The sequence below is a fragment of the Mixophyes fleayi genome, chromosome 1 (assembly GCF_038048845.1).
Source record: "Mixophyes fleayi isolate aMixFle1 chromosome 1, aMixFle1.hap1, whole genome shotgun sequence".
Classification (NCBI taxonomy): Eukaryota; Metazoa; Chordata; class Amphibia; order Anura; family Limnodynastidae; genus Mixophyes; species Mixophyes fleayi.
In genome coordinates this window covers 383959498-384031586 of record NC_134402.1, presented here as the reverse complement: position 1 = coordinate 384031586, position 72089 = coordinate 383959498, and the positions used below count along the sequence as shown (strand labels likewise).

The 72089-nt window shown below is 42.4% G+C and overlaps 1 protein-coding gene and 1 long non-coding RNA gene across 5 annotated transcripts in view; one reads left to right on the top strand and one right to left on the bottom strand.

Moving 5' to 3' along the window:
* The window catches only part of TMEM171 (transmembrane protein 171), a 12776-nt gene extending 7369 nt beyond the window's left edge, over positions 1 to 5407 (top strand). For all 4 annotated transcript variants that reach the window (XM_075179921.1, XM_075179929.1, XM_075179903.1 and 1 more), the window contains 2 exons: positions 866 to 1001; positions 4426 to 5407. In XM_075179921.1, the coding sequence (XP_075036022.1) occupies positions 866 to 1001; positions 4426 to 4657 (368 nt within the window). In that variant the 3' untranslated portion in view covers positions 4658 to 5407. The remainder of the gene's footprint in view (positions 1 to 865; positions 1002 to 4425) is intronic.
* A 15570-nt stretch (positions 5408 to 20977) lies between these two features.
* On the bottom strand, positions 20978 to 29851 carry LOC142109090 (uncharacterized). The gene is made up of 3 exons (XR_012680275.1): positions 29775 to 29851; positions 21544 to 21662; positions 20978 to 21050 (listed from the first exon to the last, which is right to left on the bottom strand). It is a non-coding gene; the product is annotated as an uncharacterized LOC142109090 (long non-coding RNA).
* Between the last annotated feature and the right edge of the window lie 42238 nt (positions 29852 to 72089).

Genomic DNA, 72089 nt, shown 5'->3' with positions numbered 1-72089 from the left:
ATTAATAGGTGTATTTATTAAATGTGCATACTATTTCCCACCCAAACAACCATTACATTTAAAGAACTAGTATCTATATTTAGTAAATACTACACCTCAAACTCAGTCGCACATTCAATTACCTGCCCTAAAACTACCCCAGCATTAAATAAATCAAAAGGCACCACTGTGATGCCACTATTTAATCAAATTTCTCCAACCCACTATCAAATGATTTGTCCCCACCCTCACCATTAAATTAAGGACTCATGCCACTCCGACCCCCAGCCATCCCTATTCTATCTGTCTCCCTTGCTTCCTGCATATGTAGGATGGCATGCATGTCACATGGGACCTGGTCCATGTCTGAGGTGACAGGTGGGGACAGTCCCACCTCATGGGTGTAGTGTGGGCTCATGAATCCCGTGGGCTGTCTTTGGGCCCCACTGATTGCACACCTTGCACCATTATCGATAGGCCACTGAGTGATGTTCATTTTTGTTCAGGTGAAATGTTGTTAAGAATTACTTAGGCATTGTACATTTTTGAACAGCATTTCTTGTTTTGTCTGTGAAAACGCACGGTAGTCAGCATGTACCCATTAAATGCTGTAAAGTTGGGGGGTTTTTTTTGTTTTTTTTTCTATTTTAAAAAAAACATTATTGTTTCTGCCTTTTTATTGACTTCAATAGCATTTTATAAACGTGCTAATAAATCCTAGCGTATTAGGAAATTGGGCAAATGTAAATGTGACAATATATTTGTAAATGTATGAGCAACTAACCTTCTTACAACACTGTCATTGCAGATGGATTACATGGTAATACACAGTATATCTAATGTGAATACCAGGATTAAGAGACTCATTTACCTTTTTGTTTTGCAGGTGATGAAGTTATAATATTCCCACCGCCCCCACCTTCCTACTTTGCTGACCCTTTGTCACCAGTAACTGGTCAGGACGGCAGGGATTTACTCAGGACTGATAATCCACCCTCCTACTACAGTATTTTTAATATAAGGTAAGGTTTGAAACCCGTTTGGTACTGCTGTTGTGCAGTAACTTACTTGGGAACCATGTTGTGATGTGGTACCCACTTACTGTCGTCCTCCTCTTCTGCTCTGGCCATGGCGTGGGTGTGGCATCCACTACCAGAGGCTCCCCTGAGTACACGGGTGTTTAAACACAATGAACTGAATGGGCTCTAGTGGTGTGCAGTGCAAAGTCAAATAACTGTTGGACGCCAGACCATCTCGTAAGAAAAAACAAACATTTTTGTTTTCCAAAGCCCTCTCCTCCTGCACACACCATAATGGTTGCAATGGATATGAACTCAAATGCCAATATCATCCAGCACAGATCATAGCGGGTATAAGTGCAACTTCTCCAAACACCTTCAGCAGATGTTAAGCTCTATTACTCCTTTAATCCACGTGCAGTTTGCTTCCTTAAGTCCATTAAATCCTTATGTTGCTGGGTGTAGTCTGTCTGGTGTCAAAACACAATGGGCATAGTTCAGAAGTTCATGCTCACACTTCAACAAGGAACAGCTATCATCCCACTATCCAGGGATTCTCCTTCCCACGGTGTACCCAATCCCTCACAGGGACCCACTTGTCCCTGCCCCACTGCTGCATCTCATACTGCCACTTTCCAGTAGTATCTCCGTATCCAGGGGCCCTGTAAAGTTTGGGAACCACGCTGCAGTACTGTGCAATTCCTCAGGCAGACATCTTATACACATCCCACTGGCCAGGGACTCTGCCTCACAATTTCTACACCATGGGGCTCCATCTACTTCTCACTGTGAGGACTCCTTTCCTCCAGAGTAGCCGACTGCTTAGTTAATGTGACCCCTTTCCTCACAAGATGGGGGGCTCTACACAGAGTCTTTTCTCACAATACTTGTAGCTTCAACCAATAACACCCATATATATGAATCCTTCCCAGCTGGTGATAACCATCGTCACGTATCGTCAGCGGTTGCCTTAGCTGAGTGACTCCATTGCAGCTTCCGCATGCAAAACATGGGGATATCGGCGCTATCACAGGATGGCAGAGCCTCGGTACAGGGGTAAAAAATAGTAGTTAAATCATTTTTTTTATATGATCCATAGTTTTTCAACAAACAGACCAGCACCAGTAATAAGAAAAATACAACATTTAATAGAAACAAAATATAAAGATACATCACGATAGCATGCCCTGCCCAATGATCGTTTCAGCTAGGTTGCTTTCATCAGTGGCCTCTGATTAAAGTATTTTTCTTATTGCTGGTCTATTTGTTTGTTGAACAACTATGGATCATATATATATCGCCACCAGTTCCCCAGCGCTGTACAGAGAATATTTGGCATCCTCATCAGCCCATTGGAGCTTACATTCTAAATTTTGTAAGGAGCCGAATAACCTATTAGTAGTGTTTGGAGTGTGGCAGGAAACCTAGGGCATCTAGAGGAGATCCCATGCCAATGTGGGGAGCACATAGTTTATAGTTTTCAGTGTCCTTCCTTCAATCCCTTACATAACTACAAACTTCTGAACCCTTTGGCAAATTTTGAAAGCCCCCCCCCCTCCTACACAACTCAGGGCTGTTATTGATAAGCTTACAAATCACACTGGACCTCCCAGTAGCTATTGGGGTTGCTATAGATATAGTCTCACTATAGCAAGGTAGATGTATGAGATAACAATTTATATATCAATATATCATTAGGATCATGCTTATTAAGAGACAAGGGGGTAAATGTATCAAGCTGAGAGTTTTTCGGCGGGTTTGAAAAACCAATCAGATTCTAGCTATCTTTTATTTAGTACATTCTACAAAATGATAGCTAGAATCTGATTAGTTGCTATAGGCAACATCTCCACTTTTCAAACCCGCCGGAAAACTCTCAGCTTGATACATTTACCCCAAGATGTTAAAACCAAAAGAAATGTGTGGATAAAAGAACAGAGGCTACATACATACTTGTCTACTTTTTAGACCTCCCCTCATAGAGATACTGTAGCGGAGGTCCAAGGGATAAGTGCTGGGAGTGACAGGATTTGTGTGTACATGGCCCCGCCTCTGCTGCGCAACGCCACGATTTTCATTGCCGCGCAGCAAGGCCAGGGTGACACGATTCACAACGAATCACGTTTTCGTAGCTTGCCCCACCTACTCTACCGGAAATAAGGGGAGGTCTTCCCAATATTTGGGAGTCTCCTGGATATAGGGAGCAGGCAAGTATTCTTGTATGGTACAAATAGGGGACGTTTAATTTATTGTCACACGTCTCCTGTTTTGTGGTAAATGTAGTTTTACCACAAAGTCGAAACTTTATTCTTTTTCTCGCTCATGACACAATACTATACTAGTCCTTGTTAAAACAGGCAGTAGAGTAATTACCATGGTAATGATCTGATGACCATATGCTCAGTTTGTAGGAGCTTACTCCTCTGTAATGCAGCTGCAGGGTATCTTGGCCATCCATCCATTGCAGCAAAGTTCATGCAAATTATATTTTAATGACACAACGGCTTGAACATTGTAAATATATTTTCAAAGCCAAATCCTAAATGCTAGCTATTGCTCAATATCCGAAATGCATACCACCACTTGCCAACTATACAAATATTTTATCCACTGAACGAGGTGTAAAAACAAGGCCAATGGACGGATGTTTTGCCTGTAGACCTGTGTTTAGCTGTTATTTTAGCATGTGCCTTTCTGATTTTTGGTGATTAAGCCTTGGACATATCTGTACAGTATAACGAATTTAACTCCTTCGCACTTTGAGAAGGTAGATCTAGATCTTGTGCAGTTGCAGGACCGAGTGGTGACCAATATTCAGTTTGGTTACAAATCTTCACTCAGACCTGTTAGTGCACTTGATTGATAACAACTTACACAGCTGATAGTGTTAGTTGTGATGAGGATAGGGTTCAAACCAATGGATAAGATAGGATTCAATTATATTCCCTGTGATGAGCCCCCATATATCATTGTGTTGTCTGGCAGCTCTCATTCCTGAGTTCTATGACACCTGGAACATTGCTTACTTTCCTGTCCACCTTTTATGGGTAATGGTATTAATAATGGGGTGTGAGGAATAACCTGTAAGATACAGCGCCATGGAATGTCTTTACAACCTTTCTGGAGGTGCTCCATGGGGAGCACCTCCACTATATGGGGAACTGAATTACCCCTGTTGTCTACACATAGCGACGGCAGCCAGCTTGTGAGCTGAATCAAAACTCATGATGCGGTCTGTGTTCACTGGGTACCAGTGATCACACTGAAGCATTTTAATGTTGTCTATTATACATAGTAAAAGGATTAACTGCATTTCATGCTACAAACCTGCTGCTTACATGGAGAAGCAATAAGTAGAAGTACACTGTAAATATCAGATGAAAGACTACAAATGTGATAAAGGATTAAATTTGTGATTTTATTGTAGGACGCAGCATCCGGTTGAAGATGTTGTTGGAGACCATGAAGGTGTATACACCGTTCCACTGCCGATTCCGTCATCTGAGTCTAATTCCAATGCATGTTTTCCATCAGACCCTCCTCCAAAGTATGAAGAGAAAGATCCAGCTGAACCTGATCCTGGAACCTTACCAGTGACCTCAACTGATCCTGCTGAATCTTCACCTAGTCCTGGTCCTCCATGCCATTCGGATATATGAAGGAACTTTTCCTTATGTGCATATTTTAAATAGTTTTTTTTTTTTAATAGTAAACAAATACTTTGAATAAGTGATGTAAATCTTCTTTATGCACTTCTGCCATAAGAGGAATCCACATCCCAATAATACATTAAATTCAGAAAATATGCAGCATATTGGACCCCAACCTAAATAACTGTGATGACCTGTATTTTTTTGTTGTTAATATACTATTTAATATGTAAACTACACAAACGCATCAACAATCTCCTGGGAGTCAGAGTTTGGAAGCTGTTGTATCTCATTTATGTGAGATTTATGTCCAGTATCTGGACTATGTGTTTGCAAATGACCAAGTATTTGGAAAATATAGGGAAAGGTCTAAATTCGTTTTTAGAGGCTGTTTCATATTTGCCTATAAATGTTCTTTGTATGCTAGAAATATAATTCAGGAAATGTAATGTCGAAACCAAATTATGAATGTATGATTATTTTTTTGATTTATGCAGGAACATAGTTTCGACTGTCAAATGTCTTGCCAAAATATTTGTCTAAATATTTTTGTAAATTCAGATTTATTTTGTTTAGAATGTTAAATTATTGTTTCTATAATATTTCTGTGCATCTATTTATTGAACAAAATGTGTAAAATTGCAAAACTTAAAAGAAAAAAAACCCCAAAACTCTTCAGTCAAAAATAAAGCACAAGTGGCATAGAGCTTATTTTTTTTACTACATTGAAAGTTATTTTCTTCTCTCTGGGACACTGATTTTGGCAACAGGGACATTTGATTGGCCATTCAGATCTTCAGGCCATGATCAAATTCTTTCATGATTTAATTTGGTCATTTTGGGCCACCACACATGGTTATTTTTGGTCAGAAATTAGCCACGGTGGTTATGACTGCTACCCTCATGGTTCTGAATATGTGATGGGGTACAATCTACATGAAGTTTGTATGTTCTTACCATGTGTGTACAGTAATGTAAAAAAGTGAAAATACACCCTCTTTCAAATATGTTTTATATATTAAGACCTAATTATCATTAAGTCCTATTTTTTTGTTTTTAAAAAATGTAATCTCATGTGACAACCTATAAGTACAGATTTTATTTTGTCACAATTTATTTAACACAAAAATTAGCCCACGTGTGAAATGTAAGTAATTTGATGCTGCTTAGCAAGTGTACGCCATCATTAGGAAGCTCTACCACCTGTATATGAGAGCAGAACCCAGAGCCATAACTTAAAATTTTAGCACCTGGGGCAAAAAACAAAAATGCTGCCCCCCTAGCCCTCAATTTTACCCAAATGAACCTTAAATATTCATAAACTGCGCCCGGCTTCAGTGTTGCACACTAGGCAGTTGCCTCTATCCCCTGTGTTGAACAGGGCTCACTATTGGTCAGGGGTATAGGACTGTCCTGCACTGCAATGAATGCTTCTTCAGAGGACCTATTGTCCACATTGATAGGGCTCTGACACCCTTGGGTGGTATTCCGTGGGGTGGGGGCACTTGCTCACACACCCCTAAGAGGTGATGCCTGTTGCTGTCATAGAAAGCACCATCAGATTGCACTACGCAACTGTTGGGCCTGTTGGAGGGTCCTTGCCCAGTCAAATCCAACTGGGGTCTGGAAGCAGACGGTCTGTCACTGAACAACGGTCTCCGTTGATGAGGTTTTGTCGTGATTGGCTTTAAGCCAGTGTTGGCTAACCAGTGACACTCCAGGTGTTTGTGAAACTACAAGTCCCAGCATACCCTTCAAGCAATAAGCTGCTATATATTGGCAAAGCATGCTGGGGCTTGTAGTTTCACAACACCTGGCATGTCACAGGTTAGCCAACATTGGCATTAAGCTGTAACCTGGACTTCTCCAGTGCACTCTGTATATTGATCTCAATGGTTGGTGTAAGCTTGGCTTTGGTGGTAGGAATGATAGTGCGAGTGCATCTGGACAGAAGGCATTGAGAAGGAGACAGGAGCTCATCCCTTGGGGTATTTCTCAAATTAAGGAGCACCATGAATACGTCTGAACCATTTCTGTAGCATTTGTCTAACAGGTGCTTTGCAAAACATACTGCCCTTTCTGCTAGTCCATTAGATTGTGGCTAGTGCAGACTGCTAGTGACTTGAGATGTCCTATTCGTTGGTGAAGGACTGGAACTCGCCACTCAAGAATTGCATGGCGTTGTCCGTGAGCAGCTTGCGTGGTATACCATGGGTAGATAAGTGTCTTTTCATTTTGTTAATGACTGTAGTCAGTTAAGGAAGTTAGTCTATCTTGAACCAACCGGATTATGAGTCCACTAACACAGGGTGCTCTTTTCCCCCTCCACATAAAAAGATCTGCAGCAACGATGGACCAAGGGAGGTGAGGTACCTCATGGAGAGTGAGTTGTTCTTTGGCACGATGGGGCCGTAGAGCATTGCAGGGGGCACAAGCAGAAACTACCGTCTCGATGTCAGCAGCATAGAGGGTCGCAGGATTTGCAGAGGGGGGTTTCCACACCACGCCGCCAGTGGGCATGACCAGCATGCATGGGGGCGTGGCTATAATTTTAGACAGTGCTTGGCTGCTCTCCAACTCTAACTATTCCCATAATATATATGGGCAATGCTGCGTGGACTACTCTTAGGTGCATGCTGCTCTCTCTTTTGAGCAGAGCTGTGTGAAGCGGGGGCAGGGTCCAGCCACCTCAATTATACAGTGCCCCAGGCTTGGAGGGGGGCTTCCAGGCAGAAGGAAACCACCAATCGGTTTGCTTATGCTTAGCCCATCGCAAAGTGGCCTCCCGCCCGAGGTGCCCCTGAGGGGCCTGCTGGGCATAAAATCCGCTGACCATGCAAGAGGATGCCCTCTGAGATAGTTAACTTGTCCCGGTAAGCAAAGAATGACTTGAGGTCACGAGGCAATTCCCTGGAGGAAGACAGCCAACCATGCAGAACGGCATGCGACAACTGTTGGCAAAGGTCATCCCTGAGTGTAACATCACGCAGCTCTTCCATGCGCCGGGAGGAGAGAACATCAAACTCCATAACGGTCCATGTCATCGTCAGCATCAGGCACACCTGGAAGGTAGAGCATGTGATAAAGCATCAGCTACGTGGAGGTCCTTTCCACACTTGTACACCACATTGAGATGCTACCTTTGGAGCTTGAGTATGAACCGTTGGATACGTGCCGAAGCAGTGTGCATAAGTTTGCGGAGAATAGTGATCAATGGTTGGTGATCTGTTTAAACCACCACTGGATGTCCATAAATTAACTCGTGGAACTTTTAACAGATGAACACAAGGGCAAGCCGTTCCTTTTCAATCTGAGCATAACGTGTCTGTAAGGGCTCTGGTTGCAAAACTGATGGGTTTGTTGCTCTACAAACAGACAGCACCAAGACCATACTGGGAAGCAATAGCAGTGATGACCACAGGAACATGTACATCAAAGAACTGGAACACTGGGCTAGAAGTGATCATAACATTGATGAGAGCAATAGCATCAGCATGACAGTCCAGCCAACACCAATCAATGTCATTGTGTAACAGGTGGCTGAGCTGAGCTGTAACGTCACTGTTGTGAGGCAGAAAATTTTAAAGGTAATTTGTCATATATATTTCTATAAATATATACAAACTCAGCTTGTCTGTGGGGTTGGGCATTTGCTGGATGGCCCGTGTCTTGGCTGGATCCAGCTTGACACCTTCTGAGGTTAGAAGGTGGCCAACATATGGGACCTCCGTAACTCTGAAACAACATTTTCGGGGTTTAATCGCATGTTGATTTCATGAATCCTGTGGAGGACTTTGCAGAGCTGCATTTCATGTTCCTCCATGGTGGGACCCCACACGAGGATGTCATCAATGATGATTTCACAAGGGTATCTCTCAAAGAGGTGTTCCATGCTGCGTTGGAACACTTCACTGCCAGTACAGATGCCATGGGCATTCGGAGGAATGCATGTCTGCCCAGAGGTGTCATAAATGTAGTGAGAAAGGATGGCTCCTTGTCCAGTGTGAACTGCCAGAACCCGCACTTGGCATCCAGAGTGGTGAATATTTTTGCATTTGGCATGTAGGTAATGACTTGCTCCACAGTTCTGATGGGGTGATGCGGTCTCATCAGAACTTTATTCAGATGCACAGGGTCAATGCAGATGCGTACTAAACCATCCTTTTTATCTGCAGCAACTATGGTTGACACCCACGGGGTGACTTCTACCACTGGAGCAATGACACCTAATGCTGTCATACGATTATTTCTGCTATCACCTTATCTTTCATGGCCAAAGGCACCTTTCTGGGAGCATACACTGTAGGAGGAACAGTCTCATCAAGACGCATGTGATGACATGACAGGGAGTGTTTCAATGTTCTCACAATCGAACAGATCAGCAAAGTCTCTTAATTTTGGAATATCCTGTTGCAGCACATTCACGTCAGCACTTGACGTTATTAACCCCAGTTTTATACTGTGGTAGACCAAGCAAAGGTTTGACATTACTATATACTACACTATGAAACTGCAGCGGGACACCTGTAGACTGAAACATGGCCATACCCACAATCTTGATTGTTTGGCCATCGTAAGCAATTAGATTCACTGTGTGAGAATAGTCAATAGGTGTCTTGGGGTTTGTGCACTGGAGGAGTTCATGTGACATGATATTGCATTTGGCGCCAGTGTTAATTTTAATTTTGATGTCGTTATTTGTCTCCTTGCTAACTATGGTAGTAAATAATACACCCTTTTCAGGCCTGAGGTCAACCCTCTCACAGTGAAGACCAGTATCAGGATTGTTTTCTGGGTGTGTATCTACCGTAGCGGGCTGCTGGAATGCGCACTGTAGTGTTGTCTGTCATCAGCTTTGGACTTGGACCTGCACCAGTGAGCAAGTGATTTTGTTTAGCACAGGCATTGCAGAGGTTTTTCAAAGCAGGACATTTGTGACGTTCATAGGAATGGCGATCGCCTCAATTCACACAGCGTGTTTGTTGCTACTCATGTTGCCGGAGGTCACATATATCAGACTCTTTTTTTCAACTCGATTGCATTTTTTGCGGGACTGCTCATGTAACGTGATATATGTATAGCAGTGTCCAGTGTCAGTGTTTTCTCCCGCAGTAGATGTGTACAAGTGACCTCATCATTAGTACCACACACAATTCTGTCCCTGATAAGCACACTTGATAGGTCACCATAATCACATTTCTTTTCTAACAGTTTCAATCTGGCAGCATATGACTGGATGCTTTCAGAGGGGCTCTGCACTGCAGTGTTAAATGTATGTCTGTCCATTATGACATTTTTCACTGGTAAGTATATCTCATAAAAAAAAATTATTAGTGTATCTGGATCCTCCTGATCCTCCCCCTCTGAATAGACAAACGTGTCCGCTTTATCTACAGCTTCAGCAAAAGCTAAATTTAGCAGGGTGTATGCTTGTACCTTTTATGATTTGTCCGAGAGTCCAGCACAGCTGTATACACGCCATTCCTTCTTGAGTTTGAGCCATGCGTCCGCGATGGCGTCGTCAAAAACAAGTGGATCTATGTGTCGGAGACCTTGTGCCATCACAGCCAACCTTCTGACAGTATGTAGAACTGTCTGAGTTCAAAGCAAAAGCAGAGGCTAGAGAACTGTGAGAACATGTCTTTACTGTGTGGTATATACTGAGAACTGAAGATGGCTAACAGGTATTTCCTGTCAGCCAGCACTTCCTGAATGGCAAGTGGATGGCAGTGATGTCACTTCCACCGAACATACAAAGCATACATCTACAGCTTTTATTAAAGTGTAGCCAAATGAAAACCCTTCTCTCAACCACAAGAAAATAAACACTGCAGTACGACTTAGGCTTGCAAAATTGCATCTGAACGAAACAGGAGACTTCTGGAACAATGTCCCCTGGACAAAAGAAACTAAAGTGAAGTGTCAAGGACGGAGCTAAACCGATGGCTACTTGTTGGTCAGTATTGTCACTGCTGAACTTGAGGCGCAGAGTCTAACACACCTCTGGTCGTCACCAGGGACGCTCATGGAAGTATAGTTTTTGCTGCAAGAGACGCGCAGGTCGCGGTTCTCTAAGCCAGCTACCAATGAAGTAGCTGGTTAACAGACATAGTCGTACAGTCTGAAGTCAAGTCGTGCAGGATGGGAGGTACCAATGCTTAAACAAAATGAGTAGTCAGGGAGCCGGGAGTCAGATGCCCGGAGAGGTGAATGAAGCCCAAAGAAATATCCAAAATCAGGGTCAGGAGTAGCCGAGTCAGAAACCGAGAGATCAATCAGAAAGCAGGAACAGAACCTGGAACGCTGGAACATGAGGAGATCTGATACTCTGGCACCATAGTGGTGACAGAGTCTCCTATAATAGGGAAATTTAGGCCAGAGGTAGTAATTAAGTTTAATAGTGTCCCATTGCCTAGCAATGGGACTCGGAAGCTACTGCACATACGCCCGTAGGGCGCCGACCTGAAAATAAAGGAAGTGTCCTGTTGCTGGGCAATGGGATGGGGCTGGACAGAGAGGGCAAGCGGCTGTCCCCGACACCTAGTAGGAGTGCGGGGACGGCGCCTGACATGAAGTTATTTGGTTTCAATGGCATGGTGAAAATCAAACATGGCCTTTCACCAAAAGAAGCTCCTCATGTTATTCGTCAACCACCGTGGTGGAGGGATAATGATTATGAGGAGGTTTGCAGTAGCCAACTTGTCTCCTCACAATAATTGAGGCCACCATAAACTTCTCTTTATGCCAGGATATTCTAGAGTAAAATGTGAAGCATGTATTTGACATCAGAAGCTTTTCCAAAACTGGATTATGTAACTGGACAATGATCCTAAACGTTGCCTTATAGTTGCTAAAGGTAGCTCTACCAGCTAATGAATTTATGGGGTGTACTTGTTTTTCTTTGTGTTGGCTTATTTGTTGTTAAATAAGCACAAAGTAAAATCTCTTACCTATTTGTGACCTGAAATTACATTTAACAGATGTTATTTCTTAGTGAGGGCTAGGTGGTAATTATTTCTTGATATGTAGAATTGAAATAGGGTGTACTTTCTTTTTCCCATAACGGTAAGTAAATACAAAAAACAAAAATATTAAATGTAATAAGTCTCTTTGACCATTTCTAACCCCATCATCTAGTTTTTATAATTTTCCAAAGACTTGCAGGTTGTGGCCATCACATAATCATAACATTATTTTTCTTCCTGCCTCCTTCTGTTTTGCTTAATGTATTTTTCATCCATCTTTTGCTCTGCCCAACGCAGGGTTTATCTTGCTGCTGTGTCTATGTGGCATTGCCAACCAAGTCTTGTATAACAGCCTACATAAGGGGGGAGCAGATAGGTCAGGGAGCAATCAGAGTAACATGCTGACTACAGCACGGTGGCTAAGTGGTTAGCACTTCTGCCTTACAGCACTGGGGTCATGAGTTCAATTCCTGACTATGGCCTTATCTGTGAGAAGTTTGTATGTTCTCCCCGTGTTTGCGTGAGTTTCCTCCAGGTGCTCCGGTTTCCTCCCCCACTCCAAAAACATACTGGTAGGTTAATTGGCTTTTAACCAATTGACCCTAGTGTGTATGTGTTAGGGAATTTAGACGGTAAGCCCCAATGGGGCAGGGACTGATGTGAGTGAGTTCTCTGTACAGCGCTGCGGAATTAGTGGCGCTATATAAATAAATGATGATGATGATGACTACTGGAATACCAGAATGACGGGCCTGCGGGCCTGAGCCATCAGATGCAAATGTCTACTGCACTTCCAGGTACATACTTCCTGTGGCTTCTCTCCAGCACTTCAAGGAAAGACACATAGCAGAAGAAAGTTTCAGCAAGAAGTTAGTGACATGGGCATGGAGCATGGAGCATGCTGTTGGGGACATTCAATGCCTCTTGCTGGGCATGTTACATCTTATTTGGTATATTATATCATGCACATATTACTTTTTATTTAATATTACTGTTGTGTCATGGGGCTGTGTATTCTGGGAATGTAACTGTACATAATAGAGATTGTGATTTCATGTAAAACATTTACTTTATTCACCCCACTTTGTGTGTTAAGTATTTATTTTTTATTTTGTTTTGCTGTAGCACTGTGCTTATGTCTTGCTGTACCATGGAAGTATTTTTTTTCTTTTTTACTATGGTATCTTGGTCAGTGCTTTATATGCTATGTGGTACTTATAAGCATCCTCTGAAATATTAATGTTGAAAATACGGAAACAACCCCTTTTTTAAACCAAGCCTACTGTTTCGTGTAGCCCCACACCCTCAAAATAATTTACTTTGCATGACACTGTAAGTCCCTTTAATCCTTCTTCATATTTGTTGACTCTCTCAGAATGTCCAGTGCACTCCTGAAATAGTGAATAATCTTCAGCACTCCCAGGAGAGTCTAGGGGGGTATATTTACTAAACTGCGGGATTGAACAAGTGGAGATGTTGCCTATAGCAGCCAATCAGATTCTAGCTGTCATTTTGTAGAATGTACTAAATAAATGATAGCTAGAATCTGATTGGTTGTCATAGGTAACATCTCCACTTTTACAAACCCGCAGTTTAAGCTGAGTACACACTACACTGTTTTCGTCCAATAATCAGCTCAAACAGCCGACATACGACCGCTCGTTCAAAAGTCGGGTCAGTGTGTGCAGTGACACGATGGTCGAAAGTCTGTCCATATGGACGATTATCGCCTCATTTGGTTGGTCGTTTCCGCTGTGTAGTGTGTATAAACTTCCGACCGATCCACAACAGTGAGTACGAAATTGCAGTCATTGCTCACGACAACATGGCTGTAAAAAGTCGCTAAAGGGACATCCGCTCTTCCCTTTATCGTCCTAAACAAGGCTAGTGTGTATGCAGTCCATGGACCGAGCGATCGGAACATCGATCGCATGTAAAATCGCTCAGCATAAAAAGTTGGTCGAAATTTCTGTAGTGTGTACCCAGCTTTAGTAAATATACCCCTAGCAGTCTTACCAAAGCAGAGTAAACACTGGGGAGAAGAACGTACTATAACTACTATGCTGTAGAGAGGCAGCCATTCCCTGTTAATTTTATTTACCTGGAAGAGGTGGACTAGAAAAAAATGGCCACCGTTCTACAGCTTCAAGTGCAGTCATTAATTGCGCTTTTCTCAGAAGTCTGAGAGACAAAATGGGGAGAGGGGCTGCGAGAGGTGAAGGTCGCGGAGAGAAATGAGGTAACAGAAAAAGAGTAGGAATGGCCGAAGGAAGGTGGGGAGGAAAGAGAAAAACAGAAAAAGATGATTGTCATCGATATTAGCCATACTTGCCAACTTATGGCAAGTATGATTCGGGAGCTGCCGTGGGCATTTTGACCCCACCTCATGACGTATGGATGCAAACGTGTCATTTTACAGCGGGGGCGTGGCCAAATGCAGCGATTCCTGGTGAATGGCGGCATTTTGGATTTAATTCTACCCACTTCACTAGAAAGTGGGCAGATGCATGAGACTTTTATACTCTCCCGGGAGTCCGGGGGACCCATCCAGAATTTGGGAGTCTCCCGGACATTCCGAGAGAGCTGGCAAGTATGATATTAGCTTGGTCCACAAAATGTTGCATTCACTAAAAACACATGGGAAGGATATACTCTATACATCCATATCTAGCTTTCATCATTACTGCTATGGTTTCTCTGTAAGGTAGATACGTCATGTCCGTCATATGTCTTGTTATCATACAGAATTTGTTTTATATAAAATTGAATTTTCAGTGACCCATTACACAATTGCATGGATGGTTGTGGGTATAAACAAATGTAAAATGATTTTGCAGTTGACAAAACAGAACTTCAGCAACAATCTGTGTGTTTGCAATAAAAATCTATATCCAACTTTGTTATGCTGCAAATAAACCAAACGCAAATTACTTTAAAGTGATTTTACATTCCTGGTTCCCAAGGTAATAAATTAACTTTTCACAAATGTTAAACATTATCTAAATACTACCATATTTTATGGCAATTAGAGATGTCATATTATTTATACCAGGAGAAAGTTTTAATGAGGCCTGAATTCAGGATGAATGTGGCCTTCTGTGTAACTCTGTAACCTTGTCATGTTGTGATTTGTAAAAGGCTAAGAGAATGTCATTATGTGGGGGATAATTTATTTTACCCTATGCATGAAAAATGGCGCCCTCTACCTGCAATCATGTGTTTTACTGGCAATATGTTTGGATACTAGGGGCTAGATTTACTAAGCTGTGGGTTTGAAAAAGTGGGGATGTTGCCTATAGCAACCAATCAAATTCTAGCTGTCATTTTGTAGAAAGTACTAAATAAATGAAAGCTAGAATCTGATTGGTTGCTATAGGCAACATCCCCACTTTTTCAAACCCGCAGCTTAGTAAATCTAGCCCTAGGAGTCTATGACCTGTGCATTTCTTTCAGTACGAATACAACCTTAACCAGGAATCTGTTAGTGGTCTGATAAGATAGGCCTATTGGTTTAGACTCAATGTTCATGTTATAATGGAGAAAATGACAGGTTTGTGAGGCTGGACTGTGCCATGGTAACCAGATATCAGTGTCAATGATTAATGATTAGAGATGACTTCGTTTCATCCTATGATCTATCAGTGAGAAAAGTTGAATGCTAAAAATAACACAGACAATCAAGTCATCTGCTTTATAGCAACAGTGACTGAATAACAATGAATCATCCGTTCTCCATTAATGCCAACTGTTAGAAACGCAGTATTGTATATGCCAAAAAAGGAATACCTGCTTAAATTACGTGTTTTTAAATGTAATCCAATCATACTATAAATACTTATTTGGACAAAAGGTTTAAGAAGTATTGATATTTATCTTTAGATTAATGTGATATTGCAATTGATGGCTTAATTCCACTTATAGATACACATAGCTAAAATATATTTTCTATAATAAGAGTATTTTGTAACATCCTAAAAATACGTATGATGCTTCCTATACTCTGATAAAGTATGATGGGTTTGTAATTATAATGGTTATTCACATGGTGAACTAATCTCTATACACCCAGTTATGGGCCTCATTTAGAGTTGAGAGTGAATCTAGCTAAAGAGTGCAAAGGGACAAACCATGTTGCAATGCAAGGGGTGCAAATGCAATTTATATTGTGCAAGCAGAGTTGAGCTAAGAGGCGCCCTCCTACCAACTCTAAACCTGTAGTGCAGCATGGTTTTGTCAAGATGCAAATTGCACCTCCCTAGCTGAATTTACTCGAGTCTCATCTACAGTAAGTAGATGAGACTCGATCTGTTTTGTGGAGCACGTTAAGGATGTGTCCTTCAATGTTTTTATTATATAAAACTATTCAAAAAAATCTTATTTAATCGAATAGTACAAAAGCAAATACATGTATGGGATGGCTCGACGCATAGGTCTACACTAAATTACTGTGTAACTCTAAGGGGGAGATTCAATTTGGTGCGAAGTGTCTCCGGAGCGTCCACGGAGACGCCTTGCGCCGGTGTTATGGCTGGAGTCTCCGCTCACTTTTCCTCACACCCTATAGAGGTGCGAAGAGAAAAGAGAGGAGGTTCCTACTGTAATTGCTGGTAATGAACGCAGCACAATGTCCATCGCCACTACTCTGTGCTGTTGGGGAAGCCTCTGCTCCTTCCACTATTTAACTCAGTCTGTGGCGTCCACCTTGCCTTCATGCCTCCCCTCACATCATGACACTGCCCATGTCACATGTAGCACTGTCCTCATTCATCTCCTGTAATATTCTGTGCTGCTGTGAACATTCTGAATATCTTATTGGTCACAACTTGATGTTTCCCCACCCAATTCAAAATTGGTGGCATCCCAGATGAGCAGAAGATGCAGATTGAGTATAAGGTATTCTGATCCTAGTCAAGGATCTTATCAAGTTCAACTATACGTCTTCGCCCTGTACCAAAAACAATAACAACATAGTCTAGATGTGAGTGAAGCTTCTGCTGGGCTCCTGCTAAAAACATGGTCTGTAGGCAGGGCTGGATTAAGGGAAGGAAGGCCCCCGGGCTAAGGGTACTGTGCGGCCGCCCCCCCCCCCATAGTCTCACTCTCACGAGATCTCCTCAGTAAGGAGATTACTGCGCGCCACGTAAGCTATACAGTGACAGCAGGCAGCTAACAGCATAACATTTCCTGTTAGCTGCCTGCCATTCTTCTTGAACAGATGACAGTCGGAGCCAGGGGCGGAGATGCCCCCGACTCGTTGAATGCCGGAGGGCCTTCCAGCCGCCCGAGGCCCCTGGGCTGTAGCCCCTTTAGCCCTATTGTTAATCCGGCTCTGCCTGTAGGAATATAAAAACCGTGCAGACTGTCACCTCGTGAGTTGTCTTTGACTGTTTGCAACAATAATTCAATCCAGCTGTCACTCACCAGACTGTGAGTGCTTCTTCCCGTGTGTTTAGGAACCGTGGTCGTCCACCATCCTGAGGGTCTGCGCATGCGCAGCCCTTTCAAACCTTCAGTTCATGTTCCTTTTAGTTAATTGGCTGATCAGGCAACACTCCCTATTTATAGCACCTGAGTTCCATACCTCGTTGCCTGATCTTGGAGTCTCATTCCCCATGAGCCTCTGAAGGTGTTCCTGTGTTTCCTCGTGTATTCAGCGCTGCTGATTCCTGTGGTTTCCAGACCACTTCAACTCTCCTGTGTTTCATCGTGACTGTTTAGCTGATTCCTATCCGCTGCCTCCGTGCACTACAGTCTTCAGACCTCTTCAACCCTCCTGTGTTTCATCGTGACTGTTTAGCTGATTCCCATCCGCTGCCTCCGTGCACTACAGTCTTCAGACCACTTCAACTCTCCTGTGTTTCATCGTGACTGTTTAGCTGATTCCCATCCGCTGCCTCCGTGCACTACAGTCTTCAGACCACTTCAACCCTCCTGTGTTTCATCGTGACTGTTTAGCTGATTCCTATCCGCTGCCTCCGTGCGCTACAGTCTTCAGCTCACCTCAACTCTCCTGTGTTTCCTCGAGACTGCACCAGCTGATTCCTATCCGCTGCTCTCCGTGATCAACAGTTCCAGCTCAGCTCTACTCTCCCGTGTTTCATCGTGGCTGCACCTGCTGGTTTCTATCTGCTGCCTCCGTGTGCCTGCAGAGTCCTGCTGGCTGCTACTCCTCGGTTCTGCTCGTGTCTGCAGCAGCTGATCCGCTCTCCGTGCTTCTCAGTGTTCCTGCTGGTGTCTACTCGCCAGTCTGCATCGGATCTGCGCCTCACTGCTTTCATCTCGTCTAGACCATCGCTACTCTTCAGGGTCCTCCAGGAGTCCAGTTCTACATACTACTGCTTCCTGAGTATTTATTCCCCTGCTGGTCTACCTACCTGTGCGCTGCACCTACTTGATTACTGCTTCACCCTCCCGGGACTTCGCATCCTGCCGGCCTCCAGCCGTTCAGGTATCTCTGCACTCTTGTCTGACAGCCTGCTCCTGAACCACGGTATGCATACTTCTCATTGACTGTGCTGGTGTATTGCATATCTTGCTGGACTGAGTTGTTCTCCTCTGGAGCTTACTATCCGCTGAGACTATTGCCATCATTGACTGTGTTAGCTTTTGCCCGGATAGTTTCTGTGACTTTATATTATTGCAGTGCTGTTCAGTCATTACTATATTGTGCATGTCATTGTGGATCAAGTTCAAGGTGCCCGTGTATCCTCTGTATTGCAGTCTCTCCCCGTGCTCCTCCTCACATATATATTCAGTGGTACAACTTGCTAGAGGCAGACCACTGATCCCTGTTTCCTGTGTCACCTGTTCCAGTGTCCTCTCACATAGCAGTGGTACAACTTGCTAACGCAGACCACTGACTCCCCGGATACCTTCACCTGGATTCCATTCCTTCACCCAGACAGCGGTACAACTTGCTAAAAGCAGACCGCTGACTCTCATCACCTCCTCGTTTCTGTTGGACATTCCTCCTCACTATAGCAGTGGTACAACTTGCTACCGCAGACCACTGACTACCCTCACGTGTCCTTTGTCCATTCAGTTCCTCGTGTATTACTACATATATATTACCAGTGCTGCTAGTCATAGACTTTCCCGAGCATCTCTATTATCTGCTGTCTCCTGTTCCGTGATCACCCCGCTACCAGAGTACCATATTACCATCTATACTGCTCTGGTAAGCTTATCACCTGGTGATCCCTGGGTAAAGACTCCTAGTGCCCGTGACACCAGCTTGGAACATGTATGGGAGGGGAGTATAGAGGCCTTCTAAGATACCAGGGCTATATATATGACTAATAATATTCAGCATTTCCTTTCCTAGTCAGAAAGGTTAATATATAGTTTCAGTATCATTCGACTTATTCTTTAAAGAATGAGCTCTTTAAATAATACAACTTCAAAATCCACTTGTAAATTACATGCAGACATTGTGCTCTTTGCTACAGAGTCCAGATCCATACGTTTTTAATGAGATGCTTTGACTTAATGGAAAATCACTGAGCAAAGCTTAAAGGGCATTATGTCCTTATGTCACATACACACGTTGAGTTTAATTTCCTTCTTCAGCACAGGGAGAACATAATTATGTTTGACATGGTGGAGAAAATATTATGATAATATTAAGTTCCATTTATCTGTGGATGGGAGCTTGTTGCAAATCCGTCTAATCTTCTGGATAACAGGAAAGACCTTAAATGATACTAGATAAAACAGGTCTAAATTGAGAGTAATCAGGAGTGCAAGATACAAAGCCTCAGACCCTGGGTACTTATACTAAAGCTGGGTACACACTACGGGTTTTTCAGCCAACTATTGATTCAATTGAGCGATAAACAACCGTTCGTGTCAATATCACAAGAGTGTGTATACTAAAACGATGAGCGTCAGTCGTTCCAAAGTACCAACCGTCATTTCATTTGATTGTTCGAATGAAATCTCATTCCAACGCCCTTCTAACCCTGCAGTGTGTACAAAATCATGACCATGACGTTTTCTTAAATTTTTAACAATTTTTAATTACCTTCTTTAAGTTCCTCTTTTATTTCTCCAATTCCTATTAGCTCTGTAATTTCTTGTTATATAGTCACTACAGCAGCTTCCATTTTAATTTTTTATGTAGCTAGGCAGCATGCACACTTCATCGTTCTTTCTTCTTTCTGTAAATAGATGTCAAACTTTTACTAATCATACTAATCGTTATTGCTAACGTTAATTACTAACACTGTTTAGTAACTCGTTTTAAACATTTTTAATAACCACTTTTAATACTTACTTTTTTAATGTTCTTTCGGGTTCTCAATAGCCTTTTTTTCCGCACCGTTTTTGGATTTGGAATTTTGTCCTTTTTTTACCGAGTTTATCTCTGATCTGATTTATGAGTTTCTGTTTAATAACTTCCTTTCGGTATTTAACTTTTCAGTATTTTCAGTTTTGACAGTCTTAGCTGTGCTGGTCCAGCACTCTCACCATCATCTACATTTCCCTCGGGCTCATTGCCTTGACTCTTTTAATGTCCTCCACTTGCATTTCTTCTCCATCCCCTTCCCCTCCTCCATCAATTCTGTCACTTTTCTCATGTTCCTCATCTGCCATCTTCTCACGTATCGTGGGATTTTGCTGAGGAGGTAGAATGTTAAAACCAGGACAATTTGTACAATAGAGAAAAGCCGTTCTATTACACACCATTAGATGGTGACAATATAGAGCAGGTGTGCACTTACTGAGGGTTTCCTATTATCAAGTACCCACCACGCCCCTGCTCTCAAATATGGTGATACATGCTCGCGCAATTATATTTGAACTTCCTGGGGCAAATATACGCCCTTGTAGAGTAGGGGAGGGTTGTTATCACTTTCTAACAGTGGGCCTGATTCAAATCAGAACAAAAGTTGCACATAAATGGCGTTTTTAAAAAGCGCACAGAACTTGTGCGTATGTTTGCCCGTATTCCAATCCAAATGTTTCCTAAGATATGTTCTGATGTGAATATGGTAAAAAATCATTTACGAGATATAAGTTGTGTGTAAGCGTAGTTACGAATAGTTTTTTTTTTGGGTTGTTTTAGGAGCAATTGCGTTTCCTTAATTGCCCTTACCAGTCCTAGAACACTGCTGTCTCCTGACAATTAACTAATATTAACCCTTTCACTGCATTACCTCACTAACCTGCACTATCCCATGTTTATAATTACCTCGTTATCACATCCTTTATTGCCAAATATGTCTCATTATTACACATTTTCTTTTGAAGAATAAAACACAGAAATGAGTATATCTCTTTTATAAGCAAATATCAAAAATCAAACACTGAACAAATGAAACCTAAAGCAAAAAGTTTTAATCTTTTTTTTTTTTTTATCATTTTGACATATTTTGCGAATTTTAACTTCAATTTTTGCAAGCAGATTGTGCTGGAGGGTTTGGGTGGTTCTGCACCTTAAAAAATAAATAAATATAATATTTAATTGTCATTCTGTCAAATGCGTAATTTTAATTTAATTCTTTTTCTTTTTTTTAACTACACAAAAAAAGTATGCAAATGCTTATAAAAGACAATAGAACATTAAACAAAATAACCCACAGCAATGCTAATATATGCAAATGCTTAAAAAAAAAAAACCATACTTATTTTTGTTTCACCTACGTATTTAACACAGAATGTAGTAGTTAGAAATGAAATAGCACAATAGGTGTCCCTTTACAATGGTCTTATATAGTGTTGTTTGATGGGATGAGTGGTGTCAGTCGTGCAGGTGAATTGGCAATCATCCCTTTAGATTGTGAGAGTCAATACCATTTTTGGTTATCACTATCAACCATCAGTTACACCTGCCCTGAAGCAAGTGCAAACCATACATCTGAAATGCCAACAGAGACCATAAGCTGAATGCTCTTAAACGATGTGTTTGTGAAACTGTCATGCACTTACCCATTCGGGGGTTAAGTGCACTGCAGTCTTCAGCCAATAGTATCCACTGGGAGGGTCCTTAGCTCCTTTATAAATTCTCCTTCATGGGGTTGCAGAGTCTCTTTTTGGCTACAGGAAATCTGTGGAGAAGACAGTAATATGTTTCAGGCTCAATATCATCTGCTGAATGTTGCCCAGACCCTATTCACAACCTGCGTCTCCCCCAACCCATCCACTTATTGGGGAGTTCTCCTCCTCCCCTAGGGAGTGGCCCCCATCCCACATAATCCCCAGGATCACCCCCTCCACTCACATTTACACTGCATCTGCCCTCTGCCTTTTTCCCTGGCCTCACAAGGCTCATCTTTGTCCTGCCCCATACCTACCAACAGACCCTGGTTCCCACCAGGCCTCTGAGCCCACCCTAGGCCCAACATTTTGGCTCTTCCCCCAACTCCCTCAGCCAGCACCTATTAGCTTCCCACCACAAACCTTTTCCACCAGCGGGCTTTAGAGACGGACGTACCTGCTCACCTGCTCCTTCTTTCCCTGCCAAATACCCCCCTCCCACACGACCACATGCCCGGCAATTTATTTGCAGCCCATCGTCTTTCCACACCTCAAGCTGCAAGTATGACCCCCTGGCCCCGGGTTTTGCACTGGGCACCCCTCGCCCTCCACCTCACTGCTTCCCCTGCTGCGTATTTTCCAGCGCCCTTATACGACGATTCAGGTTATACCAAAGAATAACACATCCTTTTGTTCTGTACCACAGGTACCAAGACGGAAGGACGAAGTTCTGGTTTGCGTTTTTTGACAGTATTATGGAGCAATACACAGTCGTCTGCAAGTGGGGTCACCAATGGGGGTTTCTGGTGTAGAAGGAGCTGCAGCGCAATCCAGTGAGTATGAGCCGCATGAGCACATACTTACACTCACACACAGTCCACCATTAGATAGCACAAGTGAAGATTCATCAGACACAGAACAGGGATCACGCAAACTAATGAAGATTCTACAAGTGCATTTTGGGGGCAGTAAGGTTCTGCAAAGGGTTACAGACGTGGCTACCAGTCCACCCGAAGCTAGGGGAGATGTAGTGAGATATTCTAACATAGCGCTCCTGAAACCGTTAAGAAATAATGCAAAAGATAAGATTTGTAAGAGAATTTATGTCAATATGATCTCCCTTATGGGTACAGCTAAGAGGAACCCGGCGGCTGCTAAGGAAAGAGGAGGTGTAAACAAGAACACTTACAAATCTTTCCCTAATTGGTTGACGGGATTGTGCATGTTTTTTTGCCACCTATCTGGAGACTAGGCCCGCCACTCCTTTCGACATCTGACGCTACCTCCTTCTGATAACATCAATGATGGAGTCTCTATTTAGCACACGTATGACGAACATTTTAGACATAAGGTCAGTGGCTACTCCTTGATTCCGTTTGGTTTCAAGGAAGTCAAGAATGGATAAGGTGCACCCCAGTGGGTCGTTGGCCCCACCAGGTGGGGGCACAAGGTTTTCTACCCAGGGGAGACATAGCACTCCCCTACAACCTAAAAACCTTTGCTTCACATTTAATAATGGATCATGCACCCGAGAGCCAGCTTGCAGGTTTCACCACACCTGCTCCCACTGTTGCAGATCCCACTCCGCTAGGGATTGCCCAGGCACACAGCCAGGTACGGCAGAGGTCCGGCGAGGGCTGTTCCCCGTGGTGCACTCACCTTGCGGAACTACCCTTCCCGTATTTCACCCCAACCCTTTACAGCAAAACGAGTGCCCAGCATATGAGACAAGTGACCCTCTCCATTGTTGCGTTCATGTACTCAGACACCCCCCCTTCCGTGCAGATGTCGTTGAGGAGAGGGGAGACGCTCCCGAATACGACCAGAGTTCAGCGCGGTCAGTACCTTCTAAGGTTTTAATTAGTCAGTCAGGCAAATGCAGTTAGAAAGTAAAGCAATACATTTATTGTAATAAAAAAACAATCAGTAGATTATTATGTACACACAGGAAATAAATGCCAGGCAGGTTTACCACATCATCTGTCTCTTACCCCACTAGCTTGAGGAGTTACAGTCACCTGGATGTCCTGACTTAAAGCCACATGGAGTTCTTCTCTTAGCTGCAGTTGTAGTCCATTGGTAGAGAACAAAAACTAAAAACCAGCTACACTGCACCTTCCATCCATCAAACCTCAGAATGAATATCACCCCCCCTTCCCTCTGGAGTGAGGTGATATTCTCCACCTTATATCTAGGGTCAAATTTCCACAGTGTGTTCCCCTCCCTGGGAAATCCCCTGGACCTCTCCTTGTTAAACATTGGTGAGTCCTGGACTAGGGTGGTTGGAGAGGGGAGTGGAGATGAGCTGTACTTCCACAGAACCTCCCCTGCCAGATGAGATTGTAGACCAAACGTCTGGAGTAGTCTTGTGAGAACAATGGACATTACTTAGCCTTCCCCCTCACCAGTAACCTGCAACCTGATCCCTACCCATAACCCCCCTTGCTTCACTTTAAGGGCAATGAATAACAACCTCACTGCCTCATCAACAATGTACAATAAACAATATACATATTTACAGGGCCGGTGCTAGGGTTCGCGATGACCTAGGCAAAATTTCGCCGCCGCGTCAGTGACAGACAGTGTGATACTTCAGAGGCGCCGCCGGACAGACTATCACATGATCACTGACGTCAGTGTGAGATGCACGCCGCCGCCGCTGCACTTCTCTCCCGAGCCGCTGAACCGCTGACTAGATTAGAAAATCTAGTCAGCGGCGCCCTGCAGGTCCCGGCGCCCTAGGACTTTGCTTGGTGGGAAAGGGGTGAGCAAAGCTTAAAAAGGGGGGAGCTAGCATAGCTGGGCATTATCACTTTGGGTAGATGTCCGCACGCCTGTTTCCAGCTTCGATGGTAGGAGAAAAACAGGCGGCATGCCAGGTTTTCAGCAATTGTAGGGTGAATTACGCCAATGGCCTAGATTCCGAAGGACATTGTTGCGGTTCTTACATTATAGGCAGAACACGCCCTATTTTCTAGATGGAACTGGAAACAATTTGATAAATTTTAGTAGCCTTGCATGCCGCTTGCCTGTCAAATACAAGTTGGCAAATGTTTATTAAAGCTGCGACCAGCCGCCTGTATAATGTGGAACCCATAATCTTAACTCTAACCCCAATCCTAACCCTAACCGTTAGATTACATTATACAGGCGGCGGGTCCTGACATTGCCACCTAAAAACCGGCAATCAGGCTGTGGCCACTTTAAGTGACAAGAATCCTACTAAACGTGTTTTCTACTGTCGCAATTTATATCAGGCTTGTCGGATTTAGGGTTAGATTTACTAAGCTGTGGTTTTGAAAAAGTGGGGATGTTGCCTATAGCAACCAATCAGATTCTAGCTTTCAGTTATTTAGTACCTTCTACAAAATGACAGCTAGAATCTGATAGGTTGCTATAGGCAACATCTCCACTTTTTCAAACCCGCAGCTTAGTAAATCTAGCCCTTAGTGTCTAATGAAAAGTGTGAATTTCCTCTATGTCGCCCTTATAGTAATCGGCATTTTTAGGTTAGTGTTACTATTGTTGGAATTATTCCAATCGGAACACATTCCATGAATCTCTATGGGAAATGCCTTTTAGAACCTCTATCTCTCTGTCCCTGGCACTTATAAAGCTGGGGATACCCTTGATTAAAAGAGGGGAGCCCTGTTTCTTTATTGCTTCTTGATCCTCTTTCATTAAAAGCATTAGAAAAATATGTGATTATCCCAAAAGTTCTCAGCACATGAATGAGAAATACCTCAGCATTGAAGGCTCAAATAATTCATGATAGAAGGGGGACATCAGATCTGTACTTACTTTAAGTGTTATATTGTTTTATATTATATTTTTAATATCATTGCTCTTACAGCACATGAATTTGATCTTGCCTTATATCATGTTATTTGACTGAGCTCCAACTATCCTATTAAAAGTAATACCAGCATATTGAATGTCGGGTCAAAATAACATGATTTCACATGGAGCACAGCTACTTTGAAGATATCTACCACAGATATACCAATCCTTCTGAACCATTACCTATTATCAGTCCTACGCGCATCGCAGCCACCAAACCTGAGCCAATTCCTTCTCATGGCAAAACTTATGTGGCAGAATCCCTACGCAAGAAACTTCTCCACTGGGCGCACTGTTCTAAATTTGTAGGACATGCTGGCGTGCGGAAGACACATGCTTTTATACAAAGGAGTTATTGGTGGCCTACTCTTCTTAAAGATGTTGAACTGTTTGTCGCAGCATGTTCCAAATGTGCTCAACATAAAAGTTACAGGCAACCTCCAGCTGGTTTGCTATTACCCCTGCTGATTCCTTCCTGTCCATGGACCCACATATCCATGGATTTCATTACTGATCTGCCGAGTTATAACACCTTTAACACTATATGGGTAGTGGTTGACAGATTTTCAAAAATGGCACACTTCATCCCACTCCAAGGTCTTCCTGCTGCTCCTATACTTGCCACAGTTTTCATCCAGGAGATTTTCCGCTTACATGGATGTCCTGAGGAGATCGTGTCTGACCATGGAGTTCAGTTTGTAGCTAAATTCTGGTGTTATTTGTGTAAAGCCCTCCAAGTGAAACTGAACTTCTCTTCCTCATACCATCCACTGTCAAATGGTCAGACAGAAAGAGTCAACCAGGATCTAGAAACTTTTATCAGGCTCTATGTTGTCACGAGCTGCGGCGGTACTCACACGCTTCTGTCACCTTGACGACCGTAACGTCATTTCCCCTTCCTGCCTGGCCATCACCAGGGCAATGGCCGGACGCCTCTACAGTAGCACTGCGTCCCGTCGGTGCTGGTAGCCGGGCGCATGAGTGCAACAGGCAGCCTGTGGGCTGATTTAATGAGGAGGGCTGAATTTACAAGCATTAGCCTGCAACTGTGTATGTCAGGGTCAAGCCCTGATTGGCCCTGCTCTGTCTAGTAGTTAGCCTGCAGGAGTGTATCAACTCCTGATTGGTCTGTGTCTGTATTTAAGGCAATGAGGTCTGCTGCCTCATTGCCGGTTATAGCTTCTGTTGCCAGTCTGCTGATCTGCGCCTTGTTCCTGCCTGTTGGACTTTCTGCTGATTATCTGTATATGACCCTTTGCCTGGATTTGGACTTTGCTTGTGTATCTCGTGACCCTGACCTCTGGCCTGTTTACCGACCGTCCTGTCTGCTCGTGCCCCTTGACCTCGGCTTGTTAATTGGAATTGCTACCTGCTGCCGGCCCTTGACCTCTGCTTGGACTTCACTCCGCTTGCCTGGGTTCTCCCCAGCCGGTACACACTTCACGACCCTCTGTCAGTCTGCAGCCCAGCCTGTCCCCACCATCAGGGGCTCCAGTGAACACCTGACTGGCAGAGTAGACTCCGGGTTGTGTTGTGCCGGCTGGAGGGGTTCCTAACATATGTGTTCTCCTCTCAGGACGATTAGTCAACTCTGCTTCCCTGGGCAGAATTAGCTCACAATGCTCACTATCATGAGTCATCTTCTTCTACTCCATTTTTCACGGTTTATGGACTTCATCCTCGAGTGCTAGTATTTTTCCTGTTACCTGCAAATTCTATTCCATCCTCTGAAACAGCTCTAAGAAAACTTGCAGACGACTGGCGGCAGGTCCGTGAGTCCTTACTCAGAGCCTCTCACAACTATAATATTTGAGCAGATAAGAAACATAGAGCCATTCCTGACCTGAAAATTGGAGACAGAGTATGGCTATCTACCCATAATCTCCGCCTCAGAGTACCTTACATGAAGTTGCTTCTCGATTCATCGGTCCATTCAAAATCTCGAAAGTAATCAACCCTGTTTCCTACAAACTTCAGTTGCCAGAGTATTTCAAGGTACCAAACAACTTTCACATTTCCCTTCTAAAACCGCTGGTGTTGAACAGATTTTATTCTCCTAAAGCTGGTTCACCCCCCCCCCCCCCCATTCTGACTGAACAAGGTGAGGAAAACGAAATAAAGGCCATCGTTGACATAATCATCTGCTACGGCCCTGAGGAGAGGTCTTGGATCAAAGCCTCTGATGTTCATGCTCCCGCCTTAGTCAAAAAATTCCATCAGAAATTTCCTGCTAAGCCCCATGTTTGGTGTCCAGTAGCCACCCTTCGAGGGGGGGTACTGTCACCAGTGGGGGTCTTAGTCCTTTTTACACCACTCGGCGGTACCATATCACCGTACATCTCCCTTTTGGTCGAAGGCAGCATTCTATCCTGGGACAAGTGTGACTTCTGTCTGCAGTACTGGAGGCTGCCATCTTGGGTGAAACATTTGCTTTACATCCTACTGAGTCTGAACATCTGGGGGTAAATGTATCAATATGCAGGTTCTTCAACACCCGCGTGTTCAGCCTCTTCCACGATTAAATTCAAGCGGCGCTGCATTGTAAAGGGAAGTTAACCCTTTACAATGCAGCGCCGCTTGAAATTTAATCGCGGAAGAGGCTATACACGCGGGTGTTGAAGAACCCGCATATTGATACATTTACCCCCTGATCTCATCCACCAATTGACTTCCTCTACAGACTATAAGAGTCTCCTCCTACACTCACCAAATTGCCAGTGCAACACTTTCCTAGTTCCTGATTCCAGACTCCCACAGTTGCTGTTGGTTGCTGCTTTAATCTTGTCTGCTGTATACAGATGTTGCCCATCATCCTTCTTGTGAATTCAGCTTCACCCTGTTTCCTGTTCTATGGATTTCTACCATTAACTCTCTGGGTGAGTTCAGTTTCATAGTGTATGCTGTTATATGGACTTTTACCATTAACCCTCTGAGTGAGTTCAGCTTCGTCGTGTATGCTGGTTTATGAACTGCAAACCATTAACCCTTTGTGTGAATTCAGATTCATTCTGCCTGCTTAAATAAATAATTTGATTATTTATTCCTTGTGTGTACAGATTCTAGCTGTTATATTCTGTGTGGATCCTCCTCTCATCAATTTATTCCTGTCACTCCTACTGGCTGTCTGGGATAGTAGGTTGTTGTTCTGAGTCATCCACTTTCTGAAGCCATTTCTGTGTCTCGGGGTACCGACTTCCAGTTCCAGGCCTAAACCATGTTCTGAGTTCTGAGTTCTGAGTTGTCCATTGCCAGTTCCAGGCTTAGTCTGTTAAGGAGGTTGCCATCCCTGTATATTCTCTGCCTGAGTTCTGAGTCTTCCCAGTCCCAGTTGCGGTACTATATTTGCCTGAGTCTCCGAGTTAGTGGAGGTACTGAGTCTCTGGTTGTGGGTTCAGGTCCCATCTGTTCCTTCGTCCAGGTTCCAGTCCATCAGCTCCAGATTTCAGGCATTTATTTCAGTATGGAGTCCAGTCCAACATTCCTCCTCCTAACTTCCAGTATACGGGATTCAAGCAAGCTCTATGAGCAAGACATTCATTCGGCCTCCCAATTTCCACTACACTCCTGCCACAGCTAACCCCAGGGGTCCCGAGACGGATCCCAGAAACCCTATTGCCATGACATCTAAAATGGTAAAAACACCATAACCACAAGTTTGTAAAGACAATAAAGAATATTTGGTTCAGCATAAAATTTCTTCTGTTTACAAATATCTAGTACAGTAAAGACTGCACTTTCATTTCTTTAGCTTCACTAAAGAAAACAATACTGATAAATAATATCATAATTTCATACAGTCTGAGACTTATTAATAAGAAATAATTAAATAATAATAATTCAGCAATGACAGCATAAAAATGTACTCCTAATTTTTTTTTTAATATAATTTGCTTCACCATGCAACTGCCCCAGTCTATTCATCATATGACCAATCCAAGGCAGGGCCAATATATAAACTCTGGTTATATTATTATATCTTACATTACTCTAGCATTACTGGTGCAGAGAATACAACTATTGAATATCGGTCACTTCATCGTTCTTGAAGCATAAAAAAGGCATATGAAAGTAATAACTTAAAAATGTAGTATACAACTCCAAATTTAGTCATGAATATAATTGTTACTTGCAACTACCAGAAGCACATCTGTTTCTCTGTGATGTGTTTGTACTATATGTTGATGCTATTATGATTTACTGAATTTAAATGATTGCTATGCAATTATATCCACCCATGTGTCTGGTCAACATTTTATAAACACATTAAGGATAATTGTGAAGCAAACTCTAAAACAATATTGAGAATCATAATAAATGGTGTGCTGTGTAATACACATTATTACCATTTCTCTAGAGAGCAGTTGACTTTTGCGTAGTTGTCCAACTGTGGAGTTTAATTTTGCATGTGGTCCAGATGACTCTGAAATTGTTACACAAACGAGTTGTGTTTTAGTAAATAGAGTTCTAATTAACCCAGCATACAATGTAGCTAGCGAGAATACAAACTAAATCTTGAGGCTTGGTTTATTTATTTGCTTTTGTGAACCATGTTGTATATTTGTGAATGAATAAATCAAAGGTAAGTGCATGTGTACAATTTCAAAACTAGAGTTCAGTCAACATCTGCGCTGTGTGTTCATGTTTAGCATGAACGATGGTCATCAGTTTGCTGCAAAGAGAAGCCTTAGGTACTAAACATTATAGATAAAGACCATAAAATTCTTACAGCCTCACAATGGAAACAATACATATATAGAAAGGTGTGCCTCTCCCTTCCTTTCAAGTTCATGCTCGTAATCATAAAAATGGGTTCAATTACACAAAAGTAGGCATGTGACATGACAAAATGCATTTGCCCTACATTATTGCAAGCTAAGTAAATAAATGAGCTTGAATGGCCAAGGTCGTAGCTTAGAACCAACCAATAAGCAGAAGCTTAGACACACATGAAACACTGGGTGATTACAGTGCAACAATAAGACTGTAGTTGATTTGTGTAGATCCTGCACCTTATCAAGCGTCCCTTGTCAGCTGCTGTTAATATGCAGTATTATGTCTTCATCTTTCTAATTAATGTTTGGTCATTTTGGATATTGTTTAAGATTTGATGATCATACACATTGAAGTTACACCACTGGTCTGTTTTATTTGGGCAGTGGAGATGATACCCTATAATGTGCTCTCTGTGATTCTATATGGACGATACAAATCTAACTTGACACTTGATTTGTACAGTGTGATTTATTTTATTTTCTTACATAGGAGTTTAAGAAAACTTTTGAAGTGTTCATATAACATTCGTGCACTGATGTTTAATGTGACGAGATTAAGGTAGGATAGCAATTTAGAGAACGCTAAAATCAACAATCCTCTGACACTAGCCATCTACCTGGCTGTAATATTATGCGCCAACATGGCGCATGATATTATGTAATCCAAAAAAAGAGAGAGAGAGACAGCATCAAATTTTGGAATTAATTTTGTTTTGGATGGGGGTCTGGGCAGAGTAGCAGTTTAGGGGCCATTTCTGATCTCCACAAGGATAGGCTATCCTGAACTCTACAGACTCTTGGGGACCCCAGTTAAGTTATATTCTGCATTTATAATTAAGTTATTGAACTCCAAACAAATCAGAATTTTCAGTTTTGTGCGGGATTATCTTTTAAGCCCAGAGTTTGAAAAATTGGCAATAATATTTTCAATTATGATTTTGTGATCTCTATAATTTGTAAAATAGCAGAAGGTTATGTTTGGTTATGAGCTATTTTCCTCTGGTAGGTGAACTGCACATAACTCAACGCCAATCCATCTACAGCGTTAGGGTGTACATGTAGGGCTGTAAATAAAACAAACAATAAATAATCTTATTCCATATAACTGTGCTCAGAGTGACCACATAGAAACTCAATTGAATACAATAGTGTCCAATTCAAATTATCAGCAGCTCCTCCTCTCCACTGCTTTTCGAAAGGCAACCAAAATGAGGGAAAAGGGCGCCCACAGTCTAGTAAATTATGTACCATCCATTACTGATAATCTAATTGAAAGCAACATACATTTTTCAAGATTATATTATGCTTATCTGTTGGTATATTCTTTTAACACATTTAGGGGCGTATTCAATTGTTCCTCCGGCCGCCGGAAAAACGAGCTCTCTAAAACTATTACCGTTAATACGGTAATTACCCGCTGAACTTCATCTCGCAGCTCCCTGAGCTGCGAGATGAAATTCAGCGAGTAAACTACCGTATTAACGGTTTTTATGCACAATATTACCGTATAAACGGTAATAGTTTTAACGCACTCGTTTTTCCGGCGGCGCCCGGAGGAACAATTGAATACGCCCCTTAGTCTGTTATAATTTCTCCTCAATTACACCTTTAGGGAGGTTATGAAGTCAAATCAATTGTTTATATCCATTGTTTCTTACGGTTCTTATTCACCAAGAGTCCTTATGGCTCAGTTATTGATCCAGACATATTATTTCTTCATGTATTGTTCGTTTATCTCATATATCTCACTTGATACCAAGTCATGCACTTCAGACACAGTATCATTCATTCATACATGCCAGGTGAAGTTGTTGTGATTAATTAAGCTTACTGGGGCCAGGGAAGCTGTAGCATCTCCTAGCTGCCAAGTCCCTACATGTGGTCCATTTCTCTCCCTAAAACTGAAAGGTCTGTATCTTAAAGGTGCGTTGCTCTCTCACATATTATGCACGTCAATAGGCTCCGCCCCCTGCTAGGAATTGCCGTCACCATGCCCCTTCCTACCTCCTGTCACATGACAAGCTGACAGGTATGGATGTATCATTATTTGCTATCGCTATTTTCTTACATCAGGATTTTATATTATTTATCATTACATCGTCTTTTACTGTGTTTATTATTCCTGACTTAATTCTGACCATTATATAAAGTAAATTCCAGTTTTATCCTAAAATAGTTTCCCATCCCTTTATTCGTTTATTCAGCAAAGATTTTTAATATGCATTCCCTGTTAATGTGCCAACTATTATAAGTGATCTCATCACTTTACACATTATCTTCACAAGTTAAACCAATCCCACTGACCTTTACATAGGCAAATAAAGGGGATTTTAATTCGAACCATAGTTATACGCTGTGCTGATAGCACCCTACCAGTTCAATGAGCCACTTGTTGTTTCTATCAGACTGGTCAGAGACAACATTCATGTCTGTTGATCTCAGTATTACCTAATGTCATTCCCCAATTAGTTCAATACCCTAAACCTCAACTCACAACTGAAAATGTGCTAAAACCAAATATACAGTGATTATAATTGCGAAATTATTATTTATTAAATAAAATAAAAATATATAGTTTTGTTTTTTATGTGTTTTATTTTATTTTTTGATTGGTAAATTACAAATATGTGCGTTATAATAATACCTACTTATTATTTCTTGCAGAAACAGTAAGATCTATTTTTTATTATTAAAAGTAAAACTCATTTAAAAGTGCCTATTATTCTAAAGTGGTGGGTTGATGATGTGATGGAATATTTATAATCTTCACGTTTATGTATTCTCTCATGTAAGATATAGCCACTATATTTCTATATTTCTCTCCATATTGCATTATTAATCATTAAAGTCCAGATCCTATATCTATCCAGTTCCCAAATCTAACTGAATAGAACTAATTATTTACAGGATCAATATCTTTTTATGCAACTTTTACTAATCATATATTTTTTATATTAATTCCAATAAAAAATAATGGATTAAGGGATGTTGGATTAACTAATTTAATGTGCAGTCACAATACCTAGGGGAGCACACCAAAGACCCAATATGACATGAAATTTGCCCAAAGGAAAATTAATATCCACCCCTTACCTCTTAGATCCCAATTAATGTTAGTCAGAGTTGTAGGAAAATAACTATTATGCACATAATGTGTTATCAAATGTAACAAGTGGGAAATGTACTGCTGTGCTGCCAGTTTATCTAGTGGCAATAAAAATTCACCTGTCACCACGGTCTATAAATATAATATCACCGGGCAGCTGAGCAGTACTCAACTTCCTATGTTATATGCGTGACATGGCTAGCCGGTTAAGGCATGTGCGGTGCAACTGAAAACCCACTTAGTGGACACTTTTTTTTTTTTTAAATAAAAAAACAATATTTAAAATTAATTAAAAATATTTTAAAAAATGAAAAAGATGTTTCAAAATAATTGCTGAATGAAAAAATGTTTCTTAATATAATAAAGCATTATTTCTTAGCCCTGCAAAATAATACCTCCACTTAGGGCAAACTTGGATCGTTAATAACTACATTTGTGCCACTTTGCAACAAGGAAACATATGCTCTGAGAGGAATGGATCTGAAGCGTATTTCTGTTTCTGTATTTAATATAGAACACACAGGAAGTCATCTGTTTAGTATTTTTATACCAGTATGCTTAATCAGATCCATATGATACTGGCATTGTATAAACTACTTCAACTATCTCAATTTATTTTGTAAACATAGTGCAAGATAATTTAAAGAAACGTCTAAAAATATGCTGTTACTGTTTGGGAATCACACAAAGCCCAAATGTAAAGGAGATATCCAGATCGGAAAGCAAATTTCACTCAAGGCATAGTTATTATTTACCGCACAGTCACACATAGCGGCCTTATGGGGAGTTGGACTCAAGTTCAAAACAGAAACGCAAAATGCACATTTTGTATTGCATATGCCCAGTAAAAAAGAAATTTGTCTATGATTAATCTGATAAAGCAGACTCTATACTAGCTAGAAAGCTCCGGAGGAAGATGGCCCTAAGTCACATTGATAAAATTTCTAGCTCACAAACGGGGGTAGTCACATATGATCCCATGGCGATTGTCCAGACGTTTCAGGAATTTTATTCCTCTCTTTATAATCTCTCCCCGCCACCTCCCCCTCAAAGTGTCCACATAGTGCCTACCTTAGACGAATATTTAGCCACCACCCCCCTACCCAGGCTTACTCCGCTTCATCTTGAGTCCCTGAATGCGGACATCACTCTGACTGAGGTATTGGCAGCCATAAAATCAATGAAAGCCTCCTCAGCTCCAGGCCCTGACGGTTTCACGCCACAATACTACAAGAAGTTTGCCCCGGTCTTGGGCCCCCACTTGGCATCTTTCTTTAACGAGATTTTGGAAGGAGCATCATTCGATACTGCCACTACAAGAGCTAACATCATTGTTATACCGAAGCCAGGGAAGGACCCATCCCTTTGCTCTAGCTACAGACCAATATCCCTCCTCAATGTAGATCTTAAAATTTATGCAAAAATCTTGGCCTCCAGGCTGAATCCCGTCCTCCCCTCCCTCGTCCATCCCGATCAGGTGGGATTTATCCCGGGGCGCCAAGCCCCTGACAACACTAGGAGATCAATTGATTTGATCCATACAATTCACAAGGGTAGGCTCCCCTCTCTACTCATGTCACTAGATGCGGAGAAAGCGTTCGACCGCATTTCCTGGTCGTTTATGGACGGGGTGTTGGGTGTGATGGGTTTCTCAGGTAAATTCATTACTGGCATTTCAGCCCTGTACCGCTCCCCGTCAACCACAATCTCCACAAATGGTCTGACCTCGACCCCCTTCACTATTGCCAATGGCATGTGGCAGGGTTGCCCCCTTTTTCCACTCATTTTTGCCCTTATTATAGAGCCACTAGCAGTCAGAATTTGGGCTAATCAGCAGATAACAGGCATCCCGGTAGGTAGATTCTCTTGCAAGATAGCATTATATGCAGATGACGTCCTGTTGACTATTACAAACCCGATGTCTTCCGTCCCTCCTCTTTTGGAAGAATTGGACCTCTATGGCCATTTCTCAGGATATAAGGTATAACTGACAAAACAGAAGTCCTGGACTTTTACGTTTCCCCAGCTGATAAAGTGCTATTGGAAAGTTCCTTCCCATTCAATTGGCGTCTCCAAAAAATTAAGTATCTTGGGGTATATCTGACTAAACATCCCCACCAGCTCTTTCAGGCTAATTTCCCCCGCATTCTAGATCAAGTAAAGTCGGATCTGAATTCTTGGTCGCAACTATATATTTCTTGGATAGGTCGTATTAATGCGGCCAAGATGAATATACTCCCTAGGCTCCTCTATCTTTTTCAAACCCTCCCCATCCATGTCCCCCCGTATGTTTTTAAGTTTCTCCATTTTCATGTGTCTAAATTCATTTGGTCTGGTAAGCGCCCCCGAGTTCCTTTTAAGCTACTACAGAGGTCCCCGCGGGGAGGAGGATTGGGAATCCTTGATTTCCGACGCTATTACCTCTCCGCCCAACTTGCTAAATGCGTTCTCTGGTGTAGTGCAGCACCCTCTAGGGTCTGGGTCAAGATTGAGGCTGAAAGTCTGGGCATGCTATCCTTATCCACTCTCCTATAGCTCCCAAGGGCCCGTCGCCCAAAACGTGCCTTACTCTATCCGGTCATATCACACTCCCTGGCGATCTGGGACTCATCTTCTGAGAAATTCGTCCTTTCCCCTCGTCCCTCTCCGCTAATACCACTGTTTAACTCTTCTGACTTTGCCCCGGGCCTTTCTCCCAAAGTGTTTTTCTCTTGGACCTCACAAGGGGTTCATTTTTTGAATGACCTCACCTCCACAGCAGTGTTCCCTTCATTTGCTGATATACAATCCCGATTGGACATTCCCAATAAATTCTTTTACCAATTTCTCCAGCTCCATCACTATCACCACACAGCTAAAATTTGCCTTTCTTCCCGTCCCCTTACCACGTTTGAAAATTTGTGCCTCCGCCAGTCTTCTACAAATGGCCTTATCTCAACACTATACCACGAACTTGCCCCGCCTACTTCCGATATTGGAGATTCACATGAACTGGCCTGGGAACGTGATATTGGTGAAACTCTTCTGAGCGAGGAATGGTCAGAGATATATGAGAATGTTGCCTCCAGTTCAATCTGCGTTAAAATTAAAGAGAATGTCTACAAGGTGCTGTACCGATGGTATTATGTTCCCTCCCGGATTCACAAAATTCTCCCAGACTCTTCTGATCGTTGTTGGCGGGGGTGCTCCCATGAGGGTAACTTTATCCATATATGGTGGACTTGTCCCAAACTGACAAATTTTTGGGCAGAGATTAAACAGCTGATCCAATCGGTACTTCATATAGTTGTACCACTAGAACCTAAATTTTTCCTCCTGCCCTTGGGGGAGCCCACGGCGACTCGACACCAGAATAAGCTGCTTAGACATATCCTGTTGGCAGCCACCTGCCAAATCGCAGCAGACTGGCGGCAGCAGACTCCCCCATCGCTCCAGGCTATCATTAATAGAGTTTGGCAGGTTCAACGGTTGGAGTATATGACCAGCATCATTAATAGGTCCTCTAGATCGTTCACTAAGGTGTGGGACCCATGGCTCTTGTACTTTCAGGCTTATCCCCCTTTCATGTGACGTCATACCTCCTCTAGCCCGTCCTTTTTCTACTAACCTTTCCTCTCCCCTTCTTCTTCACTCCCCCGCTCTACTATATGCTAGTCTCTTTTCCTCTTTCCCTGCTCTGTTTTTCTCGCTTTCACAACATTCTTCTTTCTCTTTCTCCTCCTTTTAAAAAAAACAAAAATCTTTCTCTGGTCATTCTCAAACACATTAAACTTGATACCATTGCATTGTTTATATTTGTTGGTACGCTGGACATATCTCATGTTCTCTCTTGTTGTAAATGCCCGTTTACTTCTTTTTGTCTTTTTTATGCGTGGATTGTACTATTGTTTGACCTTGCAAAAATAAAATTAAAAAAAAAAAGAAAAAAAAAGAAATTTGTCAGTCTGTATACACATTGAGATGAATCTGACCTTTGCTCTACAATATATGTAGAGAGGCGGGATTGGATTGGGTAGGGGCGGACTAGCGTAACCCAAGTACAGTCAGAGTGTTACTGTATAGAGCTGTATGGGTTCCCCCTACCATAGCACCAACCAGCCCTAGGCTGGTCAGCATGCGGCTAACTCTCCTTGGCAGTACCCTTAGGAATAACCAGCCTGTGCTGATAGGGTCAGTGGGCAACTATGAAAATGTAGAGCGTGGAATATTCAAAACACGTTGCAATAACATGACGTGGTTTCTATTACTGTGCCATTAAGGAGAACACATGCACTAACACACTGGCCTACATGGCGTTCATAAATTAAAGCAACATTAAGCCTAAGAATAAGTTACTCCACTATGAACAATCATCTTGTAAGATTTTCAGCTATATACATTATGTAAAACGTCCAATGTTTACAATCTCATCATCGCTGCTGTAATTTTCCAGTAATTTTCTATTTAAGTAAATGATCCCTGTAGCAGAAAATTCCACCAGTAGTGGTTTTCTAATTCACGGCTGTGAGGTTTTCTCTTGGATAACAGACATTTGGTGGACCACAGACATTTACTAAAGTGATGAGTTAAGTCTCCATCACCACAACCTCAGACTGCAAATTAATATAAATTTGTCATATGAACTTTTTCAGCCAGGACAATCTTGTCAATCTTGATGGGATTGTTTAGTTTTCATGTAAAAACGATAAAATATTTATTTTATAGACCAAAAAATCTACAATGTATTCAATTTAAAAGTAAGTAAAATGTCTCCTCCAGTGAGATAGCAGGACAGGGCTTCTAAAATACCCAAAAAATATATTAGTGCATGGTACGGGGAAAGTGTATGGAGGCATCCAATGTGGAATGAAGTAAGAAGTAAGAAGTAAGAGAGAATTCTATTACTGCTTCTTCAAAAACTTCTAAGGACGTATCAGGGACTGCAGAGAAAACGAAGAGAGCAGGTGGTGTCTTAGGGAGTATATTTACTAAACTGCGGGTTTGAAAAATAGGAGATGTTGCCTATAGCAACCAATCAGATTCTAACTGTAATTTTGTAGAATGTACTAAATAAATGATAGCTAGAATCTGATTGGTTGCTATAGGCAACATCTGCACTTTTTCAAACCGGCAGTTTAGTAAGTATACCCCTTAGTATGGACAATGTAGCATACTCATAGTATTTAAATAATAAAAAAGTGGTGATGATAGGCAATGGCAGGTTTCTGGAATTGGATGAAATGCACTTTACAAATGTGTGATTGTCGCATCAAAATGTATTCAGACATTTCTACCGATCTATCACTTAAGAGCCACCACTTTTATTAAATAAATCATTGAAACGAGGGAACATCGGTAGAAATGTTGAAACTATTCCAGGCGGTCAAACCAATCTCGAAATTCATTTCTGGCTCGACTACCATGGTGTCCCTTTTCATAACTGTACGCAGCACGCAGTTTAAAAAAAACGTTAAAAGAAAATTAAACATGTTGACGAAAAAATATGAGCAAAGCAAACAGGTTTAATCACGTTCAAGCTGATTCTCACAAGATCAAGTTGGTTCCAGGTTAAATGTCTACATTTTAACATTTCATAAATAACAAACGCAAGTTGCAATTTTCAAACTACAAAAATTGAATCAGCATATGTTGGAGATCGTGCTGCAAACTTGTATGAGACCGCCGAACTGGTGAAATTGGGTTCAGAATTTTTGAACATCTCTATTTTTTTATTTTTGTTTCTTATTTTTTTTCTTATTATTGCTTACCTATGGTCAATAGTTTGAGTTTAACATTCCTCTCCCCACAGTAATATGATAAATGTATGTTTTGGAAAATGCTCACAATGCAAATATGATGTGAAAAGCAGATGGCATTTCATAAACATGCATTGTTTATTTTATCTGTGTTAAAATTAACTAACACCAGATGTCAACATTTTAGAATGAAAACTATGATTGCAATCAATTTTTTGTAGTTATATTTTTCTTGTGTTTTTTGTGTGATTGATAACATTTAGAGGTAGTAATATAAGACAGAGTGTCTGAGCTATATAGCTGGATTGTACTTAGCCATTCTTTCTGGCCCGCTGATATATGCTGCATTATCAGAACTCATGGCGCTAGCTCTTGTAAAATTGCATTCATTGCATTCAGTGCTAAGAACACTTGTCTGCATTATAACATTGCAGAGAGGTGCTGGTAGTACTGCATGATCCCTGAACCTCCTCACAGGGCACATGTGACATTGTAGCACTGCATGATCCCTGAACCTCCTCACAGGGCACATGTGACATTCTAACACTGCATGATCCCTGAACCTCCTCACAGTACACATGTGACATTGTAGCACTGCATGATCCCTAAACCTCCTCACAGGGCACATGTGACATTGTAGCACTGCATGATCCCTGAACCTCCTCACAGTGCACATGTGACATTGTAGCACTGCATGATCCCTGAACCTCCTCACAGGGCACATGTGACATTGTAGCACTGCATGATCCCTGAACCTCCTCACAGGGCACATGTGACATTGTAGCACTGCATGATCCCTGAACCTCCTCACAGTACACATGTGACATTGTAGCACTGCATGATTCCTGAACCTCAGGGCACATGTGACATTGTAGCACTGCATGATCCCTGAACCTCCTCACAGTGCACATGTGACATTGTAGCACTGCATGATCCCTGAACTTCCTCACAGTGCACATGTGACATTGTAGCACTGCATGATCCCTGAACCTCCTCACAGGGCACATGTGACATTGTAGCACTGCATGATCCCTGAACCTCCTCACAGTGCACATGTGACATTGTAGCACTGCATGATCCCTGAACCTCCTCACAGTGCACATGTGAAATTGTAGCACTGCATGATCCCTGAACCCAGTGTCGGACTGGGGCATGAAGGGCCCACCGGGGAACTGCAATGCTAGGGGCCCACCAGAGGGGGTGTGGCCAGTCATCATAGAGGCGAGACTAGACGCTAGAGGGGGAGTGGTCAGCCCACGAAGGACAGCTAGCACCATAGTGTAGTATATAAAGAATGCAGTGTGTGTATAAAGAGTACACAGTCTGACCTGCCCCTTAGATTGGGCAGAACAGTCACCATAAATCGGTATTGTCCCACTAGACCAGGCTTGGCTAACCTGTGGCACTCCAGGTGTTGTGAAACTACAAGCCCCAGCATGCTTTGCCAATATATAGCAGCTTATTGCTGGAAGGGTGTGCTGAGACTTGTAGTTTCACAACACCTGGAGTGCCACAGGTTAGCCAAGCCTGCACTAGACTCAGAATTTTTGACAGACTGTCCTACCTGTTGTTGTCACTTTTACCACCTGCAGCTGCTGGTTTCTTTAGTTGCTGCTTGTCTGGATCTTGGAATGTTGAGGGCCCTATTTGGAAAAAATAATGGGTACATTTAGAAGATTCCAACCAGCCCTGGCATTAAATCAATAGGACCAACAATTAATACTTAGGCCTTCCTCCAGCCACAACATTAAAGTTATAGTATTCCCATTTAATAAACCTATTTCCCTCCCCCCAGACAGCCCCTGCAATAAATCGCATTTATGTATAATACGTATAATAAATATACCTATTTCCCGCAACCGTCACTGCCATTAAATAATTCATATTCACATTTAATTAAAAGCCCCCAAACCACCCCATCTTAAATTAAATTGTCCCACCTTCACCCTACAAAGAAAATAGCACCCATTATTTAGCTACCACCTACCACACACACATTACATTGCCACAAGCCCGCTGTGCCATCACACACACATTACTGTGCCCCTTAATCACCATGCTGGGCCTCCTTATGATCAGACTGCGCCCTCCATGCTGTTTTTGCCCCCCCTTCATCACCCTGTGTCATGCTGCTTTTGTTTCCCCCTTCTCCTGGCCCCCCTTAACTCTGCCATCATGCTCCCCCTTCACTCTGCCTTCATGCTCCCCCTCCACTCTGCCTTCATGCTCCCCCTCCACTCTGCCTTCATGCTCCCCCTCCACTCTGCCTTCATGCTCCCCCTCCACTCTGCCATCATGCTCCCCCTTCATGCTCCCCCTTCACGCTCCCCCTCCACTCTGCCATCATGCTCCCCCTTCACTCTGCCTTCATGCTCTCCCATCATGCTCCCCCTTCATGCTCTGCCATCATGCTCCCCCTCCACTCTGCCATCATGCTCCCCCTTCACTCTGCCATCATGCTCTCCCATCATGCTCCCCCTTCATGCTCTGCCATCATGCTCCCCCTCCACTCTGCCTTCATGCTCTGCCTTCATGCTCCCCCTCCACTCTGCCATCATACTCTGCCTTCATGCTCCCCCTTCATGCTCCCCCTTCATGCTACCCCTCCACTCTGTCTTCATGCTCTGCCTTCATGCTCCCCCTTCATTCTGCCTTCATACTCTGCCATCATGCTCCCCCTCCACTCTGCCTTCATGCTCCCCCTTCATGCTCTGCCATCATGCTCCCCCTTCATGCTCCCCCTTCACGCTCTGCCTTCATGCTCTGCCTTCATGCTCTCTTCTTTCTTCCATTCCCTCACTTACCTTTTCTATCTGATTCTTTATTCTCTTCTGTCTTCTGTCTTCTGTCTGCGGCGCTCCTCACTGAATGTCGGGCGTGATGACGTCACGCCCGGCATTCAGTGCGCACGGAGCCAGCGCCGCAGACACGCAAGGTTTTTTTTGTTTTTTTTTGTCTTCAGTTACTCGCTCCCCCACCAACGAAGAGGGGAGCGATCAGGGTCGGGGCCTACCGGGGGATAGACCGGTCCCCCGGCGGGCCAGTCCGACCCTGCCTGAACCTCCTCACAGTGCACATGTGACATTGTAGCACTGCATGATCCCTGAACCTCCTCACAGTACACATGTGACATTGTAGCACTGCATGATTCCTGAACCTCAGGGCACATGTGACATTGTAGCACTGCATGATCCCTGAACCTCCTCACAGTGCACATGTGACATTGTAGCACTGCATGATCCCTGAACCTCCTCACAGTGCACATGTGACATTGTAGCACTGCATGATCCCTGAACCTCCTCACAGTGCACATGTGACATTGTAGCACTGCATGATCCCTGAACCTCCTCACAGTGCACATGTGACATTGTAGCACTGCATGATCCCTGAACCTCCTCACAGTGCACATGTGACATTGTAGCACTGCATGATCCCTGAACTTCCTCACAGTGCACATGTGACATTGTAGCACTGCATGATCCCTGAACCTCCTCACAGTGCACATGTGACATTGTAGCACTGCATGATCCCTGAACCTCCTCACAGTACACATGTGACATTGAGGCACTGCACATGTGACATTGTAGCACTGCATGAACCCTGAACCTCCTCACAGTGCACATGTGACATTGAGGCACTGCACATGTGACATTGTATCTCTGCATGATCCCTGAACCTCCTCACAGTGCACATGTGACATTGAGGCACTGCACATGTGACATTGAGGCACTGCATGATCCTTGTACCTCCTCACTGTGCACATGTGACATTGAGGCACTGCATGATCCCTGTACCTCCTCACTGTGCACATGTAACATTGAGGCACTGGGAGGACGCTCAATCACTTCTGTCAGGAAATTCAGTGGTCACTCAGAACTATGGGTGATTCACTGTATTTTATAAAAGCACTAACAGAATGGTCCCAGAATCTCCAGACTTCACAAATGATGTGGGTGTGACCAGAGGAAATGCAGATACTGACAATAGGTAAGTGGCTGGTTATGGAATATTTTCTGTGCAACATGGATGGCAAGGTTAGGATCTATGTGCTACATGGCTGGTGCTGTGGGGTCTCTGTAAAATGTCTATGACAATTTTTACCTTAATCTGGAATTAAGTTCCTCTCTTTCTAGTTAAATGTATTACAGATTTTGCTGCAGCCACATAAAAAATAATTCTATGAATTCAGATGACTTTAAACAATGTTTGAAAGCGAAGCCAATCATTGTGGACCCCTCTTCCACCCTAATAAAAAAAACACATAATTTTTATTGGCATCAAATTAAAACTAATTACTGTTGCCTCTCATCTCACATAACGCCAAGGCAATCGGCATGCATCCAGACCACTGCAGCAACCAGGGTATCCATAGATTGAAGCCAAAGAAACTTCTAAATAAACTAAACGTTCTGCTAATGAGTGGGTCTATTGATTAAGTGGGTGAGGCCAAGCCCCTTTATATGTGCCATCCCTTACTACTTCTCCACTACTAACTAACGCCAGGGCTCTCTGCGCTTAATGCATCCCACATGTATAAAATAAATACATGGAAATAAATGAGCCAATAAATAAATGTTTGTCATATATAAATAAAAAATTATTATTATGCAGAATGAAAATAAAACGTAAAACAAGGAAATCTAGAATGCTGATATTTCTGTGTCCTCATCTCATTTACATACGTAAGCCATTAACATTAGAAAATAAAAGCAGAAAACTAAAAAGCATTTGCAAAACAGATGTAAGTGTACCCTGTTGGATTAGTATGTTCCAGGGGTGTGATGTGTTGCTTATTGTTTCATTCCTGGTTGGTGTTGTCTGGCCGTCTGGCCTCCTGGACTCGGGTGTAGTACCTATTAATGATACTGACTAGCCCGGCATGGACTACGACGGCATGAGGATTCCAAAGAAGTACTACTCCGACTTACCATGATCCAGATGACTTCATGTGATGACCCGATGTCCTGCCGACTGTGGAAAATGACGTCACGTGAAAACATGACTCCTCTTAAAGCGGCGATGGACGGACCCGGGTGTCATTCATGTAATGTATTAATTTAGAGGTTAGGGTTAGCGGTATTCGGGTTAGAAGTTAAGGTTAGGGTTAGGATTCGGAGTTAGGAGGTAAGGTTAACCCTAACCCTAATCCAAACTCCTTACCCTAATTTTAACCCCTAACCCGAATACCCCTAACCCCTAAAACAATACTTGAATAAATTAAAATGAGATCCATTGCATCTAACAGTTCTTACCCTGGCAGATAAGGGAGACCATTCAAGACTAATGTCTCGGTCGAATTTAAGATCATTCCCATCGATATAGCATGAGTAAGATTGTGAAGCCCGAAAGCCTGAGTGTAATGATAGTGTTCGGCTACCAGCAACCTTTGTGTTATGTATGAGAGGGGAAAAACACTTGACATTGGTCATTCAAAGGATCTGTTGAACAGAATAATGTAAAGACCAAAGGTCAGAATGTTATTATTGATTTATTTGCAACTATCAAGTTTGTTCTGGAGCAGTTCAATAAAGAAGTGATCTTTATTGAGATAACTTCTAGTGCCCATTATTACAACGACTTTGAACTGTGCATTGTACCTGGGTCACTAACAACTAAACTCTCATGTCCAAGGGTCCCAGTCCGCTCATTAACACACAGAGCCCGGGAGCAAGAGGAAGGTATAAATGTGGAGAGACATATGGATTAACTTGCTAATGTTGTCGCTACAACTTTAACTGCTCTCTCAGTTGATATATGTTCTAATCAATGGTCGCAGTGGAAACTTAGAGGTGAGGGTATGGAATATATAAGTAAATGGAATTTGATAGTTTTACAGTGAAAGCAAAAGGGGTACTGGCGGTAGGGCACACCAACATACACCAGCACACTTTGACCACTGGTTGTAACTAAACTCAGCTGGTTATTCAACACACAGTTAAATGGCTCATTACCAGGAGTTGTCTCCAGCTGGAGGCCTCCGATTCCATTCCCAATTGTGTCTTAGGTGCAATCACCTCAAGCTCCCAATAAGACAGGGCTGCCGACTCAGCAAGTTCCTCTCTAGTATGGCGGCTGTTGCTGTTCTGGATCTCTTCTCCAGTAAGGAACGCTGTCTACCTCCTTCTCTGTCACTGCTCCCATCTTAAGAGACAGAAATGGTGGCTTCAGAGCGGTAGATATCCTATTTGCTTCCATAAGTCTCTGCAGCTGGAGCTGCTGGGATATGTACTTTCCCAAGCAGTTCATTTCAGACAAACTCCTCAGGCCCCTGGGGCTGTTATGGTTTTGTTTGCCCATTAACAGCTGTTGCTGCTGGTATCTGGCATACAGTGGCCAGAACTCAGGCAGGAAACTCATTTAACGCTGTTTTACCCACTATATCTGCAAGCATCTACTACTCTTTCCGTTAATTATTTTCTAACTCTTCCGCCACCAGTTTATGGCCGTGTCCCCTTGCTCTAGAGCTTGGCTTATTCTAGAAAATAATTGATTATTATTATTCCTTTTGGGCACAAAAAAATAAGAGAGAAAGATACGGGGATTGTAAAGTAATAATAATTTAACAAATATCACAATGAACAATCACAGTTTGTATTTTAACACTGTATTTAATGGTATACTCTGTATGAATATTATAAGTTATATAATGATATCATATGCAAACTCTTCTGTATGATACACGTAACTATTTACAAAGTGTATTTTCTCCATCTTTATTAATATTAAGAATGTTATTTTTCATTTCGTTTGATTTAGGACTTTTTTTAAACAAACTTTTTTTCTTGCAATTTTCATTTTTAAACATGTTGAATGCAGTAAGTCACCTTATTGCCTGCACAATGTATTTAAATTTCAGTTGATTTCTCTCACCACAAAAATTAGTCACCTACATATATAGATAACTGTTTTTTGGGAGTTTATTTTTTAAATAAACGGTTGCTTTTTGTACATATTAAATGTCTTATTGTTTTCCATCCATTTAAATACATAAAAGTATAAAACATCTTCCTAACACTACGATCAATTGGCTTGATGTGTTTCCTTCCTGTTTGCATTTTATCATAATATGTCTTTTTTGGGTGATTTGAAACCAAATGTCAAAAATAGCATTACAGAGTCATTTAAAATTTCAAAAAAGCAAGAATAAAAGACTGAAAACATATAGTTTAAGTATGCTTTCAATGTAGTTTTACACATAAAAACAGAGATAACACATAAAACATACTTATGGAAATGAGCCCTTTAATTCTGTGAAACACACCCTCTCTTTCTTCCAAGCCTCTATTTCACACTTTGCTTAACTCCTGTAATATATAAATTTTACACAAGATGGTGCTATATTACTTATGTATCTATACCTTGTGTAATAGCACCACCTAGTGGGATGACATTGAACTAAATATTTTTACTTTGTAAAGAGAAAAATGTGTGTTACCGTTATTTTTTTCCATTCAGAAACATGCTATAAACTATTTAAAAAGGCTAAACATCAATACCATAGTACAAAATATGAATAAATGGTGCAAATACATACATTACATTTCTATAATTTAATTTACAGATGAATGGAACTTACTAACTTATGGGTACCCTAATCATAATGTCAGCATGTAGATGTATGTGTGATAATGTATACTGCTTTACACACCATATTACAGTGTAAGCCACAAGTTGCTCCATAACTGTGTAATGACCCTGCTGGTGCCCTTGGGACATACTTCCAAACTTCCTGTGAGTTGGGACAAATGTGCCGGCATGGCAGGACAGTCCCCTCAACTCTAGACTGTGCCACTGTAATAAGGGTATTTGTGGGGCATACTCATGAATACTAGCCATGCAGTGCCTCAGTGATGTCACTGGTTCCTGGCAAATAGATTAGCTGTATGCTGGTCCAGTCCACATAACGGTTGGCTCTACTGTGTATAGGTGACATTAAAGCTCACATTTTAGCTGCATCTAGTATCTCAGTGTCATTGTTATATGATCAGTCTCCTTAACCACTGAGCATCTCTGAGGCACAGTAAATAAGTGCTTGAGAGAGAAAACACATAAATGCAAAACAATGTTTATGCAAGTCAACTACAAATGTTTTGAAATACTGATTTTTTTGTAGTGAGTAAACAAAAATAAACATTTAAAAATCTTCTTTATAATTATTTAATCTACTATCTCTTTGTCTGTTTTGCCCAGTTTGCTTATTAGTTTACTATGTTTGTTCCCAATTGTAAAGCGCTACGGAATATGTTGGTGCTATATAAATAAAAGATGATGATGATCCTATAGTTTATAACTGTCTCAAATCTAAGAATGAAGTGAACCAAATACAATTTTATCCTGCACTTTGAGACCCTCCATTGTTTGGACCCAAATCTTGGTTTCCATCTCATTTCTTCTGCAACCCATTTTCTGTTCCATTTTACAAAAATTATTTATTTCACTGATTTATTTAGCGGCTGCTATGGGACCAGGCATTGAAAGAGCGCCCAGTCCATGTCTATTCGCTGCAGGAGCCTTCAGAGTGGTGAGTAAATTAAAATAATTTTGCTTTGTGGTTCCAGTGACTTCACGTTACCCTTGTGGTTCACACCTGACAAAAATAATTCATGTATTGATGTACAGAGATGCATTGTCTCTGTAACTCTGTATAACATCAGAAACACGCTGATGACTGCCTTTCCCATATAAGTATGAACATGGGATGTCTACATGCCATTCAAAGATATTTGTGAATATTCCAGGACTACTGTAGAAAGGGTAAAATAATCTCAGGAGTTTCAAATAAACGTTTATCTAGTTGACTGGATGTGAAAAAGAGAATTATTATTATGGTTGATTTGTAAGGCACCACAGTGCTCTGTAACGCCGTACAGTAGGAAAAACAGAACATATATAAAACAGGGACATAGAAGGTAAACAAAATAAATAGAGACATGAAAACAAAGGCTAGGGAGGACCCTACACATTAGAAAGTTTACATTCTGCAAGGGGGTTCGCTACTTGGTATCGACGGGAGTAGGGTAAGTCTAATTAACAGATGGATGTTTAGAGAGCGTCTAAAGATTTGAAGGCTGTGGGAAAAGCTTTTTGGGCAAGGTAGGGAATTCCATAATCGGGGAGCAGCACAGGAGAAGTCTTGTAGGCGGGAGTGAGAACCGAGGTGGTTACCAGAGATGAGGTGAGGTGCAGGTCAGAGGTAGATCTAAGAGAGCGAGAGGGAAAATAATTTCATGAGATTTTAGATGTATGAATGGGTGGTGTTGCTGAAAGATTTGTAGGTGTCAGGATTCCCAATATAAGGCCACAGAGAGAGAGTAGAACTTTACCACAAATTAGTAGAGATGACACCCAAGGTGCAACGGTACGCGGAACAAAGCACTGAAGGTAACGGACACAGCATGTGATGGTATGCAGCTAGATAGCGAACAGAAGCACCGGTAAGCAAGAGTTGGAGACTGCTGTAACAATCTGCAACACGTTATTCCTCTGTAACACTGGAGAGCTGAAAGCAGGTATTGGTGGTAATACTCTGCAGCAGGATAATGCTGAAACACTGGAGAGCTGCAAGCAGGTACAGAGTCACAGACATGCCAAGTCAGGGGTCACAGGAAGAGGTGCAAAAACTGAGGGACAAGCAGAGGTCAATACCAGTAGATCATTTAGGATTGGACACAGCAACACAGGTAAAGGCAACAAATCATCTATCAAAGGCTGCTAGGATAAGCAGGCTTTTATAGGCCAGGGACAGGTGCTAAGCATCCTGGAGTAACGAGCCAGCTGTGGCAGGTAAGAGCAGTCTAATTTCAAATTACTCTCTCTTACCTATTGTCACGATCTGCATCCTGCAGGTCCTGTTTGTCAGGAGCTATGTTGGACCTTTGTATATATATGTGTATATATATATATATATATATATATATATATATATATAAAACTTGATTTGGCTTTTGAGGGACACAGGGAGTCAGTATTGAGATTGGAAAAGTGGTTCATCATATGTAGAGCAGTAAGGTAAGGAAGACCAATCTTGCTGCAGCATTAAAGGTATATTGAAGATGGGATAAATGGGTGAGGGAAATGCCAGAAAGCAGTAGGTTGCAGTAGTCAAGGCGGGAGATGATAAGACAATAGATAAAGTTTTCGTAGCACTTGCATAAAAAAAGAGTTCTGTCAATATTTCTAAGGTGGTGGCGACAGGACTCGAAGAGAATGTTAGGAAGAAATTAGATTTAGGTCTCGACAGTCCAGAGCTGAATTAAGTGTTTGGTGGGGGGGCCAAGGTCTACAATTAATAGCATATTGTGAAAATATTCTCTCAACCCAATTTAACAAGAAAATTTCCCTGGGGCAACATTAGCTCCTTGGTGATGGGGAGTCAGGCCAGTGTGGGAACATACGTACATGAATGAACCGGTTGGTTAATTCGTGTGCAGTGGAACTGGAAGCCCAGACTTGAGGAAATTTTTTGTTGTGTGTATTTAAATTAAGAAATATTAACGCATTTTTCCTTGGGCAGAGCTTCTGCTATAGCGATCTTGAGGTGGCAATAGCGATAGGAGGACAATGTGTTAAATAGGCAGGTGATACCTGGTGATAGTCTTCACTGGCCCAGGGGCTTTGGTAGATAGAGAAAACCACTAAATAAAACAAAAACTGCAGTTGTCATCAGTGAAAAGGGTATTTCTCCCAATCTTAAACAGGCCCGTTTGTATATTCACCTTTTTTTAAAATAAATTATGTGTAAGTGTATTCACTTATTTTATAATTTGTCAAATAAAAGGTAATATTCTAGGATAAAATTAAAGAAGGCTACATGAACAATCTGTTTATTATTGTTATTTTTTTTTTTTTTTATTATTATTATTATATGGCTTGTTACAGTATTTGGACTTTTATGCACATTTTAATTTATGTGGGGTCATATATATGAAAATGTATTCCAGACATTTATTTACATCAAATGGATATTGCAATTAAGACATCCTAATCAATAATAATCAATAGGGGCACTACACATTTCCTTCGACTCACCTCCCCTCAGATGTGCTGGCTGCTGGCTCCTCAGATGTGCTGGCTGGATCCTCAGATGTGCTGGCTGCTGGCTTCTCAAATGTGCTGGCTGGATCCTCAGATGTGCAAACTGGATCCTCAGACATGCTGGCTGCTGGTGTCACGATCTGCCTGCTACATCTCCCTTTTGTATGCTGCTTTGCATGGCAGCTCCTGCCTTTTTGTCTTTATCACTGTATTTGTATTGGCAGTACCTCCATTCACCAGAGGTGCTGCTTTTGTGCCTTATCTTGTGCTTAAGGAGTTAACCTGTATGTTCACTAATTATCTCATGCACCTGGGTGTGTCTCATTCCCCTTATATATACCTGTTCCTCCCAGCAGTCATTGCTGGTTATTGTTGTCCCATCCTGTGATGTCCTTTCCTGTTGTCCAATCCTGATGTAATTTCCTGTTGTCCTTACCTGGTTGTTTCTGGACATTCATACTACTTTCTGCATCAGCTGGAACCTGGTATTTATCACTGCTCCTTATTACCTGTTGTTAATACCTCTCTGCAAATAAACACAGAGTATTTTCACCAAATTCGTGACTCCTAGCTGTACTTCTGTTTGAGATCTGTGACAGTATAACCAGCCCAAAAAACAGCTTTGGAGTCAGGTGAAAGTTTTGTTTTATTCTGGGACTTTTTTTGCTGCAATCAAGTTTTCATTTGTCTTTTGCAACATGTCTGTTTTACCAATCATGGAATTACCACTGCTACAAACCTTACAAATGGACATTATATTGTTACGTTCCCAGCTGGCCAAATTTTCCACTGTGCTTTTGGACCCACTCAGGAGACTATCAGAGACTGTTTCACTGAAATCTAATACTGTCACAGATCTCAAACAGAAGTACAGCTAGGAGTCACGAATTTGGTGAAAACACTCTGTGTTTATTTGCAGAGAGGTATTAACAACAGGTAATAAGGAGCAGTGATAAATACCAGGTTCCAGCTGATGCAGAAAGTAGTATGAATGTCCAGAAACAACCAGGTAAGGACAACAGGAAATTACATCAGGATTGGACAACAGGAAAGGACATCACAGGATGGGACAACAATAACCAGCAATGACTGCTGGGAGGAACAGGTATATATAAGGGGAATGAGACACACCCAGGTGCATGAGATAATTAGTGAACATACAGGTTAACTCCTTAAGCACAAGATAAGGCACAAAAGCAGCACCTCTGGTGAATGGAGGTACTGCCAATACAAATACAGTGATAAAGACAAAAAGACAGAAGCTGCCATGCAAAGCAGCATACAAAAGGGAGATGTAGCAGGCAGATCGTGACAGCTGGACACTCAGACGTGCTGGCTGCTGGTTTCTCAAATGTGCTGGCTGGATCCTCAGATGTGCTGGCTGCTGGCTCCTCAGATGTGCTGGCTGCTGGCTCCTCGGATGTGCTGACTGCTGGCTCCTCAGATGTGCTGACTGGATCCTCAGATGTGCTGACTGGATCCTCAGATGTGCTGGCTGCTGGCTCCTCAGATGTGCTGGCTGCTGGCTCCTCAGATGTGCTGACTGGATCCTAAGATGGGCTGGCTGCTGGATTCTCAGACGTGCTGGCTGCTGGCTTCTCAGATGTGCTGGCTGCTGGCTTCTCAGATGTGCTGGCTGCTGGCTCCTCAGATGTGCTGACTGGATCCTAAGATGAGCTGGCTGCTGGATTCTCAGACGTGCTGGCTGCTGGCTTCTCAGATGTGCTGGCTGCTGGCTCCTCAGATGTGCTGACTGGATCCTAAGATGAGCTGGCTGCTGGATTCTCAGACGTGCTGGCTGCTGGCTTCTCAGATGTGCTGGCTGCTGGCTCCTCAGATGTGCTGACTGGATCCTAAGATGAGCTGGCTGCTGGATTCTCAGACGTGCTGGCTGCTGGCTTCTCAGATGTGCTGGCTGCTGGCTCCTCAGATGTGCTGGCTGCTGGCTCCTCAGATGTGCTGGCTTGACTCTCAGACATGCTGGCTGCTAGCTTCTCAGATGTGCTGGCTGGACTCTCAGACATGCTGGCTGCTGGCTCCTCAGATGTGCTGGCTGCTGGCTCCTCAGATGTGCTAACTGCTGGCTCCTCAGATGTGCTAACTGCTGGCTCCTCAGATGTGCTGGCTGGCTCCTCAGATGTGCTGGCTGTGTGCTCCGTGATCGCAGGCAATCAGTGGTGTGGGGAAATAAGGGTGGTGAGCTGTGGTCAGGCCCGAACTATCAACTAGACAGTCCTCATCTGATGACTCTCTTGTGCTCAGACACCACCCCCTTCTTTCCGGATTGAGCTCTCTGCAGTCAGCAACAGCATTCCACAGTTGTCTGCGAAATGTCTGAAGCACAGTGAATCACCCACTAAGAAACCCTAGGTCTCCTATCAGGTGATCCGACTCTGGCCATGCGCCCTCTTTGCCACCCCCCTTAATCTGACTCTGCTTCACTGTAGAGATGGTACTGGAGGCCGAATGAGCAAATTTGTTTTCCAAGAAAAGAGGTGTACAGGAAGAAAAGTAGAGGGTCACGAACAGAACCGTATGGGACCCAGACAGATAGTGTGGTGAAGGAGAGGAAGTGCCATCGGTGTACACACTAAAGGAGCGGTTTATTAGGTATTAGGTATGAAGCAAACCAGAAAAGAACTGTTTCACAAGCTATTTAAGGAGAAGAGGGTGATCAACAGTATCAAAAATGGAAGAGAGGTCCAGGAGGATGATTATGGAGAAATGACCCATAGATTTTGCTGTAGGTAGATCATTGATCACTTCTGTGAGAGCAACCTCAGTGGGGTTGTACAAATGTCGATCAAGTAGTTTGAAGGATAATGGGTGGAGAGAAATAGGGTGGTATTTGGAGTGAAAGGCTGGGTTGAGAGATCGTCTCTCTAGAATTGATGTAATAAGCCCATATTTAAAGGAGGATAGAAATGTGCCCATGGAGAAAGACAAGATGGAGAGGTGAGCTAAAGGTGGACATGCACTGAGGGAGCGTAGGGGGAGCGTAGGAGTTGGGACAAGTTATAGGGTGTAGGGTGAGATGATAAAGTGAGTGCAATGTCTTCGGTTACTGAAGAGAGTGAATTGAGGGTGAATTGGGAGTGTAGGAGATGGTGGGTGAAGTATGTGGAATTTGGAAAAATCTTGTCATGTCAATCTTCAAATGGTGTTGATCATGTCTTGGAAGTTGAGGCAAATCATGGGCTGTGAGACAGGAAGAAAGGGGAGGTGCTGGGAGGCCGAAAAATGAGTTGAAGGTGGTAAGGAAACATCGTGGGTAGGAAGATTTGAATATTAGAGATTTGAAATATGTTGGCTTGGCAATTGAAAGAACAGTGCTGTAAAAATGAAAGGATGAATTTATAGTGGAGGAAATCTGAAAAGGAACAAGACTTTCTCCAATGGCACTCAGCAATGTGTGGGCACTTTTGCAGGTAGCATTTCTGTTTGGTGTGCCATGGTTGGGGTTTGGGTTGTCAGAGATTATAAGTGGTGGCTGGCGCTGCATTGTCTAGGGCTAAAGTGAGTGTTTTGTTGTAGAGAGAGGCAGCCAGATCAAGGCAGGACAGTGTAATCATATGAGAAAGTAGTTGTTTTAGTGAATATTAGAAGTGGATTGGGTCAAGAAATTTTAGATGTTGATGCATGCATTTGGATTTGAATGCAGGCAGGAATGGCATGAGGTAAGGTGAGGCTGAAGGAAATGAGGTTGTGGTCGGAGAGTGTGAAGTATAAGTTGGAGAAACTAGAGATAGAGCAATAGAGGGAAAAGGCAAGGGAGAGTCCATCACAGTGGGTGTAAGGTGAGGTCCACTGGGAGAGATCAAAGGACAGTGTGTTTATAAATGGCAATGTTAAAGTCAGCTAGCAAGAGAGTAGGCAACATTGTCAAGGAATTGGGAAAATTGACCCAGCAGTGTGACGCTGTTGTGATAAATGACAGAAACGTGAAAATAAGAAAACACATATTAAATACCTCAAAATTATTTTAAAATATTTTAAAATAAAATATTTTATCCTTATGTCAAAGAGTTACAACACTATCTGACTACTATTAAATGCAGAGACCATTCTAGTGACCTGTATACACTACAGAGAGCATTCTAGGGATAGATATTAAACCCAGAGAGTATCTTAATAATTAATATTCAATATAGAACATTCTAATGAGCTCTGTACAATACAGAGGAAATTCTAGTTACCTATTAACACAGAGCATTTGAGGGACTTCTATACAATGCAGAAAGTATTACAGTAAAATATATGACATACAAGAGTTTTCCAGTGAGCTATGTACAATACAGAAAGCATTCTAGTGGCCATTGTACAATACAGAGAGCATCCTAGTGGCCATTGTACAATACAGAAAGCATTCTAGTGGCCATTTTACAATACACAGAGCATTCTAGTGGCCGTTGTACAATACAGAAAGCATTTTGGTGGCCATTGTACAATACAGAGAGCATTCTAGTGACATCTATCCACTGCAGAGATATTTTAATGACCTTCCTACATACTTCATTCATACCATACAAAGAGCATCCTACTGACCTATATATAATACAAGCACTTTAGTGACCTATATTACAAACACAGAAAAAATAGTAACATATATACAATACAAAGAATATCCTATTGACCAATATACAATACAGAGAGTATCTTGGTGACCTATATACAGTAAAGGCAGCATTCTAGTAACAAAATATTCAATACACAGAGCATTCTAGTGATTACTATACCAGCACCCTGACAATAAATAACATTCACAATCAATATATCGGCTTGTTTCCCACCTGACACTAAATTAAAAGCAATCACATTTAAGGAATAGCCCTCCTTCTTGCCCAACACAGCCCTATATTCAATTTCTAGTCCACTAACCATCCAGCACACAAAAATGCAATGTTAGCAAACTAGTCCTAAAGTTTCTACCTTTACAAAACACTTGTCCATATATGCTGCAGATAATCTGTTGTTTGATGATAACAGAGCAGAAAAATTAATAAAAATGTTTGTAAATTATGCTATTCCACTGAATTTATTGCAAATTAAATTAGTAGATATATACTTTTCTTTAAATATTTATTTTTAAACTACAGGTAGGGGACATTTCTTTATAAACTCGATCTGTCTCTTGGATCTATTTTTGTTTCCATACAATGGCAGACGGCAGATACATTTAAACAGGTAAACGCAACAGACAAAAAATATAAGAATTCCTTGAACTAAACTGGCTTGGGGTGATATAAAAGCAGTTCTTGGCAAGCTGTTCAATCAGTTAATTGATACTAAATAGCGGGAAGAATATATCCTTTCTGCTTTATCTGGTGTTTGTGGTGTGGCATGGGTTAACACTCGGAACGATTTTATAAAGGAAACAGAACAAAACGAGCAGATTAGAAACACACATATGTGCGGTTCTTGAGCATTTTAATTAGAGCAATCACACTTCACTCCTTCCTTTGAGGATTTATCCTTCCTTCAAAACAGCTTTATTCAATTTTATACATGAAAGATGACTTTTGCACATTCAGTGGAGTATTAAATTATCACTAAACATCCAGCCCTCTGTCCGGTGTCTCTGCAGTCTAAATAAACAACTGTAGTAACTGATTACCAGCACTAAACATCTTTTCCTTCTCTCTTCCTCGATCACTAGGATGATCTAGAAACACTTCAGGCAGGTTTAGTAATTCCTTCTGCATGGTAGCGTTCTCCTGGCATGCAAACTGGGAATGACCAGTGGTGAGGGCACCCTGCTGACTGAAACCTTGCAGAATAATGTTTATCCTGACCTCACTCTGCAGATAGCTTAGGTTGCTAAACAGTCACTTTAGAACTGCAGTTTTGAGATGTCACCCAAAATGTGCAGATGTCTTATTTAAAGGGCACCTATCATGCAGTTTTGACAAATCTCAAATTAATAATACATCTTCAGCAAACGCCTAATTGCAGTGTACAGTTGACATGCACAGCATTTTTGGCAAAACTAGTATTAATGATGTACTCATCAGCCTGACCCATTTCACCCAGAAGATATTTGTCTCCTTCAGAACATAACAGTTACCTTATGAGTGAATTAACCTGTACACTGTTTATTTTATAGAAATTAATTGAGCCCAGAAGTTCAGGAGAAGACAAATATCCTGTGTCTGAAATGGGTTAATGAGTCAAGTTGTGTCACTGCTTTCATCTCTCTCTCTTGTACTTCCTGCTATAATGCTCCCAGAGTAGGACTGGCCCTCTGGGGTAACGGGGAAATCCCTGGTGGGCCCCTCTGCCAGAAGGCCTTGCACCCTTTCAGTAGGGGGCAGATCCAATACCATGGACTCAGGGCCCCCACGGACTGCCAGGGAGTGGAGGAGCAGCCAAATAAATGCATCAGTGGTGTTGATTAGTTGCTAATAACATGAAGCTTTCATTTTCAGTGTACAATTGATATGTAGGATTCACCACATTTGTCTTCTTCTATTGTCTCACACTTTTGCATATAGCATTGTTCCTAGTGTCAGTGTGTATGAGAAATGTGTGAGTCTGTGCGTACAAGGGCACCGAGAGAGGTTGGGCCGGGTACAAATTACCGGGGCCTGGTCTGCCTGGGAGGCCCAGGTTCCCCAGTCAGGTTGATTCTTTAAAATAAAAAAGTTCCCCAGCGGGTGGCGCGCACCCGCAATTTTTTTGAAGGGGGGTTATGGGACGGAGAAAGCGAGCTGACAGTAGCTCCCAGTCCCCGGACAGTGTGTGACATCATCACACACTGTCCCTGCATCCGGCAGAGGAAGGAGGAGGAGCTCCATCTCTAACACAGCACTGCTTAGGTAAGTATACTGCGTCAGGGGGTCTTATGTTGTGGCTTGGGGGGCCTCATGCTGTATCTGGGGGAGGGGGGTTAGGCTGAGTCAGGGGAGACATAGGCTGTGTCAGGGGGTTATGCTGTGTTGGGGGAGGGACTTATGCGGTATCTGGGGGGTCTTATGTTGTATCTGGGGGGACTTGTGCTGTATCTGGGGGGACTTAAGCTATATCTGGGGGTGTGTAAGGGGGGTTAGGCTGTGCCTGGGCGGGGGGGGGGGGGTTGTAGGCTGTGTCTGGGAGGACTTAGGCTGTGTCTTGGGGGGACTTATGCTGTGTCTTGGGGGCAGGGCCATCTTAACAACATTATGGGCCCCCGGGCAAAGCAGTGCACCGGGGCCCCTAAATATAGATATAGATATATAGATGTATACAGATACAGATATAGATATAGATATATAGAGATAGATAGATGTACTTGCTCAGTGACCCTTGTAGGATTTTTTTGCAGTTTTTTTTCTTTTGCAGGATTATTTATTCTCCTTAAGAGCCGTGCCTATGGGGCCCCCTTGCCCGTGGGGCCCCCGGGTAGCTGCCCATCGTGCCCAATGGAAAAGATGGCCCTGCTTGGGGGGACTTATGCTGTGTCTTGGGTGGGACTTATGCCGTGTCTGGAATGGCTAAAAATTAAGAGGTGCTCAAAAACACACACACACACACACACACACACACACGCACGCACACACACGCACGTGTGCGCAAACGCACACATATATTTTTCTTCTATTGAAGGTGGAGATTCCTGCTGTAATTGCCAGCAATGTGCACAGCGTAATGTCCATGTGCCACATTGTCGGCAATTCAATCTCCCCCATGTTACTTTATGAATAAATTAGTTTGGAATTTAAAATTTTGTGTCATTTTCTCTCATCATTATTGAGTTTATGTTTAAGGGTTTTTGTGCACCTCTTTATTGTGTGTTTATCCTTGTATGGGGTTGCAGAACCCCTACAGGCAGTCATTTCTCTTATCCAGTTACACTTGTGTTTCATTATTCCAAACATATAGATGTCTATGATTATTTTTATTACACATATTTTGCTTGTTATATAATTATATAGAGCGTGATCTGTGCTGTGTACTTTGCTCACTAATTATTTTCCACATTTCATGTACATTTTCCAAACAGGTCCCAGCATTCCAGGATCCAGACAAGAATCCAGTACCAGATTGTGAAAGCTGCAATAACAGGTAGGGGAGAGCAACAATATTTTAATACATAAATGGGGGAATTCACTTACAGTACAAATTTCTGTCAAAAGCTCCACTGCAAAGTGTCTCACGGACGTTCCAGAGACACATTGCAGCTAACTGGATTCCCCCCATAAGGTCATGTGTAAAGAGGCGCAGCCACAGTCCATGTTGACCACACCCCCATCACTAATTGACCACGCCCCTTTTGACAGCGCTGCTGCAGCGCACCATCACGCTTCCCTTCTCCTGCTGTGTGTTGAGGGGCGCCCAGAAAGTTGCTGTACTGAGGCCCCAAATTCCTCTTGACGGCCCTGTGTGTGTATGAGGGAATGCATTTGTAAGTGTGTGTGTGCACATTAAGCTTTACTTAATAGACGCAATAGAGGTGAAAATTAGGGGAGGTTTGGGGAATTGCAGTAAATTTGCTTATCTGTATCCATAAGTTCACTGTACAGTTCGGGTAATACACAGTCTATTTATCGCATGGAACCAGACGGTGGGCCTCACTGCCTGAGGATCCCCTCCCAAATTTCCCGCTTGTTCACTAGCTCGGCTCCCCCTTATATTTTCTCCCCCTCCTTAATGACAGACACTACCTCTAATATCCCGTGCACACTGCCTCAAAAACCCAGGTTGTGAACAGGTCCACTGGTAATTCCTGGGTTGGATGACCCGGGAATTAGACCTGGGTCTTTTGGAGGGTTTTCCCAGGTCCGAGCTAGGTAGCCTCCAGTCTGAATAGTGAGACCCGGAAACCTATTGAAAGCAGCAAAAACCCCGAAAAGCTTATATCACAAGAGGAGCCAATCAAAGCTCCTCTTGTTATGTTGCCATGGAGACCCGTCAGTGTGAACCAGGTCGACACGGTAATTTGCCTGAGTGGGAGGCTTTGTCCCCCGTCAATATCCTGGGTTCATATACCTGGGATATTGCCAAGGGGGCAATGTGAAAGTGGTATAATACACTCCCTGCTGCCAGACACCATAGCTACCATTCTCCCCCTCCCCGCTGCCAGATACCCTGACTACCACACCCCCACTCCCTACTGCCAGACACTCCCTCTACTACACTCACTGCTGCCAGACACCCTGACTACCACACTCCACCTCCCTGCTGCCAGACACTCCCTCTACCACACTCACTGCTGCCAGATACCCTGACTACCACACTCCACCTCCCTGCTGCCAGACACCCCATGTGCCACACTTCCCCCTCCACACTCTCCCACTCTGCTGCCAGTCACCACATGCTGCCAACTTCTGCTAGACATTCCCTGCTGCTGTGCCTCACCAGCCACCGTTCTCTCCCACAAGACCCTAGACTGGCTTCCCTGCACCACTTTCATAGCTGCACTGGAGACATCAGAAGAGAGAAGACAGTAGATTGAGAGAAAGAGTGAGATATATGTAAGTACATAAGTACAGTATTTTTACATATCACTATTATTAGAAATATATTATTGGTTTTTTTTTCTTAGGGTTACAAAATAGCCTTTTAATAAATAACTTATATATATTTTTATAAAAATATATTAATAATATTTTTAACTTAAACATATTTAAATGAATAACATTAATTTTTTTCTTTTGGTGCTTGTTAATTATACCGATGCTATGCTTTTACTTCCACGTGAGCCAGTGTTATCAAAACTCCCTCTGCTTGTCTCACTAATGTGAGGCCGGAAAAAGCGGATTTGAGCTACAGTGGTGTCTGTATAATTAACAAGTGCCAAAAGAAAAATATAAACTTAGTTTTAAATAAGTGTAAGTTTAAAAAGAAAAACATCTTACATAAGTAATATACCATTTATATTTTAAATATTTTGTACCTTAAAAGTTATTCTTATTTTGTGGGCTGACAATGCCCCTTCTAGAAGCTGGTCTTGCCTCTTTGGTGGCCACAACCATTCTGGTACCTACCATGCACCTTCATTGGTGCACATACAGGACCGCAAAGTCCGTTTTAGGCGCATCTAACCAAAAAACACTACCACGCATGTGCAGAAAGCTCCAAATCCGCCTGCATCTTGGACACAATTAACACTTGCGACAGCTTGCAACTCACTACGAGAGAATGGGCGGATCTCGTAATTGTGAAGGTGTGACCATGTAAATACATCCTAGTCGCAGTGAGGCGCAGACGCAACACACGTCAAAACAGGGCTAAAACTGTGCGGCAGGAATTAGGTGGCGCAAGTGTTAGCTAGCTGCAGGAACTGCTCGCGGCTCGATAGGGTATTACGAGTGGGACACAACTGGGGTTTGCTTGCAACTCGTAATACCCTACCAAGCTGCGGCACACTCCCTCTTCTACACTCCTTACACAGACTTTACGTCCGACTCTAAATGAGGTCCACAATGTTTAATGGACCTTAACCATTGCATTCCCCCGGTGGTCCATCGTGTACCGGTCTGAGCTGAATGCTTCCCCCCCACACCAATTTCTTGCACATGGGGCATGTTGCATTACCAGCATGCTGCCCATTATCTATTAATACTAGGGTTAAGGGTGCATACATTTCAGATTATGGTTATATCTCGATGTACCAGTTTTCTCCATACATCACTACAATCAAAATGTGCAATACAATAATAGAGATCTATTACCCTTTTCATTCAGTTCATGGATAATCCCACGCTTCTATGGTTTAACTAATATCAGAGAGCTCTATGTCCAGGGATTCCTACATATAAAGCTTCAATTGATCTTACGCTCATTGTTCTATAAATAATATTGATACAAAAAAAGGTACTAATATGAAACAGTTGCTAAGTGTGTGTACTCAAAGCACACAGATTATCTTAATGAGTACCCCATTGTCACAGATAAAATACACAAGGCATTAGTTGTATGTAATATATAGATTATGTCAAAAAGTACACTAATAAAAATGCAAAAGTTATCAATCAATATTCTTGTGATTAAATTCATGTTCTTTACTATCAGCTGCCAGAATTGACAGCAGTAAGGCTCCAAAAACTGTTAATAATCAAGATGTTGCTACAAGTTAAAATTTCAAGAACTAATTCTAAACCATATTAGCAAAAGACATACAGTATTGTCACAAGCTGCCGTGCTACTCGCGACGGCTCGGCTGCAGCTGCGTCTGTGTCCCGGATGGTCTCTGATTGCCAGGACTTCACATCCGGCCAGGGCGTCCCGGGTTGCCTGGGCAACAGCAAGGACGCTCCTGTAAGAATCACCGCGTCCGAGCCTCGGGGCAGAGTGCTGGGTGCGTGCGTGGGGCCATGTTAACTAATTACTCGCCGCCTGTTGCTATAAAAAGATTTTTGGGATTTGCCAATTTATTCATTCTATTTCAGCTCTTCTGGCTCCCATTACTGCCCTAACCCATAAAGGAGCAGACACTATAAATTGGTCTCCGGCAGCACTGAGGCGTTGACGCATGCCTTCACATCGGCACCAGTGCACAGGCATCCCAAAAGGGATCTGCCCTTAGAAGTGGATGCGTCCGATATAGATGCAGGAGCAATCCTTTCCCAAAAGGATACTCGTGATAATCGCCTTCACCCTTATGCCAACTTATCCTGGAAATTCTCACCTGCAGAGGCAATTATGATGTGGGCAATCGAGAATTGTTGGCCATTAAGTGGTCCTTCGAAGACTTGCGTCATTGGCTTGAAGGTGCAACCCATGTAATCTCGGTACTTACTGATTATAAAAATCTCTCTTATATTGAGTCAGCCAAGAGATTGAATTCCCAGCAAGCTCGATGGGCACTTTCTTCACCCGCTTCAGGTTTGTTGTCACCTTCTTTTCGGAAGAATGTTAAAGCTGATGCCCTGTCTCCCAGTTTGTTGCTCTCTTCTGTAGGTCCTTCTGTTCGCTGCTTGGAATTAACATCAGTCTTTCTTTAGCTTACCAACCTCAGTCTAATGGGCAAATGGAAAGGGTAAGTCAGTCTCTGGAGCAATTTCTTCGGCTATAAATCTCAAAGTGTCATGATGACTGGGATACTCTCCTTCCTTGGGTGGAATTCGCCTACACCAATGCCTGCGACTCCTCTACCCAGGTGTCTCCTTTATCCGGCAACCACTGCTTCCATCCAAGGGCTAAATCCTTGTCTTCCATGGTTCTGACAGCTCTTTCTGAAGTTCATTCCACCACTGTTCAACTTAAGTCGGTGTGGAAGAAGGTACAGTTAGCTTTACATCAAACCTCTTTCAAATCCAAGTTCTTTGTTGACCTTCGTCGCACTTCCTGCTCTTTTAAGGTTGGTGACAGGATGTGGCTTTCGAAGTGGAACATTAGGCGTTGACAACCCTGCAGGAAGTTCGGACCTGCAGGGTTATTGGATCCTTCATCCAGGGCCATCTTAACAACATTATGGGCCCCCGGGCAAAGCAGTGCACCGGGGTCCCTAGATATAGATATAGATATAGATATATAGATGTATACAGATACAGATATAGATATATAAAGATAGAGATAGATAGATGTACTTGCTCAGTGACCCTTGAAGGTATTTTTGCAGGTTTTTTTCCTTTGCAGGACTATTTATTCTCATTAAGAGCCATGCCTATGGGGCCCCCTTGCCCGTAGGGCCCCCGGGCAGCTGCCCATCGTGCCCAATGGAAAAGATGGCCCTGCCTTCATCATCTCGAAGCAAGGGCTGTGGTCCGGAAGAATGTTGCTGGGTTCCACGAAGATACTTTTAAGCTGATCAAATCATCAATGAGTTTATCAAAAGGATTCCTAGGAAGCCCGGATGTATAGGGTTCCTTCACCCCTCCTCAAGGGGGGGGGGGAGATAGTGTCACGAACTGCGGCGCTATTCCCGATGGCTTGGCTGCAGCTACTGTCTGCGTCCTGGCTGCCTCTCTGACAGCCAGGGTGTCACATTTGGCCAGGGCATCCCAGTTTCCTGGGTATCAGCCGGGACACTTCTGTCAGAATCACCTCATTTAAGCCTTAGGGCAGAGTGCTGGGTGCGTGCATGGGGGACATGTTAACTAATTATTTGCAACCTATGCTGACATTCAGACCCTCCTTTGCTTCACTCCTATTGGCTATTAGAAGTATTTAAGGCAGGCTTAGCCTCTCTGCTGGTTATAGATTCAGTTCATCTTGTTGCTGATCAGATCCAGGTTGTTCCTGTGTGCTCTCTGCCCTTACTGACTGACTTCTATTGTGACCCTTGCCTGAACTTTGGACCTTGTCTGTTGCCCTGAATTCTGCTTGAATATCGGACTTTGCTATTCGCTTGTTGCCCTGACCTCTGCCTGTACACTGGAGCTTTTCCTATTCTCCAGTTGCCTTGGACCCTGGCATGATTCTTGGACCATTCCAGGTTTGTCCTTTCTTCTAGTACTTTTCCTACCTCTTTCACTGCGGTCTCCAAACATAAGCACCTAATACTCAGAGTAAAGACCTGGGGACATCCGAGTACCTGTGCGCAATTAAGGTCTGTGGGAAAGGCTATACGCGAAGACTTCTACTGGCAGTTCTAGGAGTTGGGATGCTAGCTATAAAACCTATATTAATAAAAACAATCATCTGAATCAATTATATCTAGTGTGCAGCAGACCTTAACATTCAGCAATCCTACAGACATACTGGCTGATGCAGAATATGTCACACAATCGGTGTAAATTAGTCTAAAAAAGAGCACAGAATAATAGCCTATTTCTGCCAATATACAGAGTCGTACACATCTTGAGATGCCTCCACATTAGCAGCATATGTGCCTGGTTTATGACAAGTTATCATCAGCAAATAATGACATCTGAACTATTGTTAGGTGCCTCCTAACAGGTGTATTTGCGTGTTTCCACAGGTTTGCATAAGCCATATATGCCCACCCCTCGTCCTGTGTCTCCCGGCACAGGCAGACTTAAGTGCCAAAGGTTGCCAAATCTGCATAGGCACATATCCACTTCTATTCTGATCACATATATAACAGTTCCCATTGGGAACACTGATATTGTCACTCACCGGACTGTTAGTGTCACTAAGTTGGGACATGGATCTCTGTCGCTCCTGCCGGCGCCTCTCCTGAGCCGCGGCCGTCCGCCATCTTGACGAAGATTGCGCATGTGCAGAAACCCTGAACTGTTAATACCTCGCCTCTAGTCTCATTGGTCAACTAATCACCTCTCAGTATTTAAAGCACCTGTTGCCCTATTACCGTTGCCTGTTCTTGGTTCTTATTACTTGAGACCCTGAGGTGTTTCCTGTTTCTGCTCGTGTTACCTGCCAGCTCTTGGACAAGTCTCCTCTCCTCATCGTTAGTGGAAGTTACCCGCTGCAGTCTACTCTCACTACCTTCGTTACCTGCCTGCTCCTGGACAAGTCTCCTCTCCACATCATTAGTGGAACTTACCCGCTGCACACTACTCTCGCTACCTCCGTTACCTGCCTGCTTCTGGACAAGTCTTCTCTCCTCATCATTAGTGGAACTTACCCGCTGCAGTCTACTCTCACTACCTCCGTTACCTGCCTGCTCCTGGACAAGTCTCCTCTCCACATCGTTAGTGGAACTTACCCGCTGCAGTCTACTCTCACTACCTCCGTTACCTGCCTGCTCCTGGACAAGTCTCCTCTCCTCATCGTTAGTGGAACTTACCCGCTGCAGTCTACTCTCACTACCTCCGTTACTTGCCAGCTCTTGGACAAGTCTTCCCTTCACATCGAGTGGTACAACTTGCCTATTGCAGACCACTTACGTTACTTCATTCCATGCCTGCACCTGGACAAGTCTTCCCTGCACATCAAGTGGTACAACTTGCCTATTGCAGACCACTCACGTTACTCCGTCCCACGCCTGCACCTGGACAAGTCTTCCCTGCACATCAAGTGGTACAACTTGCCTATTGCAGACCACTCTCGTTACTCCGTTCCACGCCTGCACCTGGACAAGTCTTCCCTGCACATCAAGTGGTATAACTTGCCTATTGCAGACCACTCATGCTATTCTGTTACACACCTGCGCTGGATAAGTCTTCTCTACATATCCGTAGTGAGACTTACTAGCTGTTGACCATTCATGTTTCCTTGTGATATAGCTACTACTCTGTATGGTATCTATTGGCTGGACTAAGTCTACAAGTGCCTCTGTATTGTAACTGCAAGTCGCTGACTTTTCCATTATAGTGCTGTTTAGTCGTTGCCTAACGTTATCCAGTTATCAAGTACTGCCCTGCTATATGCTACCTGTGTGTTAGGCACTTGGACTCTTTTCTCATTTGATTCTGTTCACTAGACTGCTGACCCATCATAGTTCCACGGTGCCAAGACTCAGCATTTATACTATTGACATTCCTTTCCTCTATTCTACTGTATGGTTCCATCGATTCACCACACTACCCAGAGGTCCGTACTTCTGGTAAGTGTAGCTACATCTGCTGAATTCTGGGTAAAACTCCTAGTCCCCGTGACAGATATTTTAATGCTGGAATAATCCTCCTGTTGTTCTGAATCCCCAAAGGCTTTTCGTGCATTAGAAATACTGTTATATTATATTAGCCCAGTTATCCAAAATCAGTATCTCTGAAATAACAAGCCTAAGAAGTTGAACTGTTCATAAATCCCAAAGATATCTAATCAATAGCAAAAAAACAAAGTATTAAAATAATCAATGAAACCCTCTTAACTGTATTATCTTATTGAGGCCCCCTGGATGAAAGGTATTTAACCTAAAAATTCAAAAGGCTTCTGGAGACAGTTTTTTGAATCTGTGACCTCCTGTAGATGAAAGTTTAATATGATCCATTCAGTTATGGTTACACCCACAGGACTACCGCCATGTCCTGAAAAAAATGTCTAGATACAGTATGTACAATAACTTTATTTAGAATATTCCTCCACTTCTCCATGAAGCAGGGTTTTAAGGTGGTCTGGCCCACATACTGCAGTTTACAAAGGCACTGCAATACGTGGATAGTGAAGATCGCCTCACAAAGCTGAGAGTCTTCTATTTATCATGTGTAATATTTAAAATAATTTCTGATGTTTTATTAATTCTAAAACCATATGTGCTTATGGATCTATTACCACTTCCACTGGTAACCACATGTAAGGTTCCTGCATTTTTTGGATTTCTTTCAAATGAGTGGGTTCTAATTATTCTTTCAGATTGTTCTTCTGTTTGAACATAATATTTGGTCTTTCTGTAAGAAAGGTCTTAAAATTGAGCCTTATTTTTAAAATAATCCGTATTTTATTTGTTCGGATTTATTATTAAATTTAGGGCATTAAATTTCTATCTAAGGATCTTGTTCCAACATTTGCTCTGCCAACTAAAGCCCTAGGAAGTTCTCTATGAATACAATTATTGATCAAATTCTGTGCTTGAGGCTCAAATGTAGTTTGCAAGGTGCAGTTTCTCTTGAGTCTGTTAAGTTAGCCTTTAGGGATATTAGACACCCATGGCCTGTAGTGGCCACTGGAATAATGTATGTAATTGCTAATGTCAACATCCTTACAGTAATTACAGGACATTATATTCGTGCCCTGTATCGAAAAGGTAATGTCCAAGATGTTCATGCACATGTGACTTAATTGTGAGTGAATCTGAAATTATAGTGATTCATTTAAAAGTTCTACAAAATTGAGTACTGAGGAGAGGTCCTCATCCAAAATATTAAATAGATCAACAATGTAGTTGACCTGGTTTCCAAGATATATTCTTTCTCTTTAGCTTACTTTGCAAATTTCCTTCCCCCTCTTTTCTCTTTAGATCTCATATTCGTTTGAGAGTTATTGAGCACAGATTTTCAACCCCCTAGTATGTCTTCTGGGATCCAATTTTACCAGTCTGTGAAGTTTTCATTCAAATCCATCCAGTGGCAGGCTCAGAACAGGCTCCCGGGTCAAAGTTCTGCCAAGTGTACACCAACAGGAGGTGAACGGGACCTTAACCCCCTAAAACCCTGCCACGATCCCACTGCACCACTTTGCATTGGTTTCATTTTGAACGGTGCAGGGGTGTCCGAATGCATAACCGGACAGACAAACAAACCAAATCCATCCGGTGGAAGACCCAGAACGTGCTCCCCGGGTCAAAGGTCTGGCCAGCGTACACCAACGGGAGGTCTGAACGGGAACTCAACCCCCTTGGATATTACCACATTCCCTTGTTTAATAGTGAGATATATATTTCCTTTCTGGTTTTCCTGTTTTAAAGCAAGCAGACTCTGACATATATGGATATGGGTAATGTACTAATTTGGTGAAAAATAAATCACAAATATTATGCAGATAGCACTTCTATGGGATGTGATGCTCAGCCAGAGAACGATAATCTGTAGACAAACAATGCAGGGTTTAAATTAATGAACAATGGCTTTATTAATCTCATGTCCAATGATTGGCTCTTCTAGGGAGATCCTTTGGAAAACCAGGTATCTTCATACAGCATGGAGCTGCTGCTGGTGGGAGGTCCCAAATGGAGATGGACAGTGCCTGACTTGCTCTAGCTCCAGGGACATAACAGCCACCAATTTGATAACCAGGGGAAGGCATTTCAGGACTGGTGAGGGGTTACAGCTCCTGCTGGACTGACTAAAGATTGGGAGGCTACAGAGAAGGACTCCAAGGACCAGCAATCTTCCTTTGTCCTGCATCCCTGTGGGTGGGTCTGTGTGCCCACCAACAGCGGGATGACAGTGTACTATAACCGCTGCCTTGCTGACAGTAATGGGAAAGGAGCCTTCCTAGAACAGATCAAGCCTGAAGCAGATACTCCAGGGTACGTTACTAGTAATTTAGTGTGATTAAAGTAACCCTTGCTTGAAAGTGCTATAGTTCTTTTGGTGTTTTTGTATTTTTGTATTCTTTATCCAGATATTTTCCTCGTTGTGAAATATGTTCCCATGTTCATGTTAGTGGAGGCAAGTGATAGGATGAATGTAGGCCAGTAGGCACTGATTTGGTGTCGTTAATAGCCTGTGGGTGCTGATTAGAGAATGTGCTGGTAGCACGTATTGGCACAACACCCAAGTGCCTTCATTTTGGTGTTTCTATCTTTTTGTTAACAGGATTTAGGCAACTTGTGAAAGATGTTGTACAGAACAGTGCACATAGAACAAAGAAAACATGGATGTGCAGCGCCGCACTGTCTGTGCACAGCAATCACCAATAAAACGTAACATTTATCCCTAACTTTCATTTATTGACTATATGTAAATGACTACTTGTATGTCATTAGGGAAAAGATTGTATATAAAGTAAAGAAGTCAAAGTTTTTAGACCTATCCTTGGACAAATTTAATTTCTGTGCCAGGGCTATCGTTTTGCAGGTCCTCGCTGTGCATGCTGAATGGAGCAGAGTATTTTTGTTGACCTGGGATACAACACAAAGCTGCTGTCTAGTGACAACTATATCCAATGCAAAGAACTGCCACAGCAGCTAATTACCCAACTCTGTTTGATGACATGAATATATAGCTGAAAAACAGAGAAGGGAGCCAAAACTATGAAGCAATATATTTAGGAAGTCATCGGAGGACATGAACAAGCCAATAAATTAAAGTGATCTGAAAGTGGAAAATCTTTCTAAGGTATAAGGTATTTTATGTTATCATTTGCCAGACAGTTCTCTTTTCTACAGAATAATAGCATTGTACATATATGTCAAAGAGAAACACCTTGCCTCACCAATCTTTAGGTCTGACAAGCACCTGAAACATTTCCATAGGATGGCTTGTATCTCTGCAGTACAACGTGTAACTTTTTGAGTTCCTTTAAAACTACCTCTGCTTTCTGTGTATACTTTCCTTACTGGCAATAGTGAGAGACGATTTTGCAGTTAAAAAAATACATTAACCAAACCACTAAAAACAACAGACACCTTACAGCTAGTGGAACAATTGGTGTTACCCAATATATTTTGCGGTCCCCTCATTCATCACTTTATGCTTTCTTAGCTTTCCAGCCAAAGGAAGTGGTATGTCTTGTGGAATGCTCTGTATGTAGTGTGCAAATAGATCACAGTGGTGGTTACAGTGTTTTATCAGCAGCTGAGCGTTGTGGGTTTCATTTGAATATAGCTGTGGCACCAAATACTGCATTTTATTAGCAGTTTCTTATTTGCTAAATAGAAGCTGACAAGTTTGAAAAGTTTGTTGAATGTTGGATGATTTCAGGTGCTGACATCTGGAGTAAAGGAACATTAGCAATATAGGCAGTCCTGTAATATGTCAGGGTAAGAGTAGACTTATGGGTATTGGCACCTGGACGAGTTGTACATCTGCATACTAAATAAAAAGCATGGGCCACATGCCTACCAAGGGGTTTCGGCCCTGACAAGACCCATTTTCTTGTTTTTGGGAATCCTTCGGTTTCACTGAGAATAACTTTCTTTCTTCGACAATTCAATCAAATTGTATACAGTTTGGTCAGGGCACATATGTATTTTACAGCTGAGAGTATACTATGGCACTTGGCTAGTATGGGAGGTAATGTGAGTGTGCTGCATACACGGGTTCCTCCAGAACAATGTTATACTTCAATGTTCGTAGCTGTGGAGCGCTGCTTGTAGTTGGGTGCTGTGGTATTGTATGCCTGTAGTCGTGGATGTCTTTTAGTTGCTGTGGCGTAGTCGGGCTGTGGTCCATAGATGCTGTACATAGAGGTGCAGTTGTAGTTAGCGGAAGGTGAGTCGAGTTAGGCGATCCTGTCCTGCTCTGCAAGAGTTAGTGACATGAGTATTGGTATAGGCACTAATAGGGTTTCAAATATGTTACCAACAAAACATGTGAATGTATGTTAATATTTTAAACTTTTGCCAGCAAGGAATAATTAAGACATGTACTGCGTTTGTAATGCGTATGTAAGATTATCTTCTTTAATGAATACCCCGCCACTCATGGGTGGACAATTAATTTCACTGAATAAGTAGTGCAAAAAAAAAAAGATGACCTTCTAAAAAATGTAGATTATTTGATTACTTGGCACATCTGTTTAATCGGTCCAGCAATTATTTAAGTTGAGCTGTTGGATTGTTACAATTGCTAAAATGGATAGTTTTCAAAACACATGAGTTTGACATCAGCACATATGTATGTTTACTGAGGGGGGTTTTGAATATGTGTCTTATTTTATATATAAATATTCGGCTGGTGAGACCTGATCGAAGCTTTCAAGGGTTTTAATATCCCATAGCACAGTTCATCTGTCTAAATCCAGAGTAGCAAATTATTTAAAAAAGTATCCTAAAATATTTTACTAATTATCTCTCATACGATACATTAAACTGCATATTAACATAAATTATTTGTTACACATTTGTGACACACTAATGTCAAGCATGTCTCCTATCTTGGATTATCACCCTAATGTCATGAATATTTGAGGTATTTCAAAATATAAAATATTTATTTTATTTTAACCAGTAATGGGATAGGGTAATCCGTGTTTTTACTGGATCAATTAGACTAAGCTTTTCAGGTTCTTTTTAGTTAGTTTAACTCTTTAAATATTTCCAACTTACTAATCACCTGTTCTCATATTTAATTGTTTAATATAGGTGAGCAATCCTCTCCACACAACTACTTACTCGTTGTTGTGCCTAGTGAGAGAAGTGATGTGTGACTGCCTGCTGAGCTAATGGAGGACCTTCCCACAAAGAACCACTTAATACTATGGCTGAACTGATGTCCTGAGGGATGTTTGCAGTCAGCCCAAAATGAAGCCCCCTTTGCAGTACAGGAAAATACCTAAATTGCCACTATGATGACAGATAAGTTTATTTTGCTTTGCTATGTTCCAGTTATTTAAGTGAGACATCAAACTGTGTTATTAAAACCTCTGACCAGGAGTGTAATATTGCTATTGAGAGGTGTTATATCACTGGCTAAAGCAAGAGTTTGTGCCAGTCAAATTTGTTGTATTTAAAGTTATCTGCAAGCTTACTGGGACATAAAGAGCAATCATTTACCACACGAGATTGTCTATATTGCATCAGAACTTTGGTTCAGTTGTGAAACTGCCTAAATTGGGTGCTGATGAGAGAATTGCAAGTTGTTTAACCCTAGAGTTGCTGGGAGACAGCTGCCTATTCCATTAGACGGATTGCACTGTCCTTTACACTGGAAATCGCTTATTGTGCAGAATTGATGTTGACAATGTACTTGAGCCATTGGCCCTCAGGAGGTCAGAGAGAAGCACTAGGGGTATCTTGCCTGCCAGATACACGCAATAGTGCATAGCTAATTTGTATGTTTTTTTATCCTGTTTGATTACTTTCCTTGCAGATAAAGTTAAAATTGTTTTGAAAGGACTTTTGTGATTCTCATCCAGCGTGAGGACACGCTTTGTTAAAGCGGGGGAGAATGTAATATCCTTCTCCTGTAGACTTATAGGAGGTGTAGTCTTTAGAAGTCCATCAGTACATGTGCACTCAGAAAGCAGCACAGGGGCTACATACGTGAGAGGCAGCTATTGAAAAAACATCTTCCCCTTTAATGTCTCCAGCATCATAATGGATCCTCTTTATCGCTGTGAGAGTCTCATGGTTGTCAGAGGCTGTCAGTCGCTGAGCTTGTTATGCAGGAGCCTCTCAATAGTTACCTGACAGAAAACAAACTTGCCTATAGCATCTTATGCCATTCTATTTGCAGCAGCTTAAGATATATTTGGCATTATTTATGTAAAAGCATATTGAATGCGTATTCCCATTCCTCCCAACTGACCCGATTGATGCGTGACATTCCTGTTTTCTGTCCCGCTGTGTTGCTCAGGGACATTTTGTCTCATAGTGGGAATGTTGGGGGCAGGGAGATATAATATGGGCACCTCATCACACGCCTCCTACCCCACTCCCGAAGACTGACATGTTCTGATTTATGTACTTCTTATACTCGCTCCCTGATCATCCCTTTTCTACTAGAACTCAAATTATTGAGGACGTCTCTTTATCATAGCGTATTACTTAAGAGTAAAGCACAAATGAACATTTGCAGCTTAGAATTGTTCCTGGCACTTATATTACCTACAGTTTGAATCCTG